Genomic DNA, 72,089 nt, shown 5'->3' with positions numbered 1-72,089 from the left:
CTTCCTCAGCTTCAGGTTTCATAGGATATTGGGCTTTTCTTGGTAATACACTGCCCTGTTTTGTTCTTATAATTATAGGGCTTGCTGATTTTACTAAGCCCACGTCAGTGTCATGTTTTGACCAGAGACTTTCTGGAATCTGTTTTTCCATGTCATCTCTCAATTGATTATCTGATTTTTCTTTCATCTGAACTTGTTGTTTAACCAATATGGCTACTTCCTGTGGTATACCATTCATAGGCGTGGCACATATTATTTTTATGAATTCCTTGTCTGCAGAATGTTTTACCAATGGGTTACTTGTTTTTTTCCAATCACTTTTGAATGCGGTTCTCATCATTGGTCCCAAGTCTCTTGCTCTATACCCTTTATTTACCATTAATGACACATGAGGAGCAGCATTAGGTATATTATACCATTTTTGTACAAATTCTGACTCATCTATTTGCATAGCTGCTCCCTGTTTTCCCACTATGATGTATTGTGACATTAATGGGACAACCACATTTTTAGTTTGCTCCTGCCAAATTTGTTCTTGGTAGGAGTCGCAATTTGAGTCAAACTGCATAGTGCAGTGGTAGTCAAATCGTGGTTTTCGTGCATCTGGCAATTGGGCTTCACTAAATTTTAAAAAGATATTTAAACACCTGATTATTTGTTTGGTGTGCTCTATGGCCTCGGCTACAGACAATGATTCTCGTAGAAAAATAAAATGAGTCCCAACGTGTGCAACAGACCAGTTCGAAATCTCTTTACATTTGCATCGTTGTGACGGTCGCAGCTACACTCCGCCCGGGTCTGTGTTTGTTGTTGTGTGTGTTCTGTGTTTGTTTCCTGAATGTTGTGCAGCAGGCTCCATATGGTCCATGGTCCGAAGGCTCCGCCCACTTCCTGGTTGATCAATCCATTCCACCAATCAGCCCAAGCCACATGAACTATAAAAAGCCTACTGAGTCACTGTTCTGGAGCTGTGCTAGCTCACCACTTTGCGTGTATTTGTTCGATTTGCATCTTGTGTAGTGTACTTAGTGATTATCCATTTAGGGATATTGGTTGCTGTGTGTGTGTGATTCTGAGGAGGTTTAGATTGAGGAACAGGTAACAGTATTTCACTTTATTATTATAAACGTAACGTAGTTTGTTAATGTTAGAAACACTAGGGCGACTGTGGGTTTATGTACTTTTGTTTGAGATTGTTGTTTAGTTAGTGAGGTTTTGGTTTATTGGTATTTACTTTTATTTTAGCTCATATAGGAGCAGGGACTCACTCTTTTTGGAGTCCAGTTTTCTTTTGTGATTATTGTTTATTTGTTTCTTTGATTTCCTCTGCGCCCATAGGGAATTTGCCTCCTTTTTGTTGTAGTTTGGGGATCTAAAGACATTTCAATTTCCCTGTTAATAAATAACAATCGTCATGAACATGAGTTATATCAGGCTAGCTCATTTTTTCTTTGTTCATTTTAAGTGTAGAAACAATATTTCGTTTGTGACCATTTTTTTCTCATGGCTAAAGAACACAAGGCTGTCTGCTGAAGGACGCTTGACTGTAGATTTTTGCTTCGTGTCAAAAGCACTCCCTGACGCACACTTTTTCAAAGCAGGTGAATTCATCAGATCTGTTTGAAACATTGCATTTTATCCAGTCAATACGACTGCTTAGATACTCGCAGCACAGTTGCCCCATATGAATTGCCCATGAGCGCGGAGCTTGTCTTTGTCAATGTAACAACCGTAACAGCCGCCGCTTCGACGCCCCTGTAAGCACATGTTTCTCCAATTCCTTTGTTTCAGGCAAGCCACTGTGACGTCAGACGCCTTTACGCATACAGCTTTGCGATGCTTAGACAGTAATGACATAATTCATGTTTACATTTCTTTAATTTTCGACGCATTGTCGTTATTCGTGACGCATCAATGACCAATTGATTATACGGCAATGCAATGAAAAAAGCGTGTGGAAACAGTCGTTAATGATAGATTCGAGAAGCACATTTCTTCAATGGTGGCCGCATGGCATTCCTGTGCAGGTGACAATGGTCATTTTTCAAAACAACAAGGATATTTAAACACATGATTATTTGTTTGGTGTGCTCTATGGCCTCGGCTATAGACCTCATCGAAATTACACTTAGATCTTAGGGTGCCAATATCACGTCTTCCTAAATGGTCTAGCGGATAGGAATCTGCCTGTCCGTCCAGACGAATATTTAGTTTTTCCATAGTCTTGCCTCCAGGTAAACCTCAACCTGTCATGCAGCAATGGGAATGAGAAAAGGAGGCAGCTTTCCTCAGTGGAACATGAGGAGACCGAAATCAAACAGAGGGCCTTTAACCTCTTTTCTATTCACCTGCACACACACAAAAGCATCACACACGCATCATCCATTAAAAACAAGTTGATGACTAGGACATCATTTGAGTCTATATTTCAAGCCAGTCAATATGTATAGCAGATGCTGAGGACTTCGGGTTAGAGGTCATCAGAGTTGGAACTCCAACTATCATCAAATTGTGTTCCACCATGTTCCAGGCGCGTGGTCGACTTTTCTCTTCTTGGACATTTTGGGATTATTTGTAGATCTTTTTCATATCCATCACCGGTTTAGTCAAACGCCGATATGCGATCTAGCGGCAGGATCCCGTCATTTCGCGCGTCACAAATTTCACATGCATTGTGGGAGATGTAGTTTATGGCCACTGTATGCTGTAAAGCTGCGTAGACTTTTATTTTAAGACAATTATGTAATTTTTAAGCTCTCGCGGGCCACATAAAATGACGTGGCGGGCCGGATTCGGCCCGCGGGCCTTGAGTTTGACGTGATGCAGAGGGAAGGCAATTTAATGAAAGGTGGGAAGGCGAATACATGTTTTTGCTTCAAGGAGAAAAACCGATGTGTCTTCTGTGTTACGAGGCAGTGTCGGTGATGGAGGAGTACACTCATTAGTTGGATGTATGCCCTCTGTAAGGCTGTCTACAGCTATTTGTTTTTGTTAAATGCCACACATGTCCCACATGTTTTAGCAGCTCACAATTATTTGTTCTACCATAGTTCTGCCCTTCTCAACTGTGGCAAAAAAAGTTTAAAAAAAAGTTGATTTGTAATAACTTGTTTAATCATATTTGTCTTTGTTATTCACTTGAAAAGTTTGATCTTTGATTGATGGAGTAATGTGGGTTTCTTAACCTGATAAATTAAAGGGATTTATGTTATAATAGTGCAATGTGCTTACATATATTTTTACATTTATGTAAATGTATGTACTATATTTGTATACTTGAATAAACAATAATCAAATGCTGACAGTTATTTGTTACAATATGTTAAGGAGAAGTAACATGTATACAGTTGTAGCGCCCCTTTGCTGGTCTGGGCAATTAATAGGGGTGGCTAACCTGAATTCTTTAAATAAAATGGTATCTCTAACTATTATTGTATTTTTACTTTGTCTGTTCACATTAACACAGTCCCACCAATTCCATGTCTTTTGTTATTTTATTCAAATCAGTCTTCTTTCACTGATATTAAATCCCCAAAATAGATTGCATGAAATGAAATACAATAACACTTAACGTGCACATACAAATATCCAAATGTAAATGGTAAATACTGTAAACCTCAATGAAAAGAAATAAAACCTATTCTAAAGCTGGCAATGATAACAATACCAAAGTCCAGTGCGTTGCAGGCCTGGCGCGTGTAGCTTGCGTGCGTTGTAGCTCACCTAAAATGGCGGCTCCTTCACTCTCACGAGCGAGAAGACAAAACCGGAAACTCCCAGTTCCTTGAGCAGGCAGCCGCGCGAAGCTCCTCTCTCGGCAACTGGTGCAGTTTTCTCGAACGGCAGGAATCTTTGGTGCCACTGTCTCTCCCGGTTGCTATAGACGTCTTGAACTCCCGTGTTGGTCGATCACAGTCCATACGCACTGCGAAGAAAGCTAGCTAGGCTAGGCTAAGCAAGGTGGCTGACCGTCTGAACGGTTACTCCTCTGCAGAGAAATTGTTCCAAAACAGGTCATACGCCGAACGTAATAACTTATAAGATGCACGGGTTGTGCACTCGCATTATTACCTTGTTCTAAACACAGAAATAAGTGGGCTACCTATTTCCACACTATTAACCTTACTCAGCACAGCAGCATATTCCATGCGTTCTCTTCGTTCGCCATCCCGAATCTAACTTCTCCTTCTCATCCACCTGACACCTGACCTTCAACTCACATTTTCATTGGGTCATGAAAATAAACAAAATGCACAAACTTTACATTTGAATCTTTTCTCACAGAAATCAAAAGTAAATTCCTTTACAATATTGCCAGCATTGTGAACATAGTATTTAAGAAAACAAAATACATTTTACATCATGTAAATAATTCAATACATGGACTTAACCCATGAAACTCTATTCAATATCAAACATAGTAATAGATTTACCCTTTTTAAGTCCTATGTATTCTATTAATGAACTTATTCTATTTATACTATTTATTAATTCCTATTTATTAATCAATGAACTTTTAATAGTTAGGCCTAATTTTCCATAGGGCTACACAGACTTACAGTTACAACCAGCCCTTTGAGGGCAACCATGATGCTGATGTGGCCTGGGGTGAAAATGAGTTTGACACCCCTGCTACAACATCAGAAGGATACGTCCATTCCTCACCAGAGAAGCAGCACAGCTTTTGGTCCAAACACTTTCTCTCGCCTTGACTACTACAACACACTCTTGACCAGACTCCCCGCCTCCGCCATCAGGCTTCTGCTGCTCATCTGGTGTTCAATCTCCCCAAATTCTCCCATGTCACGCCCCTCCTCTGCACCCTCCACTGGCTCCCGGTAGCAGCTCGCATCAGATTCAAGACCCTGGTGCTCGCCTACCTAACAGCCCCTCCCTACTTGCAAGCAATGGTTAGCCCCCAAACTCCTGCACGATCACTCCGCTCTTCCACCTCGGCTGCCCGCCTGGCACCGCTGGGTCTATGTGGATGCAGCGGCCGCGCCACTTGGTCACAGCTTTTCACTGTCCTGGCGCCCCGCTGGTGGAATGAGCTTCCCACTACTGTCAGGACTGCAGAGTCACTACCGATCTTCCGCTGTAGATTGAAAACCCATCTCTTCAGGCTACATCTTAACAGTCCCTCCTAAAGACCTCTTCACCCCCACTACCCCCCCTGTACTAACCCTAGCCCCAACCCTAGAGACCTCTTCACCCCCACTACCCCCCTGTACAAGTTCTCTCCTTCTGGCATTACGACTGCCAATGGCCCCTGGCGTGAGCATTGATTACTTTGTCTTATGATGACTGTTGGATAGATGATTCACTTACTTAAACAAGTGTATTTGTTGTAAGTCGCTTTGGATAAAGGCGTCTGCTAAATGCCATAAATGTAAACAAATGTAAATGGCTTGTGTCATCCGCAAACTTCAGGAGTTTGACAGAAGGGTGGAAAGGTGCAGCTGTTGGTGTAGAGGGAGAAGAGTAGAGGAGAGAGCACACAGCCTTGTGGGGCTCCAGTGCTGATGGTCTTGCCCAGCCACACGTGTTGCTTCCTGTGTGTCAGGAAGTCAGCGATCCACCTGCAGGTGGGCTCAGGCACACTCAGCTGGGATAGCTTGTCCTGCGGAGCTGAAGTCCACAAACAGGATCCTGGTGTAGGTGCCGGGGGAATCTAGGTGCTGGAGAATGAAGTGGAGTCCCATGTTGACTGCGTCGTCACCTGTTGGCTCTGTAGACAAACTGCAGTGGGTCAAGGAAGGGGGTTGGGGATGGCCTTGAGGTGGGTGAGAACGAGGCGCTCAAAGGTCTTCATTACCCCAGAGATCAGGACGACTAGTCAGTAGTCATTAAGGCCTGTGATCCTCTGCTTTTTGGGAACTGGGATGATGGTGGATGTTTTGAAGCAGGCAAGTACCATGCATTTGACCAGTGAGGTGTTAAAGATGTCTGTAAACACCACACAGTGCTTTAGTGTGGAGGGGGAGACAGCGTCTGGTCCAGCTGCCTTGCAGGGGTTCAGATTCTTTAACAGTTTGTTGATATCTCTCTCCTGGATGGAGAGAAGTGTGATGGGGGGGGGGGGGGGGAGGGAGCTGTCTGGGTCCATCGTGTAGGGGGGGTAGTAGCTGTGGAGGGGGGTTGGTTGTGTGGGTCAGAGTCAGGACTGTTCCATTGTCTGTCAATCTACAGTAGAAGTCATTCAGGTCGTTTGCAAGTCTGAGGTCATCCATAGAGTGGGGGGATTTGGTTTTGCAGTCTGTGATCTCTCGAAGGCCTTTCCAGACTGATGAGGAGTCGTTGGCTGCAAATTGTTGTTCCAGCTTCTTTGAGTACTGTTGTCTGGCCTCCTTAATCTCCTTGCCAAACGTGTACTTAGCCAGTCTAAATCTTTCCTTGTCTCCTCTCCTGAAAGCCCTCTCCTTCTCCAAACGAAGCTGTTTGAGTCTTGCTGTGAACCAGGGCTTGTCATTGATGTAACTCACCCTGGTGCGTGTTGGAATACATCTGTCCTCACAGAAGCTGATGTATGACGTCACAGACTCTATTCGTCCAGGCTGTTGGAAGCAGTCTTAAAAATGTCCCAGTCTGTGGTATCTAGGCAGTCACGCAGCTCCTCCACTACTTCTCTGCTGCTCCAATTCTTAGGTCTCAGCACAGCAGGTTTAGAAAGTTTTAGTTTCTGCCTGTATGCCGGGATCAGATTAATAAGAGCGTGGTCAGATAGTCCCAGAGCCGAGCGGGGAACTGCGTGATAAGCTCTGCTGATGGTGCTGTAACAATGATACAAAATCTTCTCCTCCCTGGTCGGGCATTTGATTAACTGCTTATATTTAGGGAGTTTGTGAGTTAAGTTGCCCTTGTTAAAGTCCCCAATGACAATAACTGGGGAATACATGTTCTCTCTCCTTCTCTCCACTCCTAATATTTGGTCGGCGAGTTGACATTGAGCCACTTTCACATCAGCTTGCGGAGGGATGTAGATGCCAGCCAATATAAAAGAAGTGAATTCACGTGGAGAATAAAACGGTCTGCAGGTGATGAAAAATGATTCCAGGTCAGGAGAACAAGTTATGGGTTATGAAGGGTTATGACCAACGAAGATGCAGATGGTTAACACAGTTCGAGGCAAATGCTATGATTTTTTGTTTGACAGGGAAGTGAAAATCCAGAACCAACATTATTGGTTCTTTATTACTTTTTGTATTGGCTTTTACTGTCTCTTACTCCATTTTATTCAGAGGGTATGGTTTGTCTTGCTGCCCCTGTTCCATATTACACAGGGTCTCCTGAATAGGGAAGGTGAGATTTCTCTCTGACATAGAAGAGAGGTCCGGATCCTTGGTGTCCAGCTGGGAACAGATTCAAAAACATTACAGTACTTTTATTCAGTCATTTCATTAAAGTCCTGTGTGTAGTATTGTCAGTGGTTTGTAGCTTGGTGGAATGAGCCTGATTGGTATATTCACTCTGTTTCACTTCCCATAATCATTCTGACCTTCCCCCTTGAGTCTGGTGGTATGACGCAAAACTAATTTGAAGTGATTGTTTGAAAGACGATCCAATCAGAAACAATTGGTTGAGCAACCACAGACTTTTGGGAGTAATTTTGGGAAACCTCTGCCTGTATTCACTGTGCTACAGTTCAAAGTAAAAGTAAAAGCAACAAAATATGGGCATACCTGTTGTTTAAATGTAACGCAATGACATCTTCTCAAATTATGTTATTTGATCTCTTACAGCAGGAATCATGTTGAATAAACCCCACAGTTTCTCTTTTATCATATTTCTTAAACCTTCCATTATTGATCATTTTCTTGTGTTCAACTAAGTGTCTATGATGTTGGATTTCTTGTCTTTTATAGAAACATCTCTGCGTTCGAGGAGGAAGGAGGGCGACTGGAAAGTCGCCGAGTGTTTGGGTTTTACGAACTTTATGAAAACATTACGAACATTTTATAAAATAAACGTAATGTTTTCATAAAGTTCGTAAAACCCAAACACTCGGCGACTTTCCAGTCGCCCTCCTTCCTCCTCGAACGCAGAGGCACACACATCTTAAACCATCTAGTCAACGAGGCTTCATTTGCAACAGGTGTGCAACGGAGCCTCGCCGACGTCACCCTGGCCACGGTCCTGTAGCTCCCTCTACAGGCCGAAAGCTGCATGTCCCCCCACACATGTATTATTGCAAATCATATGTTTTTGCATAATCCTGGAAACCCGCTATCATGATTGAATTAGGGCCGTATTCAACAAAATGCTACGTTGGTATTGCTATTGTCATTAATTTGTTGTCACGACATGTTTCACTGATCTGAGTTCTAGGTGTCGAGACATGGCAGTTCAATTTTGTTTTGCCAGTTATCCTCCTTCTGTTGGTGTTATGAAAAATATCTTAAGCTTTTACATGGTAACTTTGCACGTACGTATAGAAGACCATGTAAATTGGCCACATGGTGGCGCTATACCAAGCTAATGAAAAAGCATGAACAATTTGACTGGTATAAGGTGCTACGTCTTCATAGTAGTGTTGAATCCTGTCTGAGGTTAGACAAAATTCACTTTTGCAACTTTTGCTATGTTGATTTTGAAAGAACACTCGCTGAAAATGAACTCACACAAATTTTTTTTCAACACAGCTTTACTCTGCACATTTAGTTTGTGTTACAGAGTAGAGACAAATTAATCTAAATGTGTGTATATCTAATCACAGTGTCCCAAGATGTGATGTGCTTGATTTGAAATTAAAATCAAATTTACAGGTGTAATATACGGTACATTCTAATAAGGTTGCATAGCTTTGCATATTCTGTTTTCTTGCTAAGGGACAGAGAGTCCAATTTAGGATGGAAAATGGCCTCTCTCACTGTATGTAATATATGTGCATAGCATGACCATGTGTAGTATTGTTAATGTCCACACCAGACCCTCTGAGGCACTGTGGCCAATCACAGACCTGCTTGTTGTTACCTCTGCTCAGTAATAGTTCCATACACATTTGATTTGTTTTTCTGTAATTCAATACAGGCAAAACAATCTTATCTTGTGTGTATTTATTAATTGAAGTTTGTCCCAAGATGTAATGTACTTCATTTTAAATAAAAATTTAATATACATTCTAAAAAGGTGAATTTGCTTTACATTTTTCAGTTCTCTTGACATTCTTTGTCCTGGCACTACTTTCACAGATTGTTTTCCAAAGCAGTTCATCCACTGCCAAGATATGAAAGATATTCCATAATGCACTGAGACTATTTTTACCTATTGTGCCATTTATTACATTGTTTAACAAACATTTCACACAAAAACATACTCAGCATTAAACTGCAACAAATGGCATGAAGAAAAGGTATAAAACTAATTGTAAACAAAGTTCAACTTTTGGGAAAATAAGTTAAAGGTAACATTTAGAGCCCATGTCCCGCTGTCCTCTGACCTTCTCCGTTATCTGAATTAATGCATACAATAACCTGCTAGCCATCACTTTAAGATCTAATGCATTTAGTTTCATAGTTGGGCTATCTTGGAGTTATCCTTTGTTACCCATGGTGGCTGGTGGAGGACCCACTCCCAGGACGTGTCTTTGGCTTCCTTCCCTTTTTCCCGCCCTTGCTTCTTCTTGTTCGAATCCTCTGCTGTAATCAAGAGAAAAAAAAAAGATGGTGTAAAAATTCATTGTATTTGACAATTTGCCCTGTGTCAGGAACTTTTGAAGTACTTGGTATGTACTTATTTAATCTTATTGAATTTATCATAAAGTTTGCACTTGTTGGACTTTTCCATGGTTCCGTTGTAACAGAGAAACTATATCAAGTAAATATATAAATATATAAAACATTTACAGTCAGTGTAAGATCAGCCAATCCTATTGGTGTAAGGTCAGTTCTATTCACACTATTCCATTTTCTGACCAATTTAGAGTGACTTAGAGAAAGGATGTCCAATGCTCTCAGTACCTGCAAAGCCTCATCTGGTCTCCAGGGTTCACAATCCAGAGTCCATGTGAGGATGTTGCTGACCTCCTGGATTGGATGAGTGACCTTTACCTTGCACAAGGATAGTTCCTAAAGAGAGAGGTGTCTGCAGTTAGCCAAGAATGACAAAGGTGTATTATCTCACTAATACATTCTGTTCCTCATGCACCAAGCGAAGCCCTTGGTCTATGTCTTTCGATAGAAGTGTGTGCGATGACCAGCCAGGATGCATACTGTGAGCACAGTTGGAAAATAGTATTTTGCTGTAGTTCTCAGGTAATTGTAAAATCATGTGTAGAATCATTTAGATAATGTATATCCATAACATGTCCAAATCTAAAAATTCTGTTAAAGGAAATAACAGGTTTGTACTATCCCATGGGTCACAATTGTATAACAGTATATCTACAAATAAAATGTCATTCTATTTCATAGATGTATTTGTTGAAAGAGTTAAATTAAGAGACCTGATGACAAATCCCTCCTTAAAAGAGACAATGCATTTTATTATTGTGACCACTTTGAGAAAAGATATGAAAGTTATCCAAATGATCCTAGACACATTGATTATACATAGTACATGACAAATGTGTTGATAATCTCTAAAGAGCCTAAAAAGAACAATAGTTTTTGTCTGTCACTCTAAATGGGTATATTGTCATCCACTTGGTATGGAGCCACCATTTGATTAATTAGCATGATAAACAGTAAGTGTAAGTGTGTGACAGTAAGTGACCCTTTGCTAAAACCTCTAATAACAGCCGGGAAACAATCTTATGAATGCTGACCGTTGACCCACTTTTAAACTATTTACTCTAGCACAATAAACATGAATTACCTCCAGGCAGAGGTTTCCCAAAAATCCTTGATTGCTCAACTTTTCCTGAGGGAACAGATTATGAAACACCAGAGACTCAGTCAAACGAGATGTCAAACGAGATGTCAAACGAGATGTCAAACCTCTTGACTGTTGAAGTACATATTTTTCACGAGCCTCATCCACAATATTAGAATGCAATTCCCTCTATATACTTGATGCTTATACAAGACCAACATGCCAAAATAAATACAGTACATATACTGTATGTGCTTCTAAAATTAAGATGTGAAGATGTGAAGTTTTGCATACAATGGTTTCCAAGGAACTAATGCTAATTCTAAGGCACTGCTTAAAGTAAAACACAAACAAAAAGAGATGAGAGGCAGTGAGATTTAAATATGGAACCTGGCAAAACATGATCGAGCTGCGATGTCTCCACAACTACATCAGTGAAACATGGCCTACAACCAATGGATAACAACCATGAATAATGTACTTTTTATGCGTTGTCATTGAAAGTCAAGGAAGCCGTTTTGTGGCTGAAAATTTTGAAAGAACTACCAGTAACATATCGAAAACCTTAGGCTTGCAAAAATCAACAGTTTCTAACATAATTATTAAGAAGAAAAAAAAGGTATTCTGAACTGTACAGAAACACCTTGTCTGTTTGAGTACAAGCAAATGCCTCCAAATTCTTTGGATGGCTCTTCTATGACCCCATACTTTATTTAGACATTATATGATTTTTTTCCAATTCGTTCGGAGCCCTGAAATAGGGGGAGTATGTTTAAAAAAGGATATACTTTCTAAATGATGAACCTAATCTGAAAATAAAACCCATTGAATTAAAGCTGAGAATCTCTACTTTGACCCCATAGTAATTGTTTGATTTCACATCCAAACTGTTGGAGTATAGAGCTAAAAGAAAGTCAAAATGCCTGTTTTTAATGAGTATTAGACCTTATGTTCAGAGATACACCTGGTTTGTATTAGTTATTGAGCGTATGGGTATTCCTGGATCATACAGGTATAATGGTATGCACTGCCTGAATAGTGTCCCTCCTTTTACCCTTTGTGGTTATACATTTGTGGTGGATTAGTGAATGGGACTTGAACACAGTAGTATTTAGTTTGGAGTATGTATCTATTTTATGGTTAGGGTTCATTGGTCACAAGGTATATCTGTATAGCAGAGTTGGAGTGTGCAGGCGACGGTTCAGTTACAGGTAACTACTAACAGGTACAATATATGGAATGAAGGATAGAAAAAGTGTTTAACATGGTTGCCTGCAGAGTATCTTTCAGTTGAGATGTATTTGGAAATGAGCTGGGGCTCTATACAATATATTAGACATGGTACAGTATAAAAAATCAAGACATGATTATATCAATATTAGGGTTTTGACATGTAGGTATTAGGGATAGGGCAATAGGGTAACAAGGTTAGGGTGTTAGTTAGTGGGTTTAGGTGTGTGAGTAAGTGGGCAGGGTTATATGGATATTTAGGTTAGGTAATAAGGGTAAATTAATACTTATTTAATGAATGGTAGGGACAATGCTTATTTACACCGATCACAATTGTGACCACCAACAAAAGCTACTTTTTCACATACTATTTCATTGATTTCTTAAAAAATGATGTTAAAGAGTTACTAACAGCATATGATTTGCATAGTTTCATGTCTGGATAAAAAATGGGAACAAATAGGGTAACATTTTGACTGGTACAAGTTACTAAGTTTTGTTATTAGTCTTGAATGGTTTGTGAGCCAGCTTTACGATACACATTTGATTTGTTTGAGGCAAATATGTTTTATTTTGTGTGTGTTTAAATCATTGAAATGTGTCCTAAGATGTTTATTTTCATGATATTGTTTGCAGTGACAATACTTTAACAGAATTTTTTTTTACAAACGGAGTACACTGCCAGGAGAATGCCATTAGATGAATAATAGATTGCACTGAAAGTATTTTCCTTTAATTTATAGTTTAATAGTTCTTAACATTCATTGAAAACAGTTCAAAAGTTATCTTGCCACTCTAAACAATAGGTACATCATCAACCCTGTTTTCAATTAAACAAATTGCAAACAGACATATCTTTGTTTGTTTGATGGGAAAGTGTATGAAAAAAGCAACATACTGTAGTAGAATAGGCTGGTGAGTTTATATCAACATGCTCCTCCACTCAGTCTCTGATAGCAGGTGCTGTGTTGTTTCTCATTCCACTCTTTTCTTTCTAAGAGGAGAGGCAAGGACAGATCCACCCCCAATAAGAGGGTGGGGCCTAGGACAAGGGCCCCTTTTCCCCCCACAGGAACATTTCTTCTCACACTTGGAGTCAGACTTGCTTCTTCTTGTCCGAGTCCTCGGCTGTTATCTGGATGAAATTAAACAACTTTTTTGTAAACAAAACTACTTTTTATTACTATTACTTTGCAGCTCTTACCTTTTTACTGACGAGCGCTGTGAAAACAGATATGTGCCACTGCCTCCTCTGTTACGCTGTACCACTGCATATGTTTAATGTTCTGTCTAAATGCTAAATTGTGGGCTACAGGCGTTCTACTGTCACCAGACGCTTCCGAGTAGTCGGCTACGTTAGCACTACTGAAGGTATTTACAGCCCATTTGTATTACTGGTTGGTTAACATCAGGCTGCCTTGTTCAGAGGTTTCTGCGTACATTTAATAGCATGTCTTAACGTAGGTCTCGAGTGAAAAGACGCTCAGCGACCGTACTGCAGTGTTGCCTTGGAGACAGTCAACAAAGGTAAAATTATCCATACAAATGTTGTCTGTTAACTACGGAATTGGTATTCTGTCTTAAGCTGAAGCACGGCCTTTTGGTTATTGAACAGCTCTTGTGAGCTTACCATGTCATTAGTCTGTTATTTAAGTGTATAGTAGGATAATGCCTAGTGCACATTGTAATTAATATTGTTAATTATGTTCTTGCTGTGTATTTATGTATGGCTTACTCTGTCTGTTTGTGTCCTCAGGTAGCAGTTGCCACTGCTGTTTTGCCTACCATAAGTTCACGATGTAATGGTAGCTTTTGCCCCTTTTGGTTTGGTTTCTTTCTCTTGTTGTTTAGTTTTGTATTATCTGAATCGGCCTTCTACTTAGTTGCCTCTTTTTGGCTCCCTCCCCCACGGCATTGAGATACATGGGGTATTGGCTGTCCCGGTAGTCTGCTGCATTTAAGACACCATCTAATGTCCAGCTTTCCTTGTCCCTTCTCCCTTCCAGAGCTAGTGAAGCTGTTCATGGGACAGGTCGCCGGAGTCAAGTCTTCCCCCTGCACTGCGCACCGTGTTTTTGTAGTGGTAATCTGCACTTATTCACCATATCTGTGATCACCTACATTTTGCAGTGTCTTGTGCCTGTGTGTGTTTGTGTGGATAGGCACTGGAAACAAGAGCACGAGTGGTGTGTCGCCCACTTCTCATGGACAGGTAACCGCCCCTTCCCCAACAGCTCTACTATATCTTTGCTGTGTTGTAACAGTTACCTATCTGGTGGCAGCCATTACCCCCCTCTCTTTGCTAAGGCATAACTAAACGAATGACAGAGTGGCCTTTTACTGTTATTTATAAATAAATCTTGTTTATTTTTATAATTGAGATCACGTCTCTGTCCTTACTTTGTTTCGTATCTGTGTGGGAACCCGCTTGTCTCAAGCAAGGTGTGTAACAGCTTACCTCTGTAATATCCTGGTGGGAAAGGCCCCAGGTGGCGTTGTCGTGCACTCTAGAGCCAAGACCTTATAAACTACCAGTTGGTCACACATAGTTCTGCTGCAGCCGCATCTTACCCTTGACCAGCAAGATAGCCACCGTGAGCAGGAGAAATGATTTCATCTGCGCCTTCATCTTCCAAGTCTGTGTGTCCAACACTGAGAGTCTCAAGTTTTTTTTATAGTCCTTTGTCAAGTGCCAGTGTTGAGCAATCACAGGCTTCTGTGGAACCTCTCCTGCAATGTATTTTCATCCTTTGTACGTTTGCTTTCTGTGCTAGAGTCAGCATTTCTTTCCTGCTCTCATCAGAGGTGCATGTTTAAGCAAGAGCTGCTCTCCTTCGAAAAAAACCCACTGGTGAACTTAGCAACCACAAACATGCTGGTAAGCCATGGATGACTTCCAGAGTGGATGACTGAAGAATACTCACCATAATTAAGAAAAAACCCAAAACAACTGTCACACAGATCAGGAACACTCTCCAGGAGGTAGTTGTGAATGTGTCAGAGACTACCATCCCCAAAATACATCACCAGCCAAACTACAGACACTTCACTGCAAGGTGCAAACCACTAAATCCTCAAAGAGGATGATACAGTTTGCTAAAAAGTACCTAAAAAGCCTGCAGAGGTCTGGAAAACGGACAGATAAGACGAATATTATCATGTACCAAAGTGATTGCAAGAGGAATGTTTGGAGAAAAAAGGATCTGCCCAAGATTTACAGCATACCACCTCATCTGTGAAACACGGTGGAGGGGGTGCTACCAAAAAGTGGAAAGTTTCTGACTGGCTAAGTCAATCTTCAGATTTAAATCCAATTAAACATGCATTTCATTCGCTAAAGAGGGAACTTAAGGCAAAAAGACCAAAAAACAAACAACTACTGAAGATGGCTGCAGTACAGGCCTGGCAGAGGATCACCAGAGAAAATATACCAAGTGTCTGGTGGGGTCAGTGGGTTGCAGACTTCAGGCAGTTATTGCATGCAAAGGATTGTCGACCAAATACTAAACATCAGTACTTCATTTGGATATCATCAATTTTTTCCCATTTCGTTCAGAGCCCTGAAATAGGGGGAGTATGTTTCAAAAAGGTTGTACTTGATACTAAATGATGAAGCCAATCTGAAAAAAAAACATTGAATTAAAACTGAGAATCTCTACTTTGACCCCATAGTAATTGTTTGATTTCAAATCCAAACTGTTGGAGCATAGAGCTAAAAGAAAGTCAAAATGCTTCCTCTTTCCAAGACATAAGGAGGGCATAGTATATACAGTACCTGTTTTTATTCGGCCTTATGTCCAGGGATACACCCGGTTTGTATTAGTTATTGAGCGTATGAGTATTCCTGGATCATACAGATATAATGGTATGCACTGCCAGAATAGTGCCCCAGTAATATTTCATATTAGTTTTGAGCCAACTTTACAATACACAGTGTATTTGTTTGAGGAAAATACATTTTATTTTGTGTGTTTTAATCATTGAAGTGTGTCCTAAGATGTATTTTTTCTTGATATTGTTCACAGTGGCACTTATTTCACAGATTGTTTTACAAACGGAGTACACTGCCATGAGAATGCCATTAATTGAAGACAGTTCAAAAGTTATCTTGCCACTCTAAACAATAGGTACATCAACCCAGTTTTCAATAAAACAAATTGCAAACACACAGATCTTTCTTTGGTGAAAAAGTGTATGACAAAAAAAGCAAACAGCAACATAGTAGAATAGGTTGGAGAGATTATATCAACACGCTCCTCCACTGATTCTCTGACAGAAGGTGCTCTGTTCTTTCTAATGCCACTGTTTCCAGAATAATTATAATAATAGCTTTATTTGTATAGCACCTTTCATACAGACTATGCAGCTCAAAGTGCTTTGACAGTTCAGCACGACCATATCACAATCATAATAATGAATAGTTCAGCAAAACCACATCACAGTAATGAATAGACCAACATTAATAAAAAGAAAAAAACAATAAAATATTTCTTTTAAAAATAAGAAGAGTAGGAAAAAAGTATTAATATTTATGTATGCCAGGTTAAAAAGATATGTTTTCAGCTGTCGTTTAAAAATGTCTACTGAGTCCACCTTTCTAATACCTTTTTCATATACAATGAAAAAAATTATAGGCGTCAAGAGAGCCACGCCCAGGAGAAGAGGCACAGAGAGAGCCAAGACTCCCAGTAAGAGTGGCAAACCCAGTAGAAGAGCCCTTGCTTTCCCCACTGGAACATTTCTTCCCCCTTCTGGAGCCTCTGCCATTGCTTCTTCTTGTCTGTACGGGCTGTATTCTTGACTGTATTCACGAAGAAATTAACATATTTTTGTTGGAAAAACAACTGTACTGAGATTATAACATAATGTAACCAATGTAGTGAGATGTTGCACAAGGATTTCCAATGCACTCAGTACCTGCAAAGCCTCTTTTGGCTTCATAGTTTCACAAACCAAGTTTCAGCTGAGAAGGTCCCTTTGACCCTGGATTGGATGAGTGACATCCAAATTGCACAACTTAAGTTCCTATAGAGAGAGATTGACAGTTAGCCAAGAATTAAGAGTGCTTCACTACTGCACTAATAAGTTGTGGTCATCACTCATCAAGCAAAGCCCTTGGTCAATCTCTTTATAGAATCAGAATCAGAATCAGAATCAGATTCAGAATTATTTTATTTGACCAAGTATATTTGCACATACAGGAAATTAACTTGGTGAGGTTGGTGCATGGGAACAATAGCAAAAACAATAGCAAATATTGACAAAAGATTTACAAAATAGCAAAATATTAACAAAATAGCAATAACAAATTTAAAAAATAGAACAATAAAACATTACATTTTGTAGGCTGTGCGAAGTTAAATGGCAATGAGGCTAAATGAGGAGGGGCGGTTGGGGCTGGGCTTCTCCTGAAGTCTACTACCATCTCTACAGTTTTTGGGGCGTTCAGCTCCAAGTTGTTCTGGCTTCACCAGAAAGCCAGGCTGTCATCTTCCTCTCTGTAGGCGGACTCATCCTCATTGGAGATTAATCGAATACATTTGGGATTGAGTGAGTGGTGAAGCCTGTTCTCCAGTCTGAGTAAATTAGTTTAATCTTGTTTCTAGTCAGAGTGCTCTTAGTACTAGTTTGTTTTGCTGTGGCTATCCTTCCTTAAGCCTGTTCTTGAGTCTGAGTAAGTTAGTTTAATCTTGTTTCTAGTCAAAATGCTGTTAGGAGTTGTTTGTTTTGCTGTGGCTATCCTGCCTTACGCTCTGATAGTAGTTTCTGTTGGAAGCTATCTGTTTGAAGTCAATTGCTGTGACGTGCTGTCAATCTCCAGTGGGAGGGCCTAAACACTATTCTGCCAGGTAGTTAACTCCTCCTCACCCTGGACCAGGACTAATACATTTGGGATTGAGTGAGTGATAAAACCTGTCTGGTCGTTAACTGATCGTAAATAAAGGGGAGGGGTTGCTACCCTGCTAGTCATCAGCAATCACAGAATCTACATTTATATTGTGATGATTGCAGAGCGACAGCCTCTGCGACAGCCTCCTGACACAAAGACGAAGGAGTCTATCTGTGGAGTCCACTGGGGAAGGCCTGAGAGGAAGGCCATACAAATAAGTATTTTTTATTCTATTTTGATCATTTTTTCATTACCTTGAGTGTATTGAGCCTACCTATATCCTACATTTCCCACTAACCCTCTCCCTCTATACCGGCAAAAAATCACAATGTGCTTTCTCCCCATTCCTGTTATTTCATCCATCAGGAGGACACATCGAAGCTACACCTCCACCTGCAACCCTTCCAATCTAATCTACCCACCATGCTCAACTGACCACGACCTCACTGTCATGGGAGGACTTTGGAACTGCCAATCAGCGGTCCAGAAAGCAGAAGCTATCAGAAGCCTGCTTCATGTCTCTCCACTTCCTTGCTCTCACAGAGACATGGATTACACCGGATAACACAGCTACTCCGGCAGCCCTCTCTGATGCCTACTCCTTTTCTCATTCCCCTAGATTCTCTGGTTGAGGAGGAGGAACAGGACTCCTCATCTCACCTAAAGTGGTCACTGTAACGAGTCCCTTGTACAGAGAGGCGGACGCAGTGTGGTGATGAGGGAATGGTCCCGTTTATTTAAGATAATAATTGTAATTCCCACGTTGACTTTCCAGTCCTGGCTTTCCAGCCTTCCCTCCCGAAAACAGAGGCACACACATCTTAAACCTTTTCGTCAACGAGGCTTCATTCGCAACAGGTGCACAACGAAGCCTCGCTTCCGTAACCCTGGCCACGGTCCTGTAGCTCCCTTTACAGGCCAAACGCTGCATGTCCCCCCACAGTCACATAATGTCCTTCCCCTGTCATATATCCACCTTTGATTTCCATGCTGTTTCTATCACCTCCCCAAACTCAAACTTCACATTGTTGTTATCTATCGTCCACCAGGTCAGCTTGGCCACTTCTTAGATGAGATGGATGTCCTTCTCAGCTTCTTCCCTGAGGACTGCACACCGCTCACAATACTGGGTGACTTCAACATCCAATCGGAGAAGCTTCACTCGTCTGGAGCACTTGACCTTCTCTCCTCCTTCGGCCTTACCCTGTCCCACTCTCCTCCCACTCATAAGGCGGGCAATCAGCTCGACCTTTCTTCACAAGATCCTCCCATACCTCAAACCTCACTGTTACCCCTCTTCCGGTTTCTGATCATCATTTCATATCCTTCTCCCTCCCTCTCAAATGCTCAACCCCCCCAAGCAGTCTCTACCCACACTGTATCCTCTCGTTGCAACCTGCGCACCCTCTCACTCACCGCTCTCTCTTCCTCTGTCTTATCCACCCTACCCTCTGTTGAATCCTTCTGTCTTCTATCCACTGATGCAGCTTCCTCCACCCTCCTGTCCTCTCTTTCCTCATCCTTCGACTCTCTCTGCCCACAGATCTCAAGGCCAGCACTATCCACTCCACGCGCTCCCTGGCTGTCTGAAACCCTGCAAGTTTGTAGAATTGGGCTCTGAGCAGCTGAGAGGAAATGGAGAAAATCTGGCCTTCCTGATGATCTAGACCCTTATCTCTCTCTCCTCCCCAACTACACCTCATCTGCATCAGCTGCTAAAGCTTTATACTACCATTCCAACATTCAATCCTCTGTCTCTGACCCAAGGAAACTGTTCTCCACGTTTTCCTCACTCCTCAACCCTCCTCCTCCCCCCTCCTCTCTGTCTGCCGATGACTTTGTCACCTACTTTGAAAAGAAGGTTGATGACATTAACCCCCCTCCCTCTACCTCTCACCAACAATGCTACCTTTCCTCCCTAACCCACTGTGCAACACCCAGTTGGTTTATCAGATTTCTCCCCCCTCTCCCCTGATGATGTTGTACAACTGGTCACATCCAAGCGGGCAACCACCTGCCCCCTCGATCCTATCCCCTCCCCTTTTCTCCAATCCATCTCCAAAGACCTCCTTCCGCTCCTTACCACCTTAATCAATTCCTCTCTATCCACAGGATCTGTCCCAGCTGCCTTCAAGACAGCCAGAGTCAAGCCTCTTCTCAAGAAACCAACTCTTGACCCGTCTGCTATCCATAACTTCAGACCGGTATCTCTTCTCCTTCTTATCTAAAACCCTTGAACGTGCTGTCTCTAAGCAACTGTCTAACTACCTCCTTCAGAACAACTTCCTTGACCCTCATCAATCCGGCTTTAAAGCTGGGCACTCTACTGAAACTGCTCTCCTCGCTGTCATGGAGGCCCTCCACTCTGCTCGAACTTCCTCCCTCTCCTCTGTTCTCATTCTTCTGGACCAGTCCGCTGCATTCAACACAGTAAACCACCCTATCCTTCTCTCCACCCAGAGATGCCCTCAGAATTGGGCATCTCTGGCTCTGCACTGTCCTGGTTTGCATCCTACCTGGCCGGTTGGTCCTACCAGGTGACATGGAGAGGATCGCTGGCCTTTCCACGAGCCCTCACCACTGGGGTCCCCCAGGGCTCTGTCCTGGGGCCTTTACTGTTCTCTCTCTATATCAAATCTCTCGGCTCTGTAATTTCTTCACATGGTTTCTCCTACCACACCTACGCAGATGATAGTCAACATTTTCTCTCTTTCCCCCCTTCTGAGTCACAGGTGGCAACACGTGTCTCGGCATGTCTTGCAGACATTTCTGCTTGGATGTCAGCCCACCACCTCAAGCTCAACCTTGACAAGACTGAGCTGCTCTTCCTCCCAGGGAAAGCCTGCCCTCTCCAAGACTTCTCCATCACAGTAGAGAACTCTTCTGTGACCTCCTCCCATACAGCCAAGAACCATGGGGTGATCCTTGACAACCACTTATACTGTGTGGCGAAAATCACAGCGACAGCACGCTCCTGTAGATTCTTCCAAAACTTTAACGTGTTCCAAGGAGTCTGTCTTTTCAAAACGGGTTTCCACCCCATTGTAGCTACTTTCTGAGATCACTCGGCAGGCCTCAACTGTGGCATCTGGGACTACTCTGCCTCCTTCGTCAACAAGTTTGGTGAGCCCTCACTGAGTCAGATGTCAATGCTAAAGAAATTCAGGGGTTCATCCACAACATGGTAACTACCCAAGCCATGTTGTGTTAGAAAGGGACATGTTAAAATTCCCTTTGGAATGCTGTTCTGTACACCCTAGGCCAGTTTCCCCAACACAGATTAAGCCATTTTCAATCGGAAAAAGTATCCATTGAGGATTCACTTTAGGTTACCATGGATTATGGTTACTGCTGTTTGTCATGGGTTATGGGTAATGGAGGTACTTTGTCGAGAAGACATGTCATGTAAGGGTTACTGATAATACTACATGGTTTTCTCTAGATCAGAAGACACATGTCATAAAAGGAGACAAATAATTTCATTCACTGGTTGGGGGGATATAGGTGTGTGATACCGTACCTGACCACCAAGAGGTACCAGTTGTACAGCAGGGCCGTGGCGATGATCACCAACCAGTGGTAGTACAGGTTATCAGCAGGAGCCAGGACCTTAACATCTGTCCTCTTCCTGTCAATGTAGAAAATATACCCACACATGCTCATACCCGCATGTCCGCCCGCACGCACGCACGCACGCAATAGCATTAGAGTTATCCTTGACTCGATATTGACTTTCACTTCCTGAAAGTCTTGGTCATTAAAACTGGACTTTTGTCCCAAGTCAATCAGTCACCAAGAAACAAAGGAGCTTTGGCGCAATATCCTCACTAATGCATTAACAGTTATGAACATTTATCTAAATACTTTTCACATTATTCTGTGAAGACAAAATCATGACATTGGAATTGATGGAATGTGGCTAGCTGGGCCATAAAAGTAAAAGTACAACTGTTTAATGATCTAGTTGTTCATTCACATCCACTGTTTCATGCCCAACTGGGATGTGCGTTGTTGGTCTATCTGGTCCAACCAGGGCTTTTACTTTTATCATTGAGGTACAGCTTAACCTTTTCTAGACATCGCTGAGTCAATCATTTTCATTTTGTAATGAAATCATTTTTTAATTTTTCAATATTTTTTCAATGCAAGAATACTTTTATTGGTGAAGTAGGTTTCAAAGTCCGGATATGATTTTTTGTGTTAGCCGCTTGGACCTCAAGCTGGGATGTGGCCAGATTTCTGTGCAGCCTCCTCAGCCCAGTGGGCCTTCAGCACAGCGACAGCTTCATCCACCTTGGAGTGCAGGGACTCTGGAGACTCCAGCATGTGGAGAAGATCACAGTTGTCCATCTCCAGCAGCATGCCGGTGATCTTGGGAGCGATGCTGGGGTGCATGTTGTGGACAGATGGGAAGAGACGCTCACCTGGAGGCAGGGAGAATAAATATCAGTAACAGTAACAGCTAATGGGGATCCATAGAAACAAACAAGCAGACTCACCTATCGTCTGTTTCTGGTCCTCATGGGGAATGGCAGCCAGTATGGAGGCAATCAGAGGCTCCAGGTCCTGGACATGGACAGCAGGCTGCTGCATGAGGACCTGTGGCTGGGGAGCCATGTGCTGCTGGGAGTAGTGTACACCAGCTGTGTACTTGTTCTGGGGCACGACGCGGATCCTGGCTGTAGCTGCATCTGCACTGGCAGGGCGCTGTCTTAAGGCCTGGGTAGCTGAGAGGGAAGATCATCATAATCAAAGGGATATTCATGGCAAATACTGGCATATTGGTATTGTGTCTATGAGCAGCGTTGCTTCACTAAATATACTGATCTATGCGCTGAGAGGTCATCATACGGGGCACCTGGGAGAGTGTGGCCTTCATAGCATTGAAGATCTGAGGCCTGGGAGCCGATAGACACATGGTGTTGGGCATGTTTTGGAAGTGTTGAGGTTTCACACTCTGGGTAGCCAAGCAAGGAGTGGGTCTCAGCTGAGCCAGCTGGTTGGTGAAGTAAGGGGCAGCACAGTTCTGGGCCTGTGGAATGGCTGCCATGAAGAATCCAGGTGGGGGAGCAACCTGGTAGAGGTTGATGCCTGGTTTGGGAACGGCACAGACGCTGGCCATCCTCTGCATGTGCTGGTTGGTTCTGTGAGCCTGGCGCTCCTCCTTGCGCTTGGCCAGGGCCACATACAGGGGCTTGGTGGCCACGATACGGCCGTTCATCTCAGTCACAGCCTTGGTGGCTGCCTCAGGGGAGGAGAAGCACACAAAGCCAAATCCCTTGCTGCGTCCACCCTCCATCATCACCTTTGCACTGGTGATTGTTCCAAAGTGGGAGAACTCTTTGTGCAGCTGCTCATCATCCAGGCGATCATGCAAGTTCTTCACATACAGATTGACACCCTGCTAGAGAGAAACCCTGTTTAGTGAGATATTTTTCATGTCTCAAATACATCAACAATGTTTACCAAGACTATCAACTTCTTTTTCTTATATAGTCTTTTTTTTTTTAAATCTTTTTTTCTTATACACACACCTGGTATCTGGTCCTGCGGCCCTGCTTCATTTGCTCAAACTGGCGCTTCAGCACAGTCTGGCGCTCTCCTCTCTTCTGGGCGCGGCCCACATAGACCCGCCCCCCATTTATCTCCCAGCCATTCATCTCATCAATGGCCCTCTTGGCATCCTCATGCCTTTGGAAGTTGACAAATCCAAAACCAATGGACTTACCAGTGTCATCAGTCATGACACGGACGCTCAGGGCTGGTCCAAATCTCTCAAACCTCTCCTTAAGGCGCTGGTCATCCATATCCTCTCCAAAGTTTTTGATGTACACGTTAGTGAACTCTCAGACCCTGCATCCAAGTTCAGCCTCTCGTTCTTTGCAAGATTTGAAGTGTCCAATAAACACTTTTCTGTCATTCAATAACGTTCCATTGAGTCTCTTAATAGCTCTCTCAGCAGCCTCCTGTCTATTATACTGCACAAAGCCATAGCCTTTAGAGCCATTCTCATCAGATACTACCTTGCAGGAAAGGATGTCCCCAAACTCAGAGAACCTGTCGTAGAGGTCCTTGCTGTCAAAAGTCTCCACTAAATTCTTAATGAAGATGTTGCCTACCCCACTATTCCTCAGAGAAGGGTCACGCTGAGACCACATGATGCGTATAGGTCTTCCATTGACATCATCAAAGTTCATGGTGTCCAGGGCACGCTCTGTGTCAGCTTGCTGTTGAAAGTTGACATAGGCATACCCAAGAGATTGGTGTGTTATCATGTCCCTGCACACTCTTATAGAGATGATTGGACCACAAGGGCTGAATTTCACATGCAGCATTCCCTCAGTGGTGTCCCTGTGGAGATCTCCTACATACAAGGAGGCCATTGATTGAATGGGCGCACTAGGATTCATGTCTGATGGCCCTTTCAGACAGCAAAAGTTTAAAAAACTGTGAAAAGAACAAATAACATCTACCTATCTTGCTCTACACAGAGGAATTGCAGGTAAATGAATGTCAGGAGTACTGTAGCTGGATTTTAGAACCCCAGCTGCGTGTTCTACATTATGTCATCACATTGTGACATCCTTGACGACTGTATGTGTTGTGTGTAATGTTTTTGAAAAATTCAAACTCCAGTCATTGTTACCTCACAGACCACAGCCAGGGTCCATTTTGTAGCTACGGCCCTGGGTCCAACCATGGTGGCAGGGCCTTCTTTGAAAGTATCATTTCATAGGAAGCTTTGATAGAAGTTGAAACATTTAAAACATAACAACACTATTAATTGAACTAACAGACATTTGTTTGTTGATTCTCTAAACAACTGTTCAACATAGACACATACAGCACATTGTAAAATGTTGAAATAACTTTTTCCTACACTTTGCAAACACTGTATAGACATAGAGCTTCAGATGTAGGATTGACAAACATTCAGATATTTCTTCTAGCTGTTTCCCTTTTTCTTTTACTCTTTTATGGTTTGTAATAATAATAATACATTTATTTATAGAGCACATTTTCGTACAGAGACTGCAACTCAAAGTGCTGTACATAAAAAGTCAGAGAAACAATAGTACAATAGAAGACACAACACCCCCCAACTTTAGACCCTCGCAGAGGACGAGGAAAAACTCCCAAAGAAAAAAAAAAGAAAAAAAAGAAAATGGAAGAAACCTTGGGAGGGGCTACTCAGAGTGGGATCCCCCTACCAGGACGGTCAGGCGTGCAATAGATGTCGAGTTTGGGCAGGCAAAAAGTACAAAATACAAATTGTCATGATGAGTGTGGGACATCCCGATCTGACGTGACATCACAGCAGACAGCAACTCAGTCAGTGCCGCCCTGTGGGAGGGGGGTCTGGTTTAGGGAACTTGTGTAGGGAAGGTGTAGAATGGTGCAGGGTAGAAAGGAAGTGTTGATCAACTCAGGGTCCTTGGCTGGTGCTGGTGATGCTGGCTGGGACCGGGGCTTGATCTGGAGTCGATGGGTTGGGTCGTGGAGTGTGTGCACTGCTGCTCTGGTGGTGTAGGCAAGGGGTTAGTAAGGCAGTGTGTGTGTGAGGGAAGGTGCAGTGAACTTCCCTGTTGGGGCGGGGTGTTGCTCCTCTCCTGGTCCTTGTGCTGGTGCTGGTGTTGGAGTTGTTGGCCAGGGCTTGTGCTGGTACTGGTGCTGGTGGTGTTGCTGGTACTGATACTGATGGTGCTGTTGCTGGCGTTGGAGAGTGTAGATCATCGAGGGTGGGCGATGTGATGTGTGTGAAGGTGTGGGGGGACATGCAGCGTTCGGCCTGTAGAGGGAGCTACAGGACCGTGGCCAGGGTTATGTCGGCGAGGCTCCGTTGCACACCTGTTGCAAATGAAGCCTCGTTGACTAAATGGTTTAAGATGTGTGTGCCTCTGTTTGGCAGGAGAACGGCGACTGGGAAGTCGCCGAGTGTTTTGAGGAGGCTGGAAAGCCAACGAACTGACTTTATGAATAAACGGGACCTTTCCCTCACTACACCACTGCGTCTGCCTCTGTGTATCACGGACATTGTTACAGAAGGCAAGTTTAAATTAGTGTGTTTTGTTTCTTAAAGGTGTTAAGAGTTTCTACCTCTCTGATATGGCCTGGTAGGGCGTTCCAAAGCTTAGGGGCATAGCAGCTAAAAGCCGCCTCACCGCTTCTCTTACGGTTTGGAGTCACTAAGAGAGAGGCAGTGGAGGATTTAAGGGTTCTATTAGGGACATATTCCTGAATGCAATCACCCAAGTATCTTGGTGCTAAACCTTTCACCATTTTGAAAACCAGAAGAAGAACCTTAAAATCTATTCTAAAGCTCACAGGCAGCCAGTGTAGTGTACGGAGTGCTGGGATAATGTAGTCTCTCTTTTTTGTGTGAGTCAATACCCTTGCAGCCGCATTCTGAACTAACTGTTGGTGTTTAATACTTTTCTGGGGGAGACCAGAGAGAAGGCTATTGCAGTAGTCTACACCAGGGGTTCTCAACCTTTTGCAAGCTGGGCCCCCCTAAAGCTGGTTCATTGCAGTTGGGGCCCCCACTCCTCCCGGCGCCACCCCCCCCCTTCCCGGCGCCACCCCCACTACACCACCTTGCATAGATAGATAGATAGATAGATAGATAGATAGATTTCTAATGTGAGCTTGCAGGCATTATTATTATTATTATTATTATGAGTAGTGGTAGGCCTATTATCATTACTAGGCTATTGCTATATAATTATATGAGGTTACATGCTTTATTGTTGTTGTTGTTATTATTATTATTATTATCATCATCAGTAGGCCTATTATCATTACTAGGCTATTGCTATAATTGGGAATTGGCACCAGACCTCTGATATGAATTCATGCTTTATTATTGTTATTATTACTAGGCCTATTAGTAGGCATATCATCTGCATTTTTTACAGAAGCTTGCAGGTAGGCGATTTTAATGTGAGACCTGAGCCTGCTTTGCCTTGCAAAGATCCTCAATTCTTGGCGCAATGTCTGATAAACATAGCCTCAAATCATCCTCGATTTGTGCACGATTGCGGTATTTCATTTTGAGTGCAGTAATTTTTGAGAATCTTGCCTCACACAAATATGTCGACGCGAAAGGGAGGAGAATCTTCAAGGCGACGTCACAGAGTTGAGGGTATTCCTGCATCAATGCTGCCCAGAATGACGAAAGAGGGCAGGAGGTAAAGAGTTCCTTCAGCCTACTGTCACTCTTCAGCTCAATAAGCTGTTCCTGCATATCAATTGACAGCTCGTTTGCTGTGCACACAAATGGATCTCGAACCCACGCAAAAGAGCGATAATCCTCTTTAAAGTACGTCGCATATTGTTTTCTCATTGCTGACAGGTGCTCAGACGCTGATTGAAATAGAGAGGAGAAATCGTGTGACGTGCCTGCATCAGTGATAAAGTCTGCAAGGCTGGGGAACATGTCGCAGTTCCCTCGACTGATGCGGCCACGCCAGAGGTCAAGTTTTTGTGTGAAGGCGTCCACTCTGTCTGCGAGGAGCAAAATATGAGTTTCGCGGCCTTGCAAAGACAGGTTGAGGCCATTCAAGCGGTCAAATATATCGACCAAATAGGACAGAGACGCAAGCCACATAGTGTCATCCAGATGCTTCGCCAGATCTGATTTGATTTCTGTCAAAAACCACTTCACCTCCTCTCGCAGCTCATACAACTGCTGTAACACCCGCCCCCTGGAGAGCCAGCGAACTTCAGTGTGCAGAAGCAGCTGTTCGTGCCCTGACCCCATCTCCTGGCAGAGGACCCCAAACAAGCGAGAGTTTAGCGGCCGTGATTTGATGAGATTCATCATTTTCACGGATTGGTTCAGCACGGAGTCAAAGAGAACCGGCATTTTTTTAGCAGCTAGTGCTTCGCGATGGACCATGCAATGTGTCCATTTCACAAGTGGAGCTACTTGCTGAACGCGAGCAGCTAGGCCACGCTCACGGCCCGTCATTGCCCGCGCACCATCCGTGCATAGGCCAACGCATCGGTCCCAAGCCAAACCATTTTCATTGATAAATATATCGAGGACATTGAAGATGGCTTCTCCTGTAGTGTGCGACTGAAGAGGCCGGCAAAACAGGACATCCTCCTCAATCGCCTTGTCCCGCAGATACCTGACATAGGTGAGGAGCTGGGCCTGCCCAGCAATATCAGTGGATTCGTCCAGCTGCAGCGCGTAGTAAGGACTCTTTTTTATGAACTCTATCAGTTGCTCTCTGATATCATTATCATGTCTGAAATTCTCCTAGCGACTGTGTCATTGGACAGTGGTACTGTACCGAGTTTGGCTGCTGCACTATCTCCTATCATTATTCTGCACATGTCTTGCGCGGCCGGCAAAATGAGAGTCTCTGCAATTGTATGCGGTTTACCCAGTTTACCTATTCTTTTGGCCACTGCATACGATGCCTCCAAACACTGTTTAGACACAGTGCTGTGCATTGAAATGGTTGCCTGTTGCTGATGGAGGCCATCAAGCTTTCTTTTAAAATATTCAGCCGGTTTATCCTTAATGCCAGCATGCTTTGTTTCGAGGTGCCTTTTTAGTTTGCATGGCTTCATGCTGTCGTTTGCCAGCACCTCGGCACACACGACACACTGTGGTCTCAGATCAGCCGTGACTGTAAACCCAAACTGCAGGTATGCTTCATCGTACCTTCAAAGCTTTTTTGCAGCTGGTGGTGCGTCGGTTGCCTTGTTGGTCCTCACAAGAAATCTCCCCATTTTTGTTTGGTTTTGAAATAATTTGGATGTGGATTAGTTGTGTTTTCAATAAAGTTTATGCTATGATGTAACGATGTGTGCGTGTGTGTGGCTATGTTGAGAGACTAGTATCGGGGGCTAATCAGTCGGGACTTAGGCACGATCTTTAATACAACAGTACACAATAACGATTTTGCAGGCAATGCAGATTTTATTTTAAGACTTAACAATTGTAGTCCTTTGTGAGTGAGTGAGTGAGTGGGTGAGTGTGTGTGTGTCTTAGTCGCGTGGGTCGTATAGTTGTGTTGCAACACGGTGAAAAAGTTGCTAGCTAGTTAGCTAAGTGCACGCCTAGCAGTTAATTTGGCTATGGCTGAGATGGGGATAATCTTTAAAAAGACTGTTTGTGGGGTTAGTCTTTAAAAAGACTGTTTGGGTTTTGAAGTATAGGCCTAAGTAAATCGATATCGATAACAGATAGACTAGCGAGAGCTGGCACAAGCGAACTTGGCAAGAGACTAGACTAGAGTGAATGGAGCTACGACGCGTGTGCGGACGCTTATATAGTAGCACTTACGTGACGTCGCGTCACAGGCTCAAAATACTACCCCCTGTATTGGTAGATTTGAAATGAAACTGTGTGGTTGATTTGTTTGTGTGTTATAATAGTCCAACCACTTGCATTTCGACATGGGGGGAATCTGTTGCATCTCCTTTGTAGGTCTACTAATAGCCAGTGAGTCCGTGTTTTTTCGTGTTTTTTTCCCCTGCCATCCTGTAGCCTACTCGCGCCCCCCCCCCCCCGGGAGGGTGGATTCCAGGTGGAACATCATCTTAGCAGCTGTGAGGGGAGAATAAGGAGCCTATTTTTACTTCAACTTTCCACAGAGCCTGACTGTGTAATAGGAGTGTGTGTGTGTGTGTGTGTGTGTGTGTGTGTGTGTGTGTGTGTGTGTGTGTGTGTGTGTGTGTGTGTAGGAGTGAGTGTGTACGTGCATGGGTACGGGACAGACTATTCGTTATCAATCAAGTGTTGTTGCCAGTAGTTCTTGGGGGTTGGTAGGACTATTTTTCAGAGAGTTGTTGACTATGCCAGCTTGCAATATTGAAGAAAACTTTTTGGAGCTCCACTCAAGCAGGTATTTGATCGGTTTAACGCACATGTGTCAAACTCAAGGCCCGCGGGTCGAATACGGCCCGCCACGTCATTTTATGTGGCCCGCGAGAGCTTAAAAAGTACATAATTGTCTTAAAATAAAAGTCTACGCTGCTTTATAGCGTACAGTGACCATGAACTCCATCTCCCACAATGCATGTGAAATTTGCGACCCGCGAAATGACGGGATCCTGCCGCTAGATCGCATATCAGCGTTTGACTAAACCGGTGATGGATATGAAAAAGATCTACAAATAATCCCAAAATGTCCAAGAAGAGAAAAGTCGATGCAGAGGGAAGGCAATTTAATGAAAGGTGGGAAGGCGAATACATGTTTTTGCTTCAAGGAGAAAAACCGATGTCTTCTGTGTTACGAGGCAGTGTCGGTGATGAAGGAGTACACTCATTAGTTGGAGGTATGCCCTCTGTAAGGCTGTCTACAGCTATTTGTTTTTGTTAAATGCCACACATGTGCCACATGTTTTAGCAGCTCACAATTATTTGTTCTACCATAGTTCTGCCCTTCTCAACTGTGACAAAAAAAGTTTTTTAAAAAGTTGATTTGTAATAACTTGTTTAATCATATTTGTCTTTGTTATTCACTTGAAAAGTTTGATCTTTGATTGATGGAGTAATGTGGGTTTCTTAACCTGATAAATTAAAGGGTTTTATGTTATAATAACAGTGCAATGTGCTTACATATATTTTTACATTTATGTAAATGCATGTACAATATTTGTACACTTGAATAAATAATAATCAAATGCAGAGTTATTTGTTACAATATGTTAAGGAGAAGTAACATGCATACAGTCTTACAGTTACAACCGGCCCTTTGAGGGCAACCATGATGCTGATGTTGCCGGGGGTGAAAATGAGTTTGACACCCCTGTTCTAGACTGACAACTATGAGCTGTCGAGTGGTAAAGCAATGTTAATTGCAGTTTTGGTGTTTTCCGTGATAACTCCCTGCCTTCTGCGTATCAACAACAGTATTGTTTGTGTTGTAAAGTGGCGGGCATCTCCTTTCCTTGACTTTATATACAGTACAGAGGGCTGTAGCTTCCGTTTACGGCCACACCACCCTGAACACACCCGATCTCGTCTGATTTCGGAAGCTAAGCAGGGTCGCGCCGGGTTAGTACTTGGATGGGAGACCGCCTGGGAACGGCTCATGACCCCCCCAAGTCCCTATTGCTCAACCTGGGATCGGACGAAAATTGATCAGAAAGAAGGACGCCCCCTGGTGTTCACTGGCCTCAAGTTTTATTTACAGAAATGTCATGTATAAGAATTGATTGAAATCCACTTGGCTGCTGAATGTTGTTTGCATTATTTGCATAGTTTGAGTTGATGTAGATTGATGAGATTGATATATTTAGGTGGAAAAGTGTACATAAAGGGTGTAAGAATGTATTTAATGCACTCTCACTTTGTCTGGATGACATTTGAGCCATTCACACGACTCATTGTAATGACCACCCAGGGGGTGCAGCCAGCACAATCTAATTAGCAATGCATATTGACACCTCTGAGTCTGGGAGAAGACACAAAGACAACTTCTCTGTTTTATCTGGTTTTAACCTATGTAACTTGATTTCTTTCATTTGGTTTACTTGGTCACATTTAAGGTTATTGGTAACTGTTAAATAAACCACCATTCATATCTCTTTCCTCCGTAGCCCTTCTTAGCCTTACTCATGTGTTATTAGTTGATAAACTACATTCGAGGTCAACCTACTAATCTTATTGGAGTGTTAGAAATTATTTTTATAAAAACAGTTTATTATTGCTGTAATAAAAATACATTACTGCAGTGTGCTAAATTTACTAATGTGATGGCCTGTTGATAAATGAGCGATGGATCAAGCATTAGTCCCATAGTACGTTGGATTAATACATGGAGAGGTTGAGCCAGGTCATCAAGAAAGATGTTGCAACACACGCTTACACAAAGAGCTATAGTGGAATAATACCAGGCTAGGGAGGACAGGCTAGGGAGGACATACCAGAGTAGGTATCTTATCTCTTACAGGGTGCTGACTCCGCAGATAGGACAATGGTGTGACCAGCCCGTGAACAACAAGGGATGCCAAGTCTAAACCGCGGTTCCTCCCCAACCAAATAGCCAATCACAATCATTTTGTATACTGTAAATACTTTGTTTGACTGTTTGAATGCATCCATTTTTGGAGGGTTGGTTACAGATTAACAGCTTGCTGACTGTGATTTTCTTCGCCAAAAGTGGTCCTTGTACAAGCCTAGAATTCTGACATATAATTAAATAGCTAAAAGTAAGAAGTAGTTTGTCTTCTCTTCAAATAAAGAACACATTTTCTCACAGGAGTCAGAGTAAATTGTAGTCTATAATACTTGATCACCATTGATGCATTGCTTTGACCAAAAAATACCATAGTGTATTTCCCCTTTATAAGGGGAAACTGATCATACAAACCATACCATTTCTGAATGCTTGCACCTCGTGTTATGATGTGTGACATGAGATATGCCCCACCATCCTACTTACCATGCAGCCCATAATTAATAAACTGGGTGTTGGTAAAAGTATTTTCTTAGAGCTTATACTCTAGGTGTTTGACCTACAATCATTTTTGACATGTCCCACCCTCCTCTTTTTTTCTGAAACCCAAGCATACAGAGATTCCAAAATAGTTTAAATACTTTCATAATACTTTTATTTATATTTTTACTTAAAAATGTTATTCACAAATTACCAAATAGTATTACAGTTTTATTCTTTAACTAGAATGTGTTTCGTCCCAACGAACTGCGAGAGTGTGGTTGCTAAAATGCCGCAGATGGTCACCAACAGTTACTGAATAAGACATGAGAACAGTGCATTTTGTGAAACGAAAATGCATTCAAAATTTACAAAGAACCCAATGTAAAGGTTTCAACATGCACATTTTTCCATTTACTACATATGCACTCAGATTCCATGTATGGGGCACAGATATATTATTTTTATGACACACAAACACAAGTAGGCAGACCTGTTTAGTTGAAAGCCCACTCACCACGTCAAGGTACAGGCCATGAGTGAGATGACGAGAGACAAACATTTACAAACATTTGTAAACATTTAGTTAAACATGGAGCTGACAAAGACATACAAACATCACAAGGACATGCACACAAAAACATTAATAATTGAGAACACATAAGATACAAATTCACAATAGCTTTGTACAGGCCAAAGCCCAATAAAGAACTACAAGATTATCCAAAGACACAGGTCACCAAGCAACAAATGCTCAAGCCATTCCTCTCTGTTACATTTTTTGTGTGTGTTTTTTTGGCAAACTTTTGTTAAACATGAAGCGGACAAAGACATACAAACATCACAAAGACATGAAGCTGACAAAGACATACAAACAGCACGAGGACACGCATGACAAAAACACAGGTTAATTGAACATAAACTAACAATAAAGGGTATGTAAATTAATTGTGTTAGATTGAAACAGAGGTTAGATTGGACCGGATATTGGACATAGACCAGAACATGTTTGTATAAAAAAGATACTACAAAGTGCATTTTTAACTACAATATAAATAATAAAAAAAGACAAGAACATTCTTTAATTAAACTACAAAGTGCATTTTAACTACAATATAAATAAATAGGCTGACTGTATTGCTCTACTTGCTAAAACACTTTGAAACACTTTGACTCAAACAAACAAACAAAAACAAGCTTTTTTTCTCTTTCTTTCTCTCTCTTAAAGATGGCATAGGAGAAGTGGCATCACACAGGTAAGTCACAGGTATTTTTAAATAGTTTTTCCTCTTTTCTAACTCGGCATGCTTCATCCACCACACTTTTGAAGTGTTCAAAACTATCGTACACAACATCTTCAAAACCAGAGGTAGTGGATTTTCTAGTTGCCGGGCAATAGGAGAAGATTTTCTGGAAGCTTCCAGCTGCTTTGTCTTTAGAGGGTGTGTACCTCTTACGCTGCCCACCACACTGAGGCACTTGGCAAGCCCCACATGGCCGCAAGGACTTATTAGGCATGTATGGCTTGGTTGTTGGTGCAGGGGGCTGTGCCACAGGTACAAAGCTCTGACTGCATGATGGCCCACGAAATATGATGGAGGGAGCCTGTGGCTGTGCAGGAAGAACCAGGAGTACGGGTGCTGCCGACACAGCGGGTGGTTGTTCCACTGCACAGCAAAGGCCATCAGGTATACCTGAAACACATGACCATTTTGACTGTTATTGGATATGCTTAGAAGTGATGACTAAAGCTGTGAAATAAAATGCATCATTGAAACTACGCTATATCGAAGTGTTTTTTTTTTTAAATTACTCACTTGGAATGGCATAATCCCACATCTCTGTGAAGGAATGGCATTGTACAGGTGTGCGTGCAACCCCTCCAAAGAGTTACTGCCTCGCCGGCACCTGTGCTTGTTCAGCCGAACGCCATTCAGCACCACCACCTTCACAGAAACATACAGCTGTATGCCAGGGGGATCCTGTAAAGCACAACGAATTGCAAGTTCCTTATTTATTCTGGTGTCCTTTGAAATGTTGCCATACAAGTTTGAATGGTTTTATAATGACACAAGATGACTGCAAAGACATTAACCCACCTGCATGCAACTGAGATGCTTGCTTACAGTTGCCCAGTGAGCATCAACTGCCTCTGTCGACTTGAACAGGTGGATTCCGTCAATGTCAAGGCCTGCTGGTCCCCTGAACTCGGCAATGATGGACTCAATCACCAAAGCGGTCTCCTGTAACATATATATTCTCAGCTTTGAGTGTTGTCACAACTAGAATGAGTGTAACACAACTGATGGACGGAGTAGGTTTTACCAATAACAAAACTGGCTTTATTTTCCCATATGGTGCAATTATCAAACAAACAAATGCACAAAACGTCTGCACCAAATCCAAATGACAAAGACAAAAGATAGCAAAGGCAAAACAAAGGAAACAGCATGACACGCCAATGCTGGGCCAAGACCAGCGGCGTAGGCAGTGTCTGCTGCAGGTAGAGTCTGCCGAAGGAGGAGGAGGAGCCAGAGCTTTTAAACAGTCAGGTGAACCTGCGCGCCGGGTGCACCCAATTAAGGCTTGTCACCTCCAATCAGGCAAACTGCACACCTGGAACACTCACAGAAACAACGAGGACAAACAGAGGGTTAAATATGGTGAAGGGAAAGGCACAGGCCAGCGGGCCGTCACAGTGTTAAATCAGTCGTTACTCCTAATGATCTTACATTTATTTTCAAAACTAGATCTGAGTGACACCTTAGTCCAGTACAGTTGAATCCATATTGACAAATAAGCAAGTATGTTTGCTTCTTATTCATGAAATTCATACATGGATCAATATCACACTTACCACAACCCCACAGGTAATGCGCCTGACATACGACCTGACCTGGTGAGGCTTGAGGAAGGCCATCATCTCCTCGTCCGAATACCTGGCGTACAGCTCTTGGTTGCCGCTCCTGACCGCCTGGACTAGGAGCATCATGTCCGCCTTGTTGTAGGCGAGCACCGCACCTGCCAAGGCACTCATGAACACCCCGTACTTGGCGTGGCTCTGTTTGATGACAACAGCATCCCAGCGGTGCAGCCAGGGTCGGATGTCCAGTCTGACCACAGTACCCCTCTGCACCCAGTCACCAAACAGATTCTCCAGGAAGGATGAACCGCTGAAATTATATCAACATTTTGTGTACGTGTGTTACATGTTTTTATAACTGTGTTATCCATGTGTGTCTTGCAAAAAAATTATATGAAGTTAACTGATATGTACATCACTTGGATTATCAATTTCATCATAGGTTTCAATGGAATTGTTATTAAACTTACCGACAGCAGTTGTTGTCTGCATATAAGACTTTTGGCGCAGGAGCATTGGCACGTCGAAACCGGGCAATGAGACCTCTCGCCATGCGCTTGTTCTAAGTGTGTGGGTACACTTTTTATGGGATGTTTGTTCGTTCTCAACTCCGTGTCACCAGACCCGTTAGCTGCTAGCGCTAGCCAGCTAGCCTACTGACAGGTTGTCAATACGTTGTCATTACACATTAACAAGCCAAATCCCGCATATGTCAACGATGGTATGGTCAGTTGCTGATTTCCAGACAATCTTTTATCTTTTGACAAAATCGGCACAGCTTTATACATGCCTAACAAATGTCTAACTAGCAAAGGATGAAGAGGATGAAACTTACCTGAGTAACAGTAACGTCGTACATGAGATTCACCGATAGTGGCCGCCGGAGCCGTATAAATTAGATGACGTTTGAAATTCCTCGCTCAATGATTGGTGAGTTGAGCGCTACAAAATATTAAAACATCTTTCAATTCAACAAAAAAACCTGATCAGCTGGTTCATTTAGGAATAGAAAAGACAAAGTCATTGGTGGGTTAGCGCTCAACTTTGCTCAACGGCGCTCAACCATTGGTCGGTTGAGGATCCGGTGCCGTAAGCTTTTCCTCATTTCGACCAGTAGGGTGTACTATTGTATCACCACTGTAGTTATAACAGTGCTGTAGTGTGAACACAGCTCCAGTTTCATATTGCTGTTTTGAACAGTTTATCCAATTTGCTCCAAAACCACCTGCTAAGAATTGGTGACTCACTCAGCCTTCTCTTGATCTAGATTCTAGAGTCTATGGTCACGCACACCACTGCATGTCAGACATGCTTTTAAGGTATATACCCTGTAGATCCCTCAGGTCCTCAGGTACTGGCCTTTTAACTATTCTGAAGATTCCAACAACACCTATCTACTTCGTGTTTCAAATGAATAGCACTGGGCAGAAGTCTGCACAGGGATGCTACAGACACATTAGCACACTGCAAAATACTGTCACCTATCTAACCATCTGTTCCAAAGCAACAGTAATATATACTGTAGGAGTCTGCAGTGCACAGGGGTTACACACTCATCAGTACCCTCTAAAATACTGTCACTATCATATTTCCTGTTCCACATGAATAGTACTATATAGGAGTCTGCAGAGGGGTTACCTTGTTGGGAAACACAGTGTTTATCTCCTGCAGCTTGGTCATGATGTGAGGGTTGGTTGCCAGATTGTAGGCCAGGAAGGACAGAGAGCTACTGGTGGTCTCATAGCCAGCAAAGATGAAAATCATCGCCTGGGACAAGATCTCATGATCGCTCAATCCTATGACGATGGAGAGAGTGGGAGAAATGGGGTGGTAGGTGTGAGAAAGGGACTTATTAGAGTGTTTCCACAGTGTATGTCAGTCTAATCAATGAAATCGATAGCTTCATTTATTAAGCACAAAATGATTTAGACTGAAAGCTATATGGGGGCAGTTTTACCGACTGTGAGGAACAGTGGGCTGAAGATGTCAAACTTGAGCATTTTCTTGATGTTGGTCATAAAGGGGTCAGAGGGGTTGTGGACTGAGTCGATGTCGACACTGAATGAAGTGCTGACGACCACATCCATACTGTATGGTCCAAAGACCCTGGAACACAACCACACAATCTTTGACCACCAGAACCACAACCACAAAATTAAAGGGGGAGTTCACTGAAATTACAAATTCACCTTATCTTCTCGGAGAGAAATACTCACTCTTTTAGTTCAATGGGCTCTTCGTTATCGGACGTCTTCTTCAGATTGCTGACCAAATTACCAGAGTGCTGCTTCATGATCCCGAACATCTGAGTTGGGAAGGATACATGGAAAAACATGATGATTGATACATGGATTAATATGTGCAAAACATGGGTTAATATCATGTTTGAAACAGGAATTATTTTAATATTTATATAGCCTGAGAATATACATTCATACAGGATACATTATGTATATAGTCAAGGAATAAGTGACTCCAAAGATGAACTATTATTCTATACTCTGTCATCTGACCACTGAACTTATCTAAGATAAGATTAAATATGCTTTATTGTCCCGGATAGAAATTTGTCTTGGACAATTAAAGTTGCTGCTTCACACAACAACAAACAACAATGAATGCACACTATACACATAGTACAAATCACATAAACACACACACACGTCAGAGTTGTTAGTCATTCATTTATTTGTGTTGTTGGAATGAATAAAAGAAGGAGAGGAGAGATGGGACTGTACCTCTTTGATCCGCCCACTGGTGAAGGAGGGAGACAGGACACTGCGGATCCGTCTCCATGTATCATCCTCAGCGATAAACACGGCGTCATACAGAGGCCCGTTGAGATAGAAATTCTAGAAAGATAATTATTATTATATACTGCAAGATTAACCTAATATTAATAATGCTATAATAACAATGATATTATCTATTTAAGAAGCCCTTATGTTTTTTTCCCCATACAACAACTTCAATTTAGCGTATTACCCTCCTCTTACTGAAAAGATGGTAGCATTCCTTGATGAGGATGGTTTAGATCATGGCTGTGTCCATGATACACAGGACGGGCTGACAGCCATCATAGATCCTACAGACCAGCAAAAACAAAGATAGTTAGATACACACTCACCCAACACTTTATTAGGAACACTATACTAATACTGGGTAGAGCCTCCCTTTGCTCTCAAAACAGCCTCAATTCTTTGTGACATTGATTCCTTTGAGATTCTGGTCCATGATGACATGATTGCATCACGCAATTCCTGTACATTTTTCAGGTGCACTTTCAAGATGTGAATCTCCCGTTCTGCCACATCCCAAAGGTGTTCTATTGGATTCAGGTCCGGTGACTGGGAAGGCCACTGAAGAACACTGAACTCATTGTCATGTTCATGAAACCAGTTTAAGACGACTTTTGCTTTGTGACATGGTGCATTATCATTCTGGAAGTAGCCATTAGAAGGTGGGTAAATTGTGGCCATGAAGGGATGCACATGGTCAGCAACAATACTTAAATAGGCTGTGGCATTCAAGCAAATATACCGTGGATAGAGACAGACAGACCCATCACAGATCCTGCACTCTTAGAAAAAAAGTGCTACCTAGAACCAAAAAGGGTTCTTCTTCCACTGTCCCTTTGAAGAAACCTTTTGGGTTCCATGTAGAACCCTTTCCACAAAAGGTTATACAGTACCGTGCGTAAGTAATGGGACAGTGAAGCATTTTTTCTTCTTTTTGGATTTGAAATAAAAACGTAGAGATTTATTTTTTGATGCCCGTGATGGGCCTAACCCAAAACTCAAAGAATATCTCACTGTCCCTCTCCTTAAATATCATTCCCAACAAAGGACAAGGTGTGAGATACATTACAATAGCAAAGCAATTGACAAATGGTGAAAGCTGAAAAATCTGAAACATAGTCAAAACCTTAGGCTTGCCAAAATCAAGCACTGATGAGCTCAGCAATCGCAAATGGCTGAGGCTTTACTGCAAGATGCAAACCACTAGTTATCCTTAAAAAGGATAGTCAGGTTACAGTTTGCTAAGAAGTACCTAAAAAGCCTGCAGAGGTGTGGAAAAAAGTCTTGTGGACAGATAAGATGAATATTATCAGAGTGATTGCAAGAGGAAAGTTTGGAGAAAAAAGGATCTGCCCAAGGTTTACAGCATACCATCTCATCTGTGAAACATGGTGGAGGGGATGCTATGGTTTGGGCATGTATAGCTGCCACTAGAACTTGCTAACGTATCATGATTGATGATGTTACTGCTGACAGCAGCAGCAGAATGTATTCTGAAGTGTACAGAAATATCTTGTCTGGTCGAGTAAAAGCAATGCTTCCAAATTCATTGGATGGCGCTTCATCAAACAGTAAGACAATGACCCAAAACATACTGCCATTGGAACTAGGGAGATTTTCAGGGCGAAAAAGTGGAAAGTTCTTGACTGGCCATGTCAATCTTTGGATTTAAATCCTATTGAACATGCATTTCATTTTCTGATGGTAAGATTATGGGCAAAAAGACCTAAAAAACTGAAGATGGCTGGCCTGGCAGAATATCACCAGAGAAAATACCCAGCACCTGGTGGGGTCAATGGGTCCCAGACGGTTAGTGCATACAAAGTATTGTCGACCAAATACTAAATATGAGTGCATCATTTCGACCATGTATACCAATACTAGACAAAAGAAAAGAAAAGAATCTAGCAAAAGCAAACTATGTTCTGACAGGGTTTGACTCATCTAATACGACATCAGATCTGGATAGGTTCCTTGATTTCCTCTGAAAGGTGACATAGGCATGAAAACATGTACACAACATCAAGAAGAAACCATTGATTAAAGCCAAATCAATTGACAGAGGCATGGCAGAAAATGTGTGTTGTCTCTTTAAAAGAAATGTTAAAAATCTCTTTGTTTTGAAACAAATGAAACAAAGCACAGGTGTTTAACAGGCCAGCCCCACCCCTGATTACAATGATCCACACATGGAGACAGCCAAAGCAACATAGATCAATAAGACATCCCACATGTCACACCAGAATGTGTGTTGGCAAGAGTGTGCCCTTATAGCCAGGATCCACTCTCTGGTCACATCTCCCTGATGTTGGTTATGAAGAACTTTATCAAACGTTTGGATTTGAAATTAAACAATTACTACAAGGTTAAAGTAGAGATTCTCAGCTTTTATTTGATGGTATTTGTATACACATTCGTTTCACCATTTAGAAATTACCCCACTTTTTATGCATAATCCCCCTATTTCAGTGTACCCAAAAGTAATGGGACAGACTTATCAAATGTCCAAATGAAGCAGTCATGTTTAGTATTTAGTGGACAATCCACTAGTATTTAGTGGACAATAACTGCCTGAAGTCTGCAACCCACTAACCTCACCAGACGCTGGGCATCTTCTTTGGTGATGCTCTGCTAGGCCTGTACTGCAGCCATCTTTAGTTGTTGTTTGTTTTGAGGTCTTTTTGCCTAAATTCTTATCATTAGGGAAATGTAATGCATGTTCAATTGAATTTTAATCTGAAGATTGACTTGGCCAATCAAGATCTTTCCACTAGTTGCTATGGCAGTGTTTTGGGTCATTGTTTTATTGTATGGTGTGGCTCCATCCAATGCATTTGGAGGCATTTGCTTGCACTCAAGCAGACAAGATGTTTCTGTGCACTTCAGAATACATTCTGCTGCTGCCGTCAGCAGGTACAATCATCAATTAAGACAAGTTAGCAAGTTCTAATGGCAACTATACATGCCCACACCTAACACCCCCTGCACCATGTTTCACAGATGAGGTGGTATGCTGTAAATCTTGGGCAGATCCTTTTTTCTCCAAACTTTTGTCACTCTAGTCCATGATAATATTCATCTTATCTGTCCACAATACCTTTTACGAGACCTCTGCAGGCTTTTTAGGTACTCTTTTTAAGCAAACTGTGACCATCCTTTTTGATGATAACTAGTGGTTTTTGATGTGTGAGAAAACGTGTTCTTTATTTGAAGAGAAGACAAACTACTTCTTAATTTTAGCTATTTATTTACATGTCAGAATTCTAGGCTTGTACAAGGACCACTTTTGGCGATGAAAATCACAGTCAGCAAGCTGTTAATCTGTAACCAACCCTCCAAAAATGGATGCATTCAAACAGTCAAACAAAGTATTTACAGTATACAAAATGATTGTGATTGGCTATTTGGTTGGGGAGGAACCATGGTTTAGACTTGGCATCCCTTGTTGTTCACGGGCTGATCACACCATTCATCCCAGCTGCGGAGTCAGCACTCTGTAAGAGATAAGACACCTACTCTGGTATGTCCTCCCTAGCCTATCCTCCCTAGCCTGGTACTATTCCACTATAGCTCTTTGTGTAAGCGTGTGTTGCAACATCTTTCTTGATGACCTGGCTTAACCTCTCCATGTATTAATTCAACGTACTATGGGACTAATGCTTGATCCATCGCTCATTTGTCAACAGGCCATCACATTAGTAAATTTAGCACACTGCAGTAATGTATTTTTATTATAGCAATAATAAACTGTTTTTATAAAAATAATTTCTATCAGATGATAAATGTGTCTTCCTCTTAGTTATAAACAAACCAGAATTAAATGCATAGGTCTATGTATGGATGGATGGATGGATGGATGTACTCATTGGAACAGCTGGAAGACTTTCTCTGCATCCCCGAAAAAACACATGTACGCAAGCACACACGCACGCACGCACGCACGCACGCACACACACACACACACACACACACACACACACACACACACACACAGGCATGTTTAAGATATGCGTAGCCCATGTTTATTAGTTGACTTAGTTGTGGGGTTAGTTTAGATACAGCGCACGATGCAACAAACAGGTACAATATCAGCACACCTCAGCATTGCTACACCCACGTGCTACCACAGGGAACTGGTACCCGCATAGTTAGATATGGTGCTGGTCCCACACCAGAGAGAACTGGTATGTTCCAGATCATTATACGAGGTAACTAGCTAGTAAATTATTAATTACTAGAAAGTGCTCAGTAGTCCTAGGGCTACAAACACAAGCTGACCAACCCTCCTGCAAACAGGGTGCTAATATTTCTCAATATTACCTTGTCAAAGCTAGCCAAGTTTCTCAGCTGTCCGGAAACAACAAGTAACTTAGTTAGCCGTCCGTCCCAAGTGCTAGCTGTAGCCTACACATGTGACCTTGCAAGTTCTAATAATAACCTGAGGAATTATCGTCGAGCTAGGGTTCAACAATAACAAAGAATTGAGAGCTCACAGGTTAGCCTGCTAGCTCAGAGAGTTAACAGGTGCTCAGAAGGTGAAAATCGTCGTTGAGCTGAACCGTAAGATTCTATCAGAGACAATCTAACGCCCCGTGAGAATCATAGGCTGAGGTGTAGCCAGCTACAACAATACAACTACAGTACACTTTTCAACCTAATGCCCCATGAGAATCATGGGCTGAGGTGTAGCCAGCTACAACAACACAACTACAGTACACTTTTCAACCTAACGCCCCGTGAGAATCATAGGCTGAGGTGTAGCCAGCTACAACAACACAACTACAGTACACTTTTCAAACTAACGCCCCATGAGAATCATAGGCTGAGGTGTACCCAGCTACAACAACACAACTACAGTACACTTCAGACAGTCAGAGAGTGAAGAGTGGAAAGGATGAAATGGCGCGCTTGTAGCATCCCTTTATTGGGACAGGTGATAGGCGTTGCTATCACTTGCAAGTGTGTACGAGGTGTGATTATGTGAATCAAGATGTAAATACAGTGCTCTCGGAAAGTATTCATACCCCTTCACTTTTTCCACATTTTGTGATGTTACAGCCTTTTTCCTCATCAATCTACACACAATACCCCATAATGACAAAGCAAAAACAGGTTTTTAGAAATTGTTGCTAATTTATTCAAAATAAAAAACTGAAATATCACCTTTACATACGTATTCAGACCCTTTACGTTTTTTGTTGAAGCACCTTATTGCGTATTGTGTGTAGATTAATGAGGAAAAAAAATAATTTCATCTATTTTTGAATAAGGCTGTAACATAACATAATACGGAAAAAGTGAAGGGGTCTGAATACTTTCAGAATGCACTGTATGTGCCTGTTATAGTCCCATTGTGTGATTGGTGTGTGTACTGATTTCTGGCACAGGCCTTAACTGATCCAACAAGTTCACCAATCATCAATGGTGTGATATGAAGTTGATGGATTTTAATGTTACATGCTACACCAGTGCGTGTCTAAAGTGTTGACATTGCGCGGCTGCTGCAGCAGCAACGCAAAATGATTCTTGGAGTGCTTGGAAATGGTATCAATGCTTTTTGGACGCTTAAAAACATATTCAATTAGTTTCATAGTATGGTAAAGTAATAGAAACATAGATTATAGAAATACATACAATAGTGGTACCTGTATGAAAAACAAAGTGATTGTCCTCGTTTATATTTGGAGGTAGAGGACAAACCCCAACTCTAAGATATTCAGACTTGACAAGACAGAATCCATGTACAGAATCCATAAATTAGAAGTTCCTTGCAGAAACAGATTGGGAGGCTATTTCTTCTGCATCCACACGTGAAACTGGTCACGTTTCTGGTGTAAGAGTAAATACTGCCATCTAGGGTTTAGAGATGGTTAACAGGAAATGGATACATTATTTTACGGATGTACTTTAGGCCTACGTTTGAGTAATTTAGCAGAAGCTCTTATCCAGAGCGACTTAAAATAAATAGCTACATTCATCTTCAGCTACATACATCACGGTCATCACAAGTAAGACTTTCTATAATAATAAATGCCACAAGCAGTCACAGTGGTAGAGAAAGGAAGTCAATTTAATTTAATGTTCAACTTAATTTATTGAACTTAAGACAACTATATAACTTGATTTGCTATGTATCCCTAAATAGCGGCCAATTGTGTTGAGGTTTCCAGGCTAACGGTGTCGGCATGTGCAGTCCCCTGTCTTATCTCTGCACCCCCACACGCTCTCAGCCAGGGCCACATCAACAAGGCTTTTGACAGAAAGGCTCGTCCCCTGGTTTGCCTGATTGTGTACCAGCTGAGCCATCAGAGGAGTCGCTCTCAACGAGAACATGAGGGTTGGGGCATATCTGGAGCCATCGTTCATCTGAAATTAAAAAAGTAACATCAGAGGGGAGTGCAAGGTGAGACAAGAATTGGACAAATTCAACTGAGAGTTGAAGGTCATGGACTAAATGCTATAGTAAAACTAGCAACAATCACCTTCATCTACTTAGTCTATAGGTTCTCTACCATCTCTCTAATCGTCACCATGCTCACCTTCTTCAATGTCTCCCTCTCCTGTTCTAGCTTCTCTTTTTCCAGACTCTGTTTCGCTCTTTCTTCAGCCACCATCACCAGGGCCTCTCTCCTCTTGATGGCCTCTATCTCTTTCTCCATCTGTTTCTTATCCTTTTTAAATGTCTCCTTCTCCTTCCACATCTTGAGCATTTCTCGCTCCACATCCTGCCCGTCTCTTTTGATTTTCATCCACTCCTTCTTTATCATTTGCAACTCTGCTCCGACCTTCTCTGTCTTTCTAAGCATCTCTATTGAGGTCTCCTTTTCCTGCTCTAGCGTCTCCTTTTCCTGGCTCAGTTTAAGTCTTTCTTCGGCCTCCATCACCAGGGCCTCTCTCCTCTTGACTGCCTCCATTTCTTTTGCCATCTGTTTCTTGGCCTTGAGAAATGTCTCCTTCTCCTTCCACATCCCGAGCATTTCTTGCTCCACCTTCTGCCCGTCTCTTTTGATTTTCATCCACTCCTTCTTTATCATTTGCAACTCTGCTCCGACCTTCTCTGTCTTTCTAAGCATCTCTATTGAGGTCTCCTTTTCCTGCTCTAGCGTCTCCTTTTCCTGGCTCAGTTTAAGTCTTTCTTCGGCCTCCATCACCAGGGCCTCTCTCCTCTTGACTGCCACCATATTTTTCTCCATCTCTTTCTCCATCTGTTTCTTGGCCTTGAGAAATGTCTCCTTCTCCTTCCACATCCTGAGCATTTCTTGCTCCACCTTCTGCCCGTCTCTTTGGATTTTCACGCTCTCCTTCCTCATCATATTTAACTCTGCCTCTGCCTTCTCAGCCTTTCTAAGTATCTCCTTTGAGGACTCCTTCTCTTTCTCAATCTCCATCATGAGGATCTTGATCCCACTGTCCATCTCCTCCCTCTCCCTATTGAACTCATTCCTGTCCTCCTGCAGTCTTTCTGCCTTTCTGGCCAGGATCTCCTCCTCCCTCTGCCTAACTTTCTGGTCCCTTCTCTTTTGTTTCTCATATTCCTCTATCTTTTTCTCAAACTCTGCCTTCTCTGTCTTAATCCTCTCATGCTCCTTCCTGATATCCTCAATACTCATATATATTTTCACCTCCATTGTTTTTATGCACCTACAGTAGATAGAACACAAACAAAAATTATTGAAATAATCTCCACACACCCATACTATAATGCAACAGGAATGTCAGAAAGATTCCCCAAATGAGAATGGGATAACAATCTTTGAGTTTGCCCTCCTGAATCAGTCAACAAATACCAATACACCGATTGGCAGCAAAGAAATGTTATTATCTATAATGTGCGTTCGGCTGGCGTCATAATGGGTTTGGAATGACTATCATGGTAATTCACTGCCTAACAACTCTTATCAGCGTTCGATGCAATGGTTCGAAGTGATTTGGTCCTGTCAGAGGCCTATGTTAGAGTCAGCAAAAGCTTCCAGTGTGGGTTGGCTGGCTATGTTTGTTGACACGCCTTGAAATATAGCCTACAATTGTGGCCAACAGGTCAAATATCAGTGGCCATATAATGGGCACATTTTATTAACTGGAATCGGCCTCGTACAGGTAGGAGCCTATAGGCTAATAAGCAGAAGACCTCGGCAAAATTAAAATAGCCCTAATTCAATTCATGGGTTAGGTCTGGGTTAGGTCATTTAGGTCTCTCATAATAATAATAAAAAATATATTTTATTTGGAATGTGTTTTTCATTTGTAGCTGACAATTTCAAAGCCTGTGCAGTTGAGTGCAATAGACACACGAACAAAAACACAAACAAAACACTAACAACAACAAGAGGACAGGACCTAAAGGAAGGCCTTTCTAAAGATGTGAGTTTTTAGGCATATAGAAATATCCAACGCTGAATTCGACTTAATGGGAATATCATCTCCTAGTGACAGATATCTCTCAGTGACATTTTTACGCGTCCCTTGTCCAAATGCTGTAAAGGTAGTCGGCCTATGCCGTCTCAAGTATTTACAAATACAAGTGTTATAAAACTATACTATATGTCAACTATACTACATCTCTGGCCTACATTAGCCTACCTCAGTCAGTAGGCTGTGTATAAGCGCCGAATCTTCCGGTTATAATCTCTTTATATCTCACTCTGGTAATACTGATTGCACAGGTTCAGGTTGCGTCTTAGCTCGTTATGCCACTGAACTAAAAGTTCAAGAACTTTGTGTATTATTGCAGAACATTCTCAATTCTGTGTACATATCAACGTCATAATGATACCAATAGCAACGCATTTTGGGTGGAATCCTAACTCCAAATCCTCGCGCGTAAATCTTGCATTCATGTCAATGGGAAATTGATTCGATTTACACGCGGATCGGATTCCACTGCAATACACATTTAAGTTTAAGTTCATTTGAATTTATAGTGCATTTTACCCACAATATACGGCTTACACAAAAGTAGCCTACAAGACAAATACAACATTTGAAAAAACATATTGCATAGAATCAAATTTGGGGATATACAGGTTTTTTTTCTTTATAAAGTACATTACAAACATAAAGTCTCATAAAGTACATTACAAATACGAAACAATTATTAGTCATATTTTTTATTAGTAATAATAATAAGTATTTTATATTTAATACAAAATAGATTAAATGGTGAAATTGGTGTGTATAAATATATAAAACTTGACTCATAATCCGTATAGTGCTGTTTTTGGAGTAATTACTAATTACTAGTAATTACTAGTGTGTGCGGTCTGCGCTCCCTGTCCCGTCTTTCTGCTGTGGGGCAGCGGAGCACTCTTGCCCCATCGTTGCGAGGGGAACAACGTGAGCGTGTTTGGCGTAAGCAGGGAAAACCTCACGCAAATTATATTGGGTATGAATTCTGCCTAGCAACAGGTGGCGAAAAACTATTAAACGCTAATGTCGTTAACGTGGTCTGACATGACAGGAAATAATCACAAAGCAATTCAGTTCATCTACTGTACGTCTATCGCTAATGCTAGCTAGCTAAAGTTTTCACAATGAATCGTGTAGATTATTTGTTGACCATGCGGTTTAGTACATTGCCTTTGGAAGAGAAGTTGGAGATAAAACGTTTAGGGCCAACAGGAATGGTTTGACAAAAAGAGATGGCTAACCGCTACCACCTCGAAACATGCGCTGTTCTGTTTCCCATGTATGATTTTTGGTGGAGACTATTTGGGCATCGGCTGGATTCAAAGACATTATACATCTGTCAGAACAGAACAGACACCAGCGACTGAACGGCCGTGACATGATTTCCATTGAAAATGCATTGATCCAGGGACAGATGGATTTCAACAGTAAAGTCATCGAGAGGTTTGCTGAAGCAACGAACCGCCGCGCTACTTTCCTATTCAAGTGAGCGGGTCTGTTTGGACATGTATGACAAATGGACAATGCGCCGTTCACTGTAGACTATATTGCTTTTGTTTTGTAGTCATTTTAAACGTTATACTGGCTGTGATATAAAGTGGAGGACTAAATGTTACGTATAGGCCTAATATCTAGACCGTTGATGGGCACACTTGTTACTTCTCGCTTTCAGAACCCTGGACTGGGCTCGGGCTGTATAATCATATAGTTCCGTTAATTAGCCTAGCCTACTTTCCGTGATTTAATGTGACTTTTGTAGTGTGTTATAGCCTCTGCACTGATGCTATTTATTTCACATTTAAAATAATACAATTGATAAAACCTGATTAAACTTTCCTACAAGTTAACGATGTGCCGAATGCTTGTATTTTGATTAAACATGCAAGTTATTGAAGACACGTGTCTGTCTCATCTTTTTACTTTGTTGCAGTATAGGCGTTCTGTGTCGCGCTGAAGCGTATGAAGTGTATTCAGTTATGGGGTTTACTGTACATACTTTTTCTCTGCACTGTTCCTGCTGCAGAGGATGCGTAAACGATTTTCCCATGTTGTTTTTTGGTTGTGGTCTGTGTTTATACATTTAGGCTATTAGTTGTATCCTACTTTTCAGTTTTACAAGTCAAATCTTATGACAGATGAGATGGCACTTCAACCGATAAAATGCAGGTACATTTTGACTACTGCTGCACTACGATACCCATAGATAGAACCAATACATTGGTAACTGCACTACTTATACAGCTCATATACTGCTTATACTGTTCATACTGCATTCTATATTTATTCTGCTTATAATGTTACTGTTAATACATATATTGCTTATACTGCACTACTTATACTGCTCATATACTGCTTATACTGCTCATATACTGCTTATACTGCACTACTTATACTGCTCATATATTGCTTATACTGCTTATACTGCACTACTTATACTGCTCATATACTGCTTATACTGCACTACTTATACTGCTCATATATTGCTTATACTGCTCTACCTGTATATATTGTTCACATTGCACTTTTCTGCTTTTTTGCACTTCTGGTTAGACGCTAACTGCATTTCGTTGTCTCTGTACTTGTACTCTGCACAATGACAATAAAGTTGAATCTAATCTAACACCTATTTATTGTCATGTTTTGATGGCATGTTGTTCATTCTCATGTTATGATTTAGTTTGTGATTATACACACGTTTTTAGCGTGATGATAGAGACCCACTACCAGACGAGTACAAAACATACACAAGTCACATGCAAATCCCTGCACTGCAGACGACAGACAACAACTGTCTCTGTACAACTAGTCCTGGACCTCCACTAATAGACAGATACAAAGAGAGCAGCATACAGTAGCAGCAGAGCCCAGAGGCAAGGCGAGGCAAGGCAAGGCAAGTTTATTTATATAGCACATTTCATACACAGAGGCAATTCAAAGTGCTTTACGTAAAATAGATAAAAAGGAAACAGCATGATTTTTTTTTTTGAATAAAAACGCATAAAAGACATAAAAAAAGAATAAAAGTCACAGTGCATTTTAGGGTCACAGTGCAATTATTAGCGCCAATTTAGTTTCAATTTAAGGCAAAAGCGAAGCCCTTTTTTTTTTTTAAGCCCATTTTTGAAAGTAGCCAGTGTTGGGGCTGATCCTAGATCTATGTGTAACATAATAACTGAGAGACCTGCAGCAGGGCAGGTCCTCATCACTGGCTGTCTGCTTTGAGCTGGTTGTCGTTGGACTCCTGGCAGCGGAACAGCAGCTTGAGTTTGATGGGCCGTATGGGCATCAGAGTGTTCTGTAGGTCCATCTCAATGGGGATCTGGTGAGAGTTGACACACAGTTAAAGTATGAAGGAACGAGTAAAACAGATGTCAGCGTTACACTATGAATGTTACCTAATACAGTGTCACTGTTACGTTCGGGTAGCATTGCACTATAAATTCAAATAAACTCAAACTCCTGGACAACCTCTCTTGGGTCGACATACATTAAAATGGCCCTATGAAGTCTCGAGGGAGTTTTGCAGAAATACAAATAGCTTTTTTTTTTAAATCTCACACTTCCATCATTTAGTAGGTAGCCTATACTGAGGATGATTGGCGCCTAGTACTGAAAAATGCAATCTGGGAAATTAAATGGGGAGTACATACTCATGCAGTACGCAAGTACAGAATTGTAGTATGGGGGTTCAAACCCGGGTCTCCCATGTGGAAGACACAAACGCTACTATTAAGCCAAGAGGACATCCTCAAGGTCTGAGGGCGACACTTCAGTTTACATGTCTCAGGCAGGGCTACCTCATCACGCGAGTGTGATTCCAAAATCACCTCTGCTACATATAGAAACGCAACAAAGTCATAGGTACAAAATTATATTTACAATCATTGTATCATTATTTTGTCTCACATCTGTCTCTTTGCAGACGGTGAAGTTGAACCTCTGTAGAATCTCCACCATCGCCAGTTTCATCAATACCAGAGCGAATCGCACGGATACAGTTCCGTGGGCCCAACCCGAACAGCATGTAGGTGTATGGGTCGATGCTCTCCTTGTTCTCCTTACTGAACCTACACTCGGAGAGTTCAGAGGAGGAGGGGTTAAAGAACATATCAATTAAATCACAGTAATATGATGGTTATACATGGTTGAAGAAACCTGTTTGTGTTTGGTCGTCGCATTTAGGTTTGTTTTATGGTTGTTTGTGGAACACTGCTCTTATCGTTGCTGTTGTGATTGATATTGTGGTTGTGGTTAAGATGTGGCCCATTACCTCTCTGGTTTGAACTCCTCTGGGTCTTCCCACACATCGGGGTCACGGTGCAAGGTCCAGATGGGTATCATGACAACCATACCCTTGGGGATGGTGATGCCGCTGATCTCAACAGATTTCTTGGCGACTCTTTCAAGTCGATGGGGTACAACCTGAGAGACTCGTTGATCACGCTGTCTAGATAGTCCATCTGCATCAGAGCCTCGTACTGGATAGGAGCCTGCACAGGAATATTACACTCACATGAGCACTAGTGATTGGTCGTTCACGTAGCCGAAACCCAGAACTAACTATTTTTCGTTGCAAATCTGAAGAGCTGTTAGTTTTTTGTGTTCTTTTTTTGGGAAATGAACACAGTACTGTACTTATTCTAATCTGCATAGCCTAATTTCATGACACCCGCATACAGAACGCCATTACTTTCAATGTACGTGTGTAATAGTGTCTTGCTTTTTTGTTATACATGAATAAACAAAAAAATCGCTAAATAGTGTTATCTTGATAGTTAGAAGAAAATACATTTAGATTCCACTGAACAATGTAAATGATAGATGTACACAAGGATCAATCAGAAGTCAAAATGCCACTAAACTGGGCTGCTTTTAGTGGATTGACTGCTTGGAATACTGAATGTGCTATAGTCTATTGTTTCCTATCACAGTCGACAGACTACAAGAAAACTGTCAGGTGGTTCAAATGTGAATAACTTGGTATCCATTCCATTAACTGTGGCCGGGCAGCACCGAACAGCCCAGAGAACATTACCATGGTGCTTTTGAATATTAGGTCCCTATCTGGCAAAACCTTTATTGATCTTATCTCAGAGCGAAAGCTGCACTGTAATGTTTTTATCTGAAACCTGGCTAAACATGAATGCATGTCAGTCTATTAGAAGTGGGGAAAAATATATTTTCACTCTATAATTTATCTAGCCATGTCGCTGAGCAGATGAGAATTTCATGATGAATATGAATATGAATAGTACACCATCAACAGCTTCCTCCTGTGATAATGATTTAGCAACCAGCTTCAACACCAAACTAAGGGCAACTATCGACTCTGTAGCACCAGTCAAACTGAAAAAGGCTGTGGCCAAATTTAAAAGAATTTGCAGAAAGTCTGAGCGGACAAAAACTGCAGGTCCACCTTGATATTCTTCGAGAGCATCTTTCTGCTTTTAATAAGGCAATAAAAAAACGCCAAGACAGACGGGATCATTTCTCAAAATTGATAATGAATCATAACAACTCAAACAGTGCTCTTTTCAACGATTGACAGCCTTATAAATCCCGCCCACAAGACACCTGGTGATCTGCTCTCCACCTACAAATGTGAGGAATTTGCAACATACTTCTGAGATAAGAGAACCAATATTAGGTGAGGAGGATCACTCAGGCAAGACCTGAAGATGTGTTTGATGACTTGTTACCCCACCTTCCACCACATGGAAGCACTATGAACTCTTTTGCAGTGGTCATACAGAAATGCTCAGCAAAGTGGGGGTCTGTTCATCTGCACCTAAAACTACCATGGTGAAACCCCTCCTGAAGAAAAGTAACTTAGACTCTTCAGTCCTTAGCGATTTTAGGCCAATCTCCAACCTTCCCTTTTTAAGCAAAAAAATAATAATTCTTGAAAAAAAGGTGTTCAAACTGTTAAATAATCTCCTTCTTCCCAACTGTACCTTTGACATGTTCCAATCTGGCTTTTGTGCCGATCATAGCACTGAGATAGCACTATGTTGTTAAGTTATTAACTAGGTTCTTAATGACCTTAGAATTAATTAATTAATGCTGATGCCAAAATGCTCTTTGTCCTTGTCCTGGTCAAACTGTCTGCACACTTAAAGACACTACTTACAGTAACACTAAGCACCAGGCAAAAAAACAAGGTGTTACCATTGACTCAGATCTTAATTTTGAAACCCATATCAAGAATGTGACTAAAACATATTTGTATCACTTAAAGAAGAGTAAGTAAGTTTGCCGGAAATCTACCATCGTGGAGAAATTCTGTCTGAAGTTGTCCAAACAACAACATCCTCCCTAATAATAATATATCCCCCCGAAATGAACTTGCAGTGTTGGACATTAGCTGTTGTGTTTCTACATGCGCACACGATTGGGAGAGGCAGCCACCAGAGAAAGGTCAGTCTACTCCCCTAGAACACCCCTGGCACTCACAACATGTTTATATGCAAACCGAATGTCAGGTAGGACACTGCATTTTAAAAAGCGTGTTTTCCGAACCAAAACAGCGTTCGTAAATGAAATATTTATTCATAAGGGATTTATTATAAGGGATCTTGTTCCCTGATCGCTACCGATTAAAGATAGTCATTACAACCGTTATGAAGCTTTTAGAAAGCTTGAATATTACATGGACCTTTACAGAACACAGCTGTAAAGGTGCAACCTTTCCTCTCGCAGGCTGACACTGAGAGACGAATGCATGCTTGTATTACTAGCAGCCTTGATTACTGTAACACTCTCCTGTCTGGTCGACCAAAGAAAGCTATTGGCAAATGATACAGAATGCAGCAGCATGAGTCAGATGGAGAGCACATATCACACAAGTCTCTGCACTGATTACCTGTTAGTTTTATAATTTATTTTAAGATAATTGTATTAGTTTAGAAATCACTCTATGGTCATGCACACCACTGCATGTCAGACATGCTTTTAAGGTATATACCCTGTAGATCCCTCAGGTTCTCAGGTACTAGCCTTTTAACTATTCTGAAGATTCCAACAACACCTATCTACTTCCTGTTTCAAATGAATAATACTGGGCAGAAGTCTGCACAGGGATGCTACAGACACATTAGCACACTGTAAAATACTGTCACCTATCTAACCATCTGTTCCAAAGCAATAGTAATAGATACTGTAGGAGTCTGCAGTACACAGGGGTTACACACTCATCAGTACGCTCTAAAATACTGTCACTATCATATTTCCTGTTCCACATGAATAGTACTATATAGGAGTCTGCAGAGGGGTTACCTTGTTGGGACACAGTGTGTATCTCCTCCTGCAGCTTGGTCATGATGTGAGGGTTGGTTGCCAGATTGTAGGCCAGGAAGGACAGAGAGCTACTGGTGGTCTCATAGCCAGCAAAGATGAACATCATTGCCTGGGACAAGATCTCATGGTCACTCAATCCTATGATGATGGGAGAAATGGGGTGGTAGGTGTGTTTGTAGGTATAGGTGTTTGAGGCAGGTACTGTATGTGTGTGTGTTAGATGCTAGTATACAGTGTGTGTGTGTGTGTGTGTGTGTGTGTGTGTGTGTGTGTATGTGTGTGTGTGTGTGTGTGTGTGTGTGTGTGTGTGTGTGTGTGTGTGTGTGTGTGTGTGTGTGTGTGTGTGTGTGTGTGTTTAAGGCAGGCACCTTTACTCTGCTCCTCTCCCTTTGAGTTGCTGTCTTTCTGCGAGTCTATCATCAGCTGCAGGAAATCCACCCGACTCTGGAAGCAGGCTTACGTCAGATCAAAATCACATGAGAACTACCAGATGCTACCAAATCTCTACAATTGTATTACACAATACTGGCTGAAGATCGTATATTTGATCAGTTATATTTACATACCTTCCTGGTGCTAGCCACGCGATTGGACTTGATCTTCTGAAAGACAGCGTAGAAGAAATCTGTGACCGAGGCAGGGAATAGGGATACCTCCATGTTTGCCATAACAGGACCCATGAAGGGGAAGAATGCTGGACGGACAGGAAATGCCACGGTTACAAACAGGAACAGGAAATACCATGATACGTGACTCCAATCCTATTCAATGCACAGCCCTGTCCAGAAACAACTCCTAGGCTCTATCCCTAGACAGTTCTGTATCCAATCCACTCAGATCTCCAAGTGTCCAGCATTTAGGAACTAGAGGTTGGTTCTGGACAGGGCCCATGTGTTTGTCAAATGAGTAGAGCGCAAACCATTGGCAGTGTGGTTTATGTCAGTCTAATCAATGAAATCAATAGCTTCATTTATTAAGCACAAAATGACTGAAAGCTATATGGGGGCAGTTGTACCGACTGTGAGGAACAGTGGGCTGAAGATGTCAAACTTGAGCATTTTCTTGATGTTGGTCACAAAGGGGTCGGAGGGGTTGTGGAGGGAGTCGATGTCGACACTGAATGAAGTGCTGACGACCACATCCATACTGTATGGTCCAAAGAACCTGGAACACAACCACACAATCTCTGACCACCAGAACCACAACCACAAAATTAAAGGGGGAGTTCACTGAAATTACAAATTCACCTTATCGTCTCGGAGATAAATACTCACTCCTTTAGTTCAATGGGCTCATCGTTATCAGCCGTCTTCTTCAGATTGCTGACCAAGTTACCAGAGTGCTGCTTCATGATCCTGAGCATCTGAGTTGGGAAGGATACATGGAAAAATATCATGATTGATACGTGGATTAATATGTGCAAAACATATATTAATATCATGTTTGAAACAGGAATTATTGTAATGTTTATATAGCCTGAGAATATACATCCATACAGGATACATTATGTATATAGTCAAAGAATAAGTGACTCCAAAGATGAACTATTATTCTATACTCTGACCTCTGACCACTGAACTTATCGAAGATAAGATCAAATATACTTTATTGTCCTGGATGAAAATTTGTCTTGGATTAATTCATTAAAGTTGCTGCTTCACACAACAACAAACAACAATGAATACACACTATACACATAGTACAAATCACACACACACTCTCACACACACACACACACACACACACACACACACACACACACACACACACATACACACGTCAGAGTTGTTAGTCATTCATTTATTTGTGTTGTATAAAGGAATGAATGAAAGAAGGAGAGGAGAGATGGGACTGTACCTCTTTGATCCGCCCACTGGTGAAGGAGGGAGACAGGACACTGCGGATCCGTCTCCATGCATCATCCTCAGCGATAAACACGGCGTCATACAGAGGCCCGTTGAGATAGATATTCTAGAAAAATAATAATAATTATAAACTGCAAGATTAACCTAATATTAATAATGCTATCATAACAATGATATTATCTATTTAAGGAGCCCTTATGTTTTTTTCCCCATACACCCACTTCAATGTAGCGTATTACCCTCCTGTTAGTGAAAAGGGAGTAGCATTCCTTGATGAGGATGGTTTTGATCATGGCTGTGTCCATGATACACAGGATGGGCTGACGGCCATCATAGATCCTACAGACCAGCAAAAACAAAGAGAGTTAGATATACACTCACAGAGCACTTTATGAGGAACACTATACTAATACTGGGTAGGGCCTCCCTTTGCTCTCAAAACGGCCTCAATTCTTCGTGGCATTGATTCCACAAGATGTTGGAAACATTCCTTTGAGATTCTGGTCCATGATGACATGATTGCATCACTCAATTCCTGCAGATTTTTCAGGTTCACTTTCAAGATGTGAATCTCCCGTTCTACCACATCCCAAAGGTGTTCTATTGGATTCAGATCCTGGGAAGGCCACTGAAGAACACTGAACTCATTGTCATGTTCATGAAACCAGTTTAAGACAACTTTTGCTTTGTGACATGGTGCATTATCATGCTGGAAGTAGCCATTAGAAGATGGGTCAATTGTGGCCATGAAGGGATGCACATGGTCAGCAACAATACTCAAATAGGCTGTGGCATTCAAGCGAATATACCGTAGATAGAGACAGACAGACCCATCACAGATCCTGCACTCTTAGAAAAAACGTGCTACCTAGAACCAAAAAGGGTTCTTCTTCTACTCTCCCTTTGAAGAAACCTTTTGGGTTCCATGTAGAACCCTTTTCCACAGAAGGTTATGCAGTACCGTGCGAAAGTAATGGGACAGTGAAGCATTTTTTCTTCTTTTTGGAGTTGAAATGAGAACGTAGAGATTCTCATCTTTTATTTGATGTTATTTGTGTACATATTGGTTTATCATTCAGAAATTACAACATTTTTATGCATAATCCCCCTATTTCAGGCTACACTAAAGTGATGGGACAATTGGCTTGACAGGTGTGTTCGTCAGGTGTGTTCCATCACATAATTTGTGCAGTCTGCTATTGGTGTCTTGTCAACATGAGGACCAAAGAGATGTTATTGAAAGTCAGGGAAGCCATTATGATGCTGAAATATCAGAAAAAAATGAAACATAGCCAAAACCTTAAACCTACCAAAATCAACAGTTTGGAACTTCATTAAAAGGAAAGAAAGCACTGGTGAGCTAAGAAATCGCAAATGGCAAGGAAGACTTCCAGTGGATAACCAAAAAATGCTCACCATAATAAAAAAAATAAAATAAAAAAAAACTGCCCCATAGATTAGGAACACTCTCCAGGAGGTAGGCGTCAATGAGTCAGAGACTACCATCCGCAGAAGACTTCACCAGCAGAACTACAGAGGCTACACTGCAAGGTGCAAACCACTACTTAGCCACAAAAACAGGCTGGCCAGGTTACGGTTTGCTAAAAAGTACCTAAAAGAGCCTGCAGAGTTCTGGAAAAACATGTACCAGAGTGATGGCAAGTGTAAAGTGTGGAAAAAAAAAGGAACTGCCCAATATCCACAGCATCCCACATCATCTGTGAAATATGGGGGAGGGGGTGTTATGGCTTGGGCATGTATGGCTTCCACTGTAACTGGCTCACTTGTCTCCTTCGATGAGGATGAATTCAGAAGTGTTCAGAAACATCTTGTCAGTCCAAGTACAAGTTAATTGCTCCAAACTCATTGGACGGCATTTCACCATACAGCAGGACAATGACCCAAAACATACTGCCATAGCAACTAGGAAATTATTCAGGGCCAAAAAGTGAATCTTATAGAATCCTATAGAACATGCATTTAATTTGCTGAAAAGGAGGGCAAAACATCCTAAAAAAACAAACAACAATCGCTGCAATATAGGTCTGGCAGAGCATTACCAGAGAAGATACCCAGCGTCTGGTTGGGTCAATGGGTCACAGACTTTTGCACTTTTGCATACAAAGGATTGGGGACCAAATACTAAACATGAGTGCTTAATTTGGACATTTGCATAATGCAAAAGAAGAAAAAATGCTTGTCCCATTACTTACGCAGGGCACTGCAAATAGAACCCATAAGAGTTATTCAACCAAAGAATCCTTTTAGAACCCTTTTTTTCTTTATTTTTTTTAATTACATTTTTGCCCTTTCAATGACATGGAGGGAAGACACAATCACTTCCGATTTGAATTCTGACATGTCGTGGCTACTCTTTATTCATGCAGTTTGAGACGTGCTCAGAGGCAATATAGGAGCCTCAACCAATGAGAATCCAGGATGTTGTCAAACGTTGTCAAACAAGTTGTGTTTGGGACCATACTACAGAATACTTAAAAGCTTAAAACTTAAATCGCTCAATAACAGATTCAAATTATTAATGGGGAAGCATGAAATTGTTGCTTGGGCAGTGTACATTGCATCAAGACAGATCATTTGTCTTGGTGTATGAGACCATTTCGTCGGTTGGATCGTCTGTGTTTGTGAAAATCGCACGGTGTCCGCCTGGTTTAAGAGTGTATACTGTAGACACTGAGAGATACATATATCCATCATAGTTAACAATAACCAGGATCAGTTTAGCAGACTCACCCACACAGTTTCCCATATTTCTGGAAGCTCTCTGTGTCAAAATTGGTGAAACCACCCTGGGAACAAAAAAACTAAACAAAAAAATAGCCAGTTCATAAATGCTTGTCATAAACATGAACTGTGGCTTAGTTTATGATGGCCCTTTTCCACTACAGACCGGCTCCCACTCCTCTCTTTTCGTTTTCGTTCAAAAGCTTTATTGCCCATTTTTCTGGGTAAAACAATTCATATTCAGCTCCCATGGCTTTCACCACAACAACACACATCATGGATGAGTCTACAATGTTGTTGTTTATGGGCTTAATCTCTACAAACCTTCTTATATCCCATCATCGTCCCGAGGAAAGGGATGGGTTTGGGACCAGGAATGCCTAGTTTTTTTAATATTCCATATGGCCAGTATCCATACCTGGTCAGAACAAATATAAATCAACAATCTGACTTGAAACAAAAGCAAAACGATCAAGTCATAGGTATCATTGAAACTGTTAGATAACTGTAATTATCAATACTATCATTTGTATGTATTATCACAACTAACTAACTAACAAATAATATTTTTTATTAAAACTTCTTACACTACGATCAGAGTGATGAGTAAGGCAAGGAGAGTCCATGTCTCGGTGGAGAAGTACGGAAGGTAACCCATCTTTACAGGTTCAATCGCTTCTTCTGAGTAACCCCGGACACGTCTGCTGAAGTGATTATTTTATCCCGTCATGACACCTGTGTTTCAGATCATGAAACACAGGCGAAAGAGTATGTGAGAGGTGAAGTTGAAGCCATGGCTAGTGAATGATTGAAAGGGGATCCCTGCGCAGAGGGCAACACTCAGTGATGTTATTGTCGGCCTTTATCTTAACATCCTGCTAATAGTTGCTGCCTGTTTGATCCCTATTGGGTTTTAATAGTTTGCAGACCCATTGAATCAAGAAGGACTATGGGGCAAATATTTTTGGGCAAATATTTTCTTTCGAGTAATACTGAATTTTACATATTTGAACTCCTCTAAAAATGTGTTATGTTCTTTACATGTATGCACTTGTTTTATATCATTGGCTCCTAAAAACAGTATTTCAAAATACTAGTTCAAAACACATCACATATTACAGTAATGAAGCAACTGATAAACATGAATACAGTGCTCTTCATAAGTATTGGAAAGAGGAAGGATTTTCTGTTCTTTTAGCTCTACACTTGGATTTGAAATCAAACAAATATTATGGGGTCAAAGTAGAGATTCTCAACTTTAATTCAATGGGTTTTTAAAAAAACATTTGTAAACATACTCCCACTATTTCAGGGCTTCAAAAGTATCATATAATGTCCAAATAAAGTACTAATGTTTCGTATTAGGTCAACAATCTGCCTGAAGTCTGCGACCCCACCAGGCACTATCCACTATCCACTATCCACTATCCACTCATCTTTAGAAAATCATTGACATTTCCACATGGTATTGTGTCATAGACTAGCCTCCCTACAGCAATATTATCTTGACATTGGGATCCTTTGTCCAAACCATATTTCAGGGTGTATGTTTGGTTGCAGGGGCCCAGGCTGTGCTCTCTGACTGCTCCAACTGTAGTAGACCCTGCAGTGAGGAAGAGGTCAACATGCTGCAGTACCGTCAGCCAATCACACACAAGAACCAACAGATCGCCAAGACCTCCATTGCACCATGCACGCACGCACACACACACACACACACACACACACACACACATACACACACACACACACGCACACACACACACACACACACACACACACACACACAAACACTGTCTCAACAGCCCCTTCCTTCACTCTCACTCTCTCTCTCTGTAGGTGGGTCAGGCTGCATATTCAGCCTCTAAGGGGGGTATTGTTGGGATGACTCTACCCATCGCCCGAGACCTGGCACCCATGGACATCCGTGTGGTCACCATCGCACCCAGTCAGTAAACACACACACATACATACGCACTCTTTCACACACTTCACCCCCCCCCCCCTTCCTCTCCATATCAGACAACCTCTCTCTCCCTCTCCTTAGGTCTGTTCTCCACTCCTCTCCTGGCGGGTTAACCTGAGAAGGTGCGTTCATTCCTGGCCCGCCAAGTGCTCTTCCCCTCGCGCCTGGGAGACCCTGCAGAGTTTTCCCACCTGGTGACATCACTGGTTGAGAACCCCATGATCAATGGAGAGGTCAACAAACTGGATGGAGCTATCCGCATGCAGCCCTGAGAGAGAGTGAGTGTGTGTGTGTGTGTGTGTGTGTGTGTGTGTGTGTGTGTGTGTGTCTGTTTGTGATCCAAGGTATACCACTGTGACAGCTCCGATGTGTGTGTGCATGTGAGGTGTGTGTTCATGTCTGGTACTCCAAGCACTGCTGTACTGTACGCTCCATGCAGTTTTGTTTTGTTTTGTAAACTGATCCAGTAATAAACTTCTAATGAGTCTGAGTCTCTCCTCCTCTGTGTCTGTGTAAAGTGAGGTCAGTAGGAGCTAATAGGACAAATGAAACAAGAATGAGCCTTATGAGGCAAGTGTACCTTCATTTGTCCTATTAGAAGTGAATAGAACGCCTGGACACAGGAAATGCTAAATGCTAAAGCTCTCATAACATCACACCTGCACCAGTGTGTAGCTTTATGTACATGTCATCCACAACATTTGAGTGAAGTGAAAGGGACACATTTCTTTTGGAATGGAAAGGAGTCGAGGTACAGTATCTTGGTATACACACGTTTGCTCCAGTTTTGTACCCATTTGACCCTGTTTGTGTAAGAGGCTAGGGCTGACCCATTCTGATTCAAGATGTTTGTGTAAAAAAGGTATTTATTGCATATATTGTCCACTAAAAAGCAGATGATGGTACAAGTGTAAGGGACCAAGTGCTCCAACCTCAGTCTAGCCTGAAGATCATTCCATATCTGAGGAGCACAGCAGCTAAAAAGTTCTTCTCAATTCTGTAATCACTTGTAGCACATTAAATAGTAACAAGCTGCAAGTTTGATCGCCACTAAGTCGCCATAAAAGCAATGATGTGAGGTAAAATGGGAGTTTTAAAAGAACTGCTTCATATACAGATGAAATCCAATGATAAGCCCTTCTCAACGTCAAAGAATCCCAACCCACAGACTGATACAAAAGACAATGGTGGGTACAGAAAACATGCCTACAAATGAACTGCAGAGCAGAATGATAAATCGGGTCTAGTGGTTTAAGAATTGAGGCTGTCGTGTGATTTTAAATTGTGTCACCATAATCACGGACAGGGAGGAGCGTTGCCAAGACAATCTTCCTCCTATTATCAAAGGTGAAGCAAGACATTTCTTTACAAAACAAGTACAAGTCTAACTCACAAACTCTTGATCACTTTTTCAACATGTATTTTAAAAGTGTATCATCTATGTAAATGCACAGGTACTTATAATGGGGAACTTGTTCAGTTTGGGTTCTTTTCAGGGTACAAATATGTTGATCATTGTAATCAATATTATGGCATATAGAGAAAAACATAACAGACCTCATGCATACCTCTTCAAATTAAGGTTTACCCAGATTGTTTCTAATCTAACCCATGTGCATACATGTGCCATGTTTTTTCTTCCTCAACTTGTAAATGTAAAAAACACAAACACCACCACTTTGTCTTTTTGTGGTGTTAGGAATACAGACCTCACAGATAAAAATGTTTTGATAAAGGTCATAAACCGAAACGTCGACACAATAAATAAGCAGAGGTAACAATCGTGTGTGCAGGAGTATTCATTTTTTTACATACCTTTTCTTCCTAAACTCATCATCACTCAACATAGTTTACAGCTATGCAACTTGTAAAATACAGCATTTCAAACATGACACACAGTTTGCCTTTGAATATGACTTTAATGAAAGAGAATTGAAACGGCAAGTGTAGTTATAGTGGTAGTATGCAGGGTAGTTATTGTGGTAGTAAGTTCGGGATAGTTGTGGATTTCCAGAATTGTCTCTGTGTTGAAATATCTGAAAGAGAAAAATTGTCTTATCATTTGTATAGATAAAATCTAAATTATTTTGAGGTGATTTGAGAAGCCAAAAGGATCATGCTTAGAATGCACTGTAAGCAGATAATGGAGGGCATACCTGTATTTTGTTTCCCTTTATGGAAAGCCCTCTCCATGCTCTCTCTGGCAAACTCCAGGTTCGCCGCCATTACTCTTTTCTTTTCAGTCTTCTCCTTCTCTCTCTCCATTTCTGTCTTCATCCTCTTCACGACATCTTCTGTAATCTTTGTCATCAACTCTTTCACTTCCCTCTCCCTCCTTTCCACCATATTATTTATCATCCCATCCATCTCTTCTCTCATGCGTTTAACGTCATCTTCTTTCTCCTTCAGGATTTTCTCCATCTCTTTCTCGACCACTTCTACTCTCTTCATCGCCTCCAACTCCTTTCTCATCCATTCAAAATCCTTTTCTTTCTCCTTCTCACTCCTGTTTCTCTCTCTCTCCTCCTCTGCCCATTTCATCACCTCCATCCTCTCTTTCACTTGTTTCACCTCCATTTCTTTCTCCTCCAGGATTCTCTCCATCTCTTCTACTGTCTTCATACCCGCCTCCATCTCCTTTCTCATCCATTCAATATCGTTTTCTTTCTCCTTCTCAATCTTCTCCTTCTCCCTCTCCATCTCTGTCTTCATCCACTTCACGACATCTTCTGTAATCTTTCTCATCTCCTCTTCCACTTCACTCTCCCTCCTTTCCAACATATTCTTTATCACATCCATCTCTTCTCTCACGTGTTTAACGTCACATTCTTTCTCCTCCAGGATTCTCTCCATCTCTCTCTCCATCTCTTCGACTCTCTTCATCGCCTCCAACTCCTTTCTCATCCATTCAAAATCCTTTTCTTTCTCCTTCTCACTCCTGTTTCTCTCTCTCTCCTCCTCTGCCCATTTCATCACCTCCATCCTCTCTTTCACTTGTTTCACCTCCCTTTCTTTCTCCTCCAGGATTCTCTCCATCTCTCTCTCCATCTCTTCTTCTCTCTTCATACCCGCCTCCATCTCCTTTCTCATCCATTCAATAACCTTTTCTTTCTCCTTTTCAATCTTCTCCCTCTCTCTCTCCATCTCTGTCTTCATCCTCATCTCCTCTTTCACTTCCCTCTCCCTCCTTTCCACCATATTCTTTATCATCACATCCATCTCTTCTCTCACACGTTTAACGTCGCATTCTTTCTCCTCCAGGATTTTCTCCTTCTCTCTCTCCACCTCCTCTACTCTCTTCATCACCTCCAACTCCTTTCTCATCCATTCAATATCCTTTTCTTTCTTCTTCTCATTCCTGTCTTTTTCTCTCTCCTCCTCTGCCCATTTCATCACCTCCATCCTCTCTGTCACTTGTTTCACCTCCATTTCTTTCTCCTCTAGGATTCTCTCCATCTCTCTGTCGACCTCTTCTACCCTTCTCTTCATCACCTCCATTGTTTCGGTCTCCTTCTCACTCATCTTTAATCTCTCTTCGCTCTTCTTTACCTCCTTCTCTCTCCTCTTCATCTCATTTCTTGTTTTTTCCATCTCCCTCTGGAAAGTCTCCTCCATCTCCTTTGTCACTTTCTCCACCTCCTCCACCTCTTTCGCCTTTATTTCCAACTGGACAATCCTCTCCTCCAAATCCTTTTTGTTATTTTCCTGCGTCTTTTGAATGCGACTGAGTATTGCATTGCATTCATTCACTTTCTCAGTGTCTCTATCCAACACTTTCCTCTTCCTCTCCATATTATCTTTAAGATGGTTGACTATCTTCCTCTTCCTCTCCACCATTTCTCTGTCCTTGTCCACCATTTCTCTGTCCTTGTCCACCCTCTCTCTCTCCTCCTTCAGCCTCTCCTTCTCTGCATCGGTGTGCTCCTTCACCTTATGCAGAAGGTTTTGGGCTCCCTCCACCTCTTCCGCTCTCTCCTCCATCTCCCTCCTCCAACCCTCCTTCTCTTCCTTTCTTTCTTTAGCCACTCTGGCCCTCTCTCTCGTGTGCCTGGCCCGTCTTGATGTCCTCTGTGGGAGTGGGGTGTAGGCTGCGAAAGCTGCCGGTCCTGCTGCCTCCATCATCAGGGCAGCCTGATCCTCTTTACACTCCTGTGGACATACAGTGAACACACTACAGGTGCAGTCTCGAGAATGTCTCTATGAATGTATTTGTCTTTTCTGAGTATAAAACCATTCAGTTGTCTCCAGTGATCTTTACATATTGTCTATGTTTAGCCATCCTGAATGGGGTGAGTGGGTAGTTATCAAATACAGTAGCATAGTGCTTTGAAACTTCCTGATGGAGATGACAGACACAATGACAGGGAAACGTCAAGAAATATGATTGCGTTAGATAACAGGCTTCCCTCGCAAAGAGATTGCGGTACCTCACAATGTTCTCAAGAATAGGCTGTTGCGTTCCCAATTTCCCAAAAGGGGCTCTCTAGTTTTGCCTTTAAAAAAGGCCTACATCTACCTTTTATTCAACATATCCGACACAATTTATATTGCAAATCATGTAGGCCTGTACAGTAAGTAATTGTAGGCCCTTTGCAAAGTCAACTTACGACTTACTTAAGGAAAGGTCCTGTCGATTAAGACCTATTAGTGCCAACTATGTTTGGTTATATTTTAGATAGGGCCTACCTGAAAACATCAAATTAACCATTTTGATATTGTTCTGTCAATCATCTTTCTTCGATAGTCCATCCTCTATAGGTTATTTATAAAGCTGTCTCGTTTTAATGTTGATCTTTAAAATGGTTGATTTTGCAGCCACATTTCTCTCTGTAACAACGATTGAGCTCGTCCCGTTTCACTTTTTAGGCTGTTACGCTGCTCTTTCACTGACAAACAGCTGTTTTTGGAATTGCGCCCTCACCGAAATTACCGCGATTTGACTTGATGTTGGGATCAAACTGTCTGCCGAGTCGGATGAATTACTTCACAGCGATCTAACAACAAAGTGTAGCCAATTAAGAGTATTTCTTTGCAGTAGGTCTAGGTCCTGATTGTGGGGGAAATGTTGCTTTGAATTGTAGGCTACTTTGACTGGACGATAACATACGAATACAAACAAGTGTACAGTAACATGTTGTCACCACGGATGATAGAGCTTGATTTGATTAAATTTGATTAATTTTCAGCCCTGCTTCTTACAGCTTTGCGTTTACTTGAAGGCAGTTCACGGACTTGAGGTAGGCTGAAAATATACAGGAGCTTGTCGGCCTAGTGCTTATTCGATTAAGGTAGGGGGGATCTGCGCGAAGCCCACACATCGTGTCGCTCACCGGCCCCGCAGCCCACAGATCGACCGGCCCACCAGCAGCCATGGCACAGCCCTTTACACAACATTTAGGCAGCACCCCCTCTCGAAAGATACATCCTACGTCCTTGGACATTTGGCCCAAGTATTGGGGCAATTTAATGTAAAGTATTCCCGTTTATTTAAACTAAAATAGAGCAAGGCAAACTTACCTGCGGCGGGTCCCACCAGTTTTTCTCCATTGTGTTGAAATGTAATTGAATCTATTTCCACTAATGAGCGTACCACATTACAAATGACAATCAGCAAAGGCTATTTGACAACAACTGGAGGTTCAAGTGACCAAAGTGACTTTTACATAAATTTACGTCATTGCTAGCAGCGTCATCAAGACAACAGCATTATGACGCAGGAGATATTTATTTGATTACAGATATGCTCATGTTGTTTCTTGGAAAATATACGTCGTTGGGATTAATCATCATCATATTATTAATTAATAGACAAAACACAGACATAGATATAGGTATATAGATCAGTGCTAGGGGCTCGGGGTCGTTTCTGGACATGGCCCTCCATTGTAATTTACATTTACATTCATGGCATTTAGCAGACGTCTTTATCCAAAGCGACTTACAACAATACATTTGTTTAAGTAATTGAATCATCTATCCAACAGTCATCATAAGACAAAGTAATCAATGCTCACACCAGGGGCCATAGGCAGTCGGCTATTTCATTTTATTTGTATTAGCAGGAGAGAACTTGTACAAGGGGGGTAGCGGGGATGAAGAGGTCTCTGGGTGGGGTTGGGGTTAGGGTTAGTATAGGGGGGGGGATAAATGGAAAACATACTCGTGGTTCAGGTATTAACTGCCAACTGAACTTAGTTGGAACAATACAAATTACAATGTAAAACAATAACAATATAATATCAACATTTCAGTATTATATCAAAATAATGATTTAGAAATATGGTACAACCTGTGAGCTGCCTGGTTGCCTTGGCAACGGTAAACTACAGCGCTGTTCATCAGCGGTTCGGGCTCTAACCGTCTACCTTCTCTTAACCGTTAGGAGAAAACGAAGAAAAACAAAGAAAATGTAAACTACAAAACACTCTAACATTAAATCCTACACATACATCTGTATCAGTGGAGTCAGGCAAACGTTACACCAGACTCCCTTCGACATGTTTTGTCAGGTGTCATTTGACAACAACCACTCATCGTAAACGGCAAACTAGTGCTAACTCGTCCTCGTTTAGGATACCAAGCTAGCGCAATTACCGCTAACAGACTACAAACTTCATATGCTACTATGCCTAACGGTACACTAAATAGAAAGCCTACATTAATGACAAACTGTATTAATGCTTATGCTTAAGAATAAATGGAAAACACACTAGTGAGTCGTCTGGTCCTCAGTCTTTACTGGTTCAGGTATTAACTGCCAACTGAAGAACGCAGCGCAAGCCACAGCTTATATACCCGCAGGTGATCTAGTGCCTTTTATACTCCAAATAGAAATGCGTGAAATTGAATGGGGGGAGTCTGTAAACATGCAAGATAAAGTGCATACATATAAAATAACACATTTGGGCGATTCTTCAACTACAGGCACTTTTGGCCTTGTGAACTTGAGGGGAAAAAAAATGTTCAAATCTAAATTGTCACAGTCTAATAGGTTAATATAAGTAGTCTAGTTTCATGATCCATAAGAGAACGCACTAACATTACAAGACAAATTGATGTTTTTTTTACATATTGTCCGACCCGCATTGAACAAATGTAATTTCCATCATATGTAAACATTTGATTATTATTTTAAAAAAGTATGATATACATAATTTCTCAACAGTGTAAGACCACTTTCACACATAGTTTTACCAGTTTATACCTATATTGCAATTACCATACATTTGTGGATTAGGTAAATTAATTGAGATGAGGACCAAACACAAAGCTTACATCAACCACAACCTGAAATATAATATTGGATTGGTTAGATACATTTCAGGAAATAACTACTTGTGTTATTACATTAAGTGGAACATTATCCCATAAACTATGCAGAAGTTTTTAATGAGTGATTAGAATTTTGTAACTATTTTTAAAAAAAGGTATGAGGTGGTGGAAATGACTGGGTCATTTCTGGGTCATTTCTGGGTCAACCCCTCTTTCTTTTTTCCTCAGGTATCTCTCCCTGTCTCTTTTCAGTCGCTCTTCATATTTGACAGGGTCCTCTTTTATTCTGTCCCTATAGGCCTGAGACCTTTCTGCAGTAGAGGTCCGTGGCATCTTAAAAATAGATGAAAATGCATTTCAACAAATATGCATTTGAATAAAACATTAACATTGTACATTTTAATAAATAAATTACACATATGTAGCCTCACAATCTATGAATTGCACCTTGTAAGCATAAATGTAATTTCCACCTCACCTTTGTCATTTCCACCCAAGAAGGTAATGTGTTGGAAATGACGGAGGTGGAAATGACAATCTTACAGTATTTTGTAAGAAAATCCAAGCTAGCATCACAGATTAGCTATGAATTGGTACCTAGCATTTCATGCATGCAAAATACATCTATGTACGTTAAAAAATCGATTTATTTACAAACTCAATTGATGTTACGTCATGTTTGGAAATGACATACAATAAAAATATTTTCATTTCAAGCAATATTTACCTTGAGTTTTCTTCAAAAGTTGGTGAAGAAATCCAAAATATCCTCCATATCAGACATGTGCTGTGATGTAACTGTTCATCTCCATAGAAACTACCCAAACCATCTTTCACACAAACCTTTTAAAGGGACATTACAGTGTTGTGGTGGAAATGATGGCAATACTGTGGGACAACTACATTTTGTATATAAAATCACATAAATAGTTGTTTGACCTTAAATACCCCAATTATGTGTTGATTATTTTACTGATACTTTATTCAGTCACATTTAAAAAAAATAGATAAATCATTTTTTTACACTTCATTTTCATTATTGAAGATCAGAAGTCTGGGTGTGGGACAGGCACAAAACAGCAATATTTGCATCTATAACGATGTTGAAAAAGGTGAAAAAATCATCATAGACTACCGGTAAAAAGTTCCTAAAGTACTTTCATTGTAAAGATAACTATGAAAGTGTGAATATTCCCTTTTTTTTTTTTTTTTTATAAAATATGATCAAAGGACATGAAAGTGCCCGTAGTCTAAGAATCGCCCATTTACGTAAGTGGCCAATTACATATAAATATCCTATGTGCCACATAAACAGTGGAAAAAGCAGTGAAGCCCTTAGCAGACATAGGGGAAAATGTACAGTATATACAAACATGTACAGGAGCAGGACGTATTGTGTCTCTGTTAACACAGTTGTGTCATGTGTAATTGTGTTAAATGATCCATAATAAGTGCTGTCCAGTTTCCTCTATATTATATATAACATGGTGAATAACTCTCCAGATATTTCTTTAAGGCCAATATCAGATATATCTGTCAAGCTCTAATTACAATGAGCTGTCCTACCATTTCTACCTCCATCAGCCTCCTGTTGCACAGTAATGAGTGATAAAGACACCTGATGACAAGGATGAGAAATGTAAAGATCACGGTTTCATCCAAGGCCCATCTACCTTTCATTCAAATTATGCTAAGATTATTATCATTGGTGATTTTAACCTACATGTGGACAATGAGACTGACTCGACAGCCATGGATTTGATGAATCTCTTGAATTCTACGGACTTTATTCAGTGAGTTACTGGGCTCACCCATAACCACTGCCACACCCTGGACCTAGTGATTACAAAGGGTCTTACTCCTGTTGCATCCTCTTTATCTAGCCATGTCGCTGAGCAGATGAGATTCATGATGATGAATATGAATAGTACACCATCAACAGCTTCCTCCTGTGATAATGATTTAGTAACCAGCTTCAACACCAAACTAAGGGCAACTATCGACTCTGTAGCACCAGTCAAACAGTTTGATTGATTTCCTGGTGAAATGCATTGCGGACATATGGATGTCACAGAACTAGTCATTGGAGCAAAAACCGAAAGAGAGAAACTGTCTGCATACTTAAAGACACTTCTACTTACAGTAACACTAAGCACCAGGCAAAAAACAGAGGTGTCACCATTGACTCAGATCTTAATTTTGAAACCCATATCAAGAATGTGACTAAAACATATTTGTATCACTTAAAGAAGAGTAAGTAAGTTTGTCGGAAATCTGCCATCGTGGAGAAATTCTGTCTGAAGTTGTCCAAACGACAACATCCTCCCTTATAATAATATAACCCCCCGAAATGAACTTGCAGTGTTGGACATTAGCTGTTGTGTTTCTGCATGCGCACACGATTGGAAGAGGCAGCCCTCAGAGACAGAAAGGTGAGTCCACTCCCCTAGAACACCCCTGGCAGTGACAACATGTTTATATGCAAACCGAGTGTCCAGATAGGACACTCCATTTTAAAAAGCGTGTTTTCCGAACCAAAACAGCGTTTGTAAATGAAATATTTATTTCAGGGGATCTCGTTCCCTGATCGCTACCGATTAAAGATAGTCATTACAACCTTTAGGAAGCTTTTAAAAAGGTTGAATATTACATGGACCTTTACAGAACACAGCTGTAAAGGTGCAACCTTTCCTCTCCCAGGCTGACACTGAATGACAAATGCATGCTTGTATTACTAGCAGCCTTGATTACTGTAACACTCTCCTGTCTGGTCGACCAAAGAAAGCTCTTGGCAAATGATACAGAATGCAGCAGCACGAGTCAGATGGAGAGCACATATCATACAAGTCTCTGCACTGATAACCTGTTAGTTTTATAATTTATTTTAAGATAATTGTATTAGTTTAGAAATCACTCTATGGTCACGCACACCACTGCATGTCAGACATGCTTTTAAAGTATATACCCTGTAGATCCCTCAGGTCCTCAGGTACTGGCCTTTTAACTATTCTGAAGATTCCAACAACACCTATCTACTTCCTGTTTCAAATGAATAGCACTGGGCAGAAGTCTGCACAGGGATGCTACAGACACATTAGCATACTGCAAAATACTGTCACCTATCTAACCATCTGTTCCAAAGCAATAGTAATAGATACTGTAGGAGTCTGCAGTGCACAGGGGTTACACACTCATCAGTACCCTCTAAAATACTGTCACTATCATATTTCCTGTTCCACATGAATAGTACTATATAGGAGTCTGCAGAGGGGTTACCTTGTTGGGAAACACAGTGTCTATCTCCTCCTGCAGCTTGGTCATGATGTGAGGGCTGGTTGCCAGATTGTAGGCCAGGAAGGACAGAGAGCTACTGGTGGTCTCATAGAGTGTTTCCACAGTGTATGTCAGTCTAATCAATGAATTCGATAGCTTCATTTATTGAGCACAAAATGATTTAGACTGAAAGCTATATGGGGGCAGTTGTACCGACTGTGAGGAACAGTGGGCTGAAGATGTCAAACTTGAGCATTTTCTTGATGTTGGTCACAAAGGGGTCAGAGGGGTTGTGGAGGGAGTCGATGTCGACACTGAATGAAGTGCTGACGACCTTATCCATACTGTATGGTCCAAAGAACCTGGAACACAACCACACAATCTTTGACCACCAGAACCACAACCACAAAATTAAAGGGGGAGTTCACTGAAATTACAAATTCACCTTATCTTCTCGGAGAGAAATCCTCACTCTTTTAGTTCAATGGGCTCTTCGTTATCGGCCGTCTTCTTCAGATTGCTGACCAAATTACCAGAGTGCTGCTTCATGATCCCGAACATCTGAGTTGGGAAGGATACATGGAAAAATATGATGATTGATACATGGATTAATATGTGCAAAACATGGGTTAATATCATGTTTGAAACAGGAATTATTTTAATGTTTATATAGCCTGAGAATATACATTCATACAGGATACATTATGTATATAGTCAAGGAATAAGTGACTCCAAAGATGAACTATTATTCTAAACTCTGTCATCTGACCACTGAACTTATCTAAGATAAGATTAAATATACTTTTTTGTCCCGGATGGAAATTTGTCTTGGACAATTAAAGTTGCTGCTTCACACAACAACAAACAACAATGAATACACACTATACACATAGTACAAATCACATAAACACACACACACACACACGTCAGAGTTGTTAGTCATTCATTTATTTGTGTTGTTGGAATGAATAAAAGAAGGAGAGGAGAGATGGGACTGTACCTCTTTGATCCGCCCACTGGTGAAGGAGGGAGACAGGACACTGCGGATCCGTCTCCATGTATCATCCTCAGCGATAAACACGGTGTCATACAGAGGCCCGTTGAGATAGAAATTCTAGAAAAATAACAATGATTATATACTGCAAAATTAACCGAATATTAATAATGCTATAATAACAATGATATTATCTATTTAATAAGCCCTTATGTTTTTTTCCCCATACAACAACTTCAATTTAGCGTATTACCCTCCTGTTAGTGAAAAGGGAGTAGCATTCCTT

The 72,089-nt window shown here is 41.6% G+C and overlaps 2 pseudogenes across 2 annotated transcripts; both read right to left on the bottom strand.

The window, feature by feature from the left end:
- Positions 1 to 22,144: 22,144 nt before the first annotated feature.
- On the bottom strand, positions 22,145 to 24,339 carry LOC310824144 (polyadenylate-binding protein 1A-like; annotated as a pseudogene). Its single transcript has 4 exons — positions 23,464 to 24,339; positions 22,757 to 23,330; positions 22,429 to 22,656; positions 22,145 to 22,353 (listed from the first exon to the last, which is right to left on the bottom strand). The product of its transcript is annotated as a polyadenylate-binding protein 1A-like (transcript).
- Positions 24,340 to 29,433: 5,094 nt separating this feature from the next.
- On the bottom strand, positions 29,434 to 58,416 carry LOC310824143 (cytochrome P450 3A27-like; annotated as a pseudogene). The gene is made up of 10 exons: positions 58,396 to 58,416; positions 58,308 to 58,363; positions 55,796 to 55,895; positions 55,549 to 55,662; positions 54,966 to 55,054; positions 54,707 to 54,855; positions 50,666 to 50,873; positions 50,302 to 50,462; positions 33,779 to 33,995; positions 29,434 to 29,492 (listed from the first exon to the last, which is right to left on the bottom strand). The product of its transcript is annotated as a cytochrome P450 3A27-like (transcript).
- Positions 58,417 to 72,089: the final 13,673 nt, after the last annotated feature.

The sequence above is a fragment of the Argentina silus genome (assembly GCF_951799395.1).
Source record: "Argentina silus genome assembly, chromosome: Y".
Classification (NCBI taxonomy): Eukaryota; Metazoa; Chordata; class Actinopteri; order Argentiniformes; family Argentinidae; genus Argentina; species Argentina silus.
This window is presented reverse-complemented; position numbering and strand designations above follow the sequence as displayed.